Below are 60,948 nucleotides of genomic sequence, written 5' to 3'. Positions count from 1 at the left end.
AATTACACGCACGATACTCTAAAAAAAAGTACCTTCGACTTTTCCTAAAATAATTTTGTGTTTAACCTTTTTTGTACGTTAAAATGAACTGTGATTTTTATATAGATTGTTTATTAAAAATAACATTAAATAACATCTATAATTTAAACAAATTAACTTAATAAACTTCATAAGACCGCCTTGGTGATTTTTCTAAATGTACCGTACCAATATGGCGATGTGCTTTTAGATAGCTCCATAGACTAAATTGAAATGTCGATATCCTAACTATACTTTTTTTCTTTGAAAAAAAAAAAGTCTTAAACATTTGTTATAGACTAATTTAGTTCAATTTTTAGCTATCAATATGTGTGAAAAGAATATCATTTAATGGACAAATAAAAAAGTTCAAAAAGAAAAAGAAGTATAAAACATAAAAAAATTTCTTTTTCTCTCCTAACTTTTTCTCTCTTTGTCCAAATTTTTTTATAAAATTATCAAAATCGTCCCAATCACTATTTCTACCAAAAAAATAAAAAAAATAAAATAAAAAAATTTATAATTGGACATGCCAATTGTGTACTTACGTCTACATAGCATGCCAAGTCAACAAATTCCATTAATATTTCTAACAACGTTAGTGGTTAGGACAAATTTGGGTGGTTTTGGAAAAATATAAATGTGGAACAAAAATGAAATTTAAGTAAAGTTAAGGAGCAAAAAATATATTTTGCCTTTATTTATTTTGTGTGTGAAGGTTTTACATAGCCCATTGTTATGCGTAAGCTGTTATGCAGTTGTAGAGAAACTTTACTTGAATAGTTGAGCTTCGGTTACTCTGTTAGTAATCGTAGGTAAATTTAGCTGTCCAATTTAGTTTGTTAATCAGTTTAGGACGTTGGAATAGTTGTTGTAACTAGACTTTCAGCAGATTGCAGGTTTATCTGTCTCACTGTCTGTATACAAGAAGATGCTACATAATGCAATAATCATTAAAAATAATACATCAAAATTTGTTTCTGTACCTTCGTTTTCTGACTTTTGCCAGCGCTCTAACACCCACCCTAGCATAAGGGGGTGAAAAAAGCGTTTACATGATGATGTTATGCATGTGATTATGTGCTATGACATTCAAGATATGTTTTCTACCTGGTGCAGAAGGAAATTATCATGCAATTTATATCAAAAGTAGAGCAAACTTCATTAGTATTTTTTATGTTTAGCTTTTACCATTTGTGTAACAACAAACAGAGTGATACAACTATAGCAGGGAAGCTATACTTCACAACAAAACAACCGGAAAAAATAATAATAATAAGAATCATTATACATTCTAAGACAAAGAATACCTCCTCCATCTTTGATCTTAAGAAAGCAGCAACATGAAACCCAACGGCAAGAAGTGTACGCTGTGACAACAGAAATTGCAACTCCAGCAACTAACAACAGCGGCCAACAAGCTCATAAACTTTTTGTTTATAATAATAATATGGGGAAACGGGGAACAAAAACCATGGAGTCCCAAACCCACTAATATACTGGTGTTGTCTTCACCTGTCAAAAGAAACATTCAATCCTGGCTTAAAATTTCCCCCATTTGGAAACACTAAAAAAGGCATTGCAAAGTAACTAGCAATAAACATCAATCTTCCATAGATTTTAATTACATGCATTTCAAATCTTCTTCTACCATCATAAATATCATAGACAAAGAAACATAATGCAGACGGACAATTTTATAAGCAAAAGAAGAATACAAAGTAGCCATATCTAAATGATGTTACAATACATTTCATAACAGTAATTGACAGAATGGTCCATATATTGCAGGGCCTGCTAGAATATATATGAACATCCTTCCCTCATAGCCAGATATATAATATTATTGGAGAATAGCCAAATCTGATTCCAAACATTCTTGTATGTGTACCACATATAAACATTTTCCATCTCTAATAGTTTTCAGTATTCTGTTGATTTCTGGTTCTACTAAACGTAAATTTCCCATGTTTGTGAAGGTTATTGTAAACATAGATACTAAGAAATAATAGGCGTGATATCCATTAATCTATCTAACCCAATAAATATCTTTATAACTGTGGTAGTTATAGCAAACAATGAAGCAAGAAGAAGGACATACCAAGATTGAGGGGAAATTTTGAACTACAAAAGATGTTGACATGTCAGAGTTATGACAAACCTTGATGAAGACTGAAGACTAAAGAATGGAAGTGCCAGGAAATCCTGTAAACACATTTGAGTAGGACTTTGTCAAATATGAAAAGTTATTGATAGGAGGCAGTGAAGGTACCCTTTCTCCTTTCTTCAAAAGTTCTTGCAAGTTAAGTCTTTGCAAGGTCAAAACAGCCCTTGACTCCTTCCAAATGAAGGCAAGGACACCATTTTGAAATACAAAGAGGGAACCAGGCTTTGATCCAGGGTATCTGAACCCATAACCATTTGCAATACCCTCTGCTCTAAAAGCATGCTTGATATTCAAAGAAAAGGAGTCCATATCAGTGTCCAAGGGAAAGGGTTCAGATGAAGGCTCATTGATATTCACTATAAACATCGCTGAACCATTAGGATGCAAGACATATTGAGTGCCTTCCAATATTTTTGTTGCAATAAGAAGCTGTTGTCCCTCAGACTCCTCATAAGAGAGTAGAAGAAAGAATAGAGCCTTTCCAGGTTTGTCTTCAGAAGGTTTTCCAGGAGGCCAACCAAAAGTTCCTCCCCATAAACCAGCATAAACTTGGTCCTCTCTCGGAACTCGCAAGGGCATCTTGTAAAGTGCAAACCAACTGTCATGCATATTTGGCCATGCTCGATACGAAGATAATTTTGCAGTTGAAGCCTTTAATGTTAGCCTTGTTTTGTCACTTGATCCAAGAAAATCTTCAAGCCGCGCATGCTTTGTCTCAGGGCTTGAAGTAAGCTTCTTGAAAATAGCATGATTGTCATTAATTGATCTAGATCTTCCAATAATCTGTTTAAAGCTACCCCAGAAATATCCACCAAAGCTTTTTCTCTTGATGTGTTGTGTGCGCCCATCCTCTTTGTGTGAAGAATCAGAGAAAGCCATTGAACAGTCAAAACTCTTTCTCATGTCATCCAGTTTTAATTGCATAGGACCAATTGCCTCTTGAGAATTTTCCTTCTTGTCAATCTGACTACTACCAAGCTTATACATTTGACTAAGAAGGGCCCTTCTTTCCCTTAAGAGCACCAAATCTTTCTGATAGCCGTCATAACCATCCCTTAATCTAGGAAACAATGGTCCAATTCCCATAGTAGGATCCTCTTGTCGAACTTGGCTAGTAGTGACCTCAAGTAACTTCCTTCTATCACTAAAAGCCAACTTGCTGAAGGGAACCATTCCCTCATTATTTCCAACAACCCCTTGTAACCTAGAATGTTCACTGTTTGACCTACAAACCTTTCTTGACAACTCCACATCAGAGTGAGGGGGTACAAAGCTCCTATTCTGCAACAAAGTACTACCACAATCTTGTTCGCTGGGTTCAACCTCAAGCAATAGAACATTGCAAGATTTATCTACGGACTTGACTGAGCCATGATAAACATAGTCTACTCCATCTTCCCTTCCATGGAGAAAAAAAGTAGTTGAACCATCAAAATCACCAATAACTTCAAATACAGGTGCCCATAGGATAGAACCATCTTGAATCCCTAGTGGACCAAGCTCCTGAGGAATTATCCTGCACCCAATAACCGAAACAAAACCGGGGATAACATAGACAAGGTTACCAAGCTCAGGATTCTGATAAACCCATATTCCAAGCAATGGTCGAACACTGAGAAGGAAACGACAAAGTGCCTTGTAAGATGACACACCCTCACGCCACTCAACAAGGTCTTTGAGGGGCACCATGCCCACCATGTCACATTGAGTGAGCCACACTTTTTCAGAGGCTGCAAGAGCATATAGACTCCTGCAGCAGAGACTGAGATTGCACACATCTCTGGGCAAGAGGAACCGTGACAACATGGCAAGTACATCTTCAGGTAGACAAAGAAGCAAGCTTGACTCACATGAATCATGTAACAACATAATGAACCTAACCCCACTAAAATTTGATGATAAAAAATTGAGCTTTCGAGGTCTAACAAACGTAAAATGTCAAACAAGTGAATTGGGTTGTCTCAGATATTGAAATTACCTTTCGATTCTGAAACGGTTGAAAGGCGTTTGTAGCGGAAAAGAAAACTCTTTAGAGTTCCAATATGGTGTAAGAAAGCATAAGTGAAGTGAAGATTGGAGATTAAGGGGAAAGTAGCTAAGATTTAGAGATTGGTCAAGTCAACCCACTCGACCTCAAACAATTCCATAATTGAAGCCAGCACTGCCATTCATCTGTCACTTTGACTGTGACAAATTCACAATTGATGAATTGCCAACTCACTTTGAACAGGATCATAGGTTGCGTCAAAAAGTTTTTCATCTTAGTTTTTCATTAATTAATAATTAAATTTAATAATTTTCTTATAATTAATTAAAAATTAATACCCTAAAATATAAGTATACTATTAATTAAATTAAATTACTGATTAATTAATATAGGAATTCAAATACAAAATAAAATTTTAACCTACATTTATAAATTATTTTAAATTGGGTTAATCCAAACCCAATCGTAAAAGATATTATTATTGATTATTTAACACACAGACGCACAAATCCGTTTTTAAATAAGTGAATAATGTGTATCATTTTAAATAATATAAAGTTGTGTCATTTTAAGTGAGAGAAAGAGATAGATAAAAGAAGAGAGAAAGTTGACAAAAAAAAATATAAAAGTGTGAATTTCACCTCTCTTATGAGAGTAAAATGACACAAACACTATTTCCAAACAAATTTATTAAAATTACAAATTCTATTCTTCTTCTTCTTCGTGATTTTTGGGTCCACGGTTCAGATGTTCAAAGCCGGCCCATAATCTATGTCTGTCCATAGAAGTGAAATCAGACCCAACAGAGAGTAGAGACCTTCATATCAAGGCCAACCCATTGTTCCTATAACTACACAAATGACATACCCAACATCCACCTAGAAGAAAACCACCTCGCTATTGGAAGAAAATTACCTCGAAGCACAGCAACTTCTGTTCATATAAGACTTATGTTTTTTCTTTTCTTTTCTCTTTCCATTTTAGTCTGTTTGTTTCCCTTTTGTTACTTTCTATTCCACTTACTTGGAAACCAATATGTCAAGTCTAACGTAACCTGTTTTATAGGTTATAAATTGATGAAGTTTATGTCATGATTTATGTGCAAATATGTATATTTTATAGGTAAAGGTTTTTTCAGATAAATTATCTCTGGTAAGCTTAAAATAATTTTGTTTTGTGGCAAAAAAATAAAGTATTTTTGTAATTTTAATTTATTACAAGGTTATATTAATCTTTATGATTATAATTTTTTAATCTTATAACTCAAAACAATGTCATTTTATATTCATTATAGATGATTTTATTTCCAAGAAAAATACTTTTCCCATATTTTATTGGGTGTTACAAGTGAGAACTGACTCGGTCTAAGTGAAAAAGATTGCTTATTAACTCTTATCATAATCTTTGAAATTCTTGTTCTTTATTTGCATGGTCATGATTTTACGTTTTACTTACCAGCTGTCAGAATTGAACTTTGTTGCCACGCGTCTTACGAACCCCTCCCCTCCCCCCCTTTTTTTTTTGCAGGGAAGCTCCAATTTCACGTTAGTATCTCACTATCTCATTTAATATTTCTAAAGATATTAGCAATTAAGAAAATATTTATGTTTTTAAAAGATTTAAGACAAAATAAACATAATATAACTGTGGGATAAAAATAAAACCTATAGCTAAAAAGTATTTTTTAAAATAATAATCTCGTGCGTTCATATCTAATTTATGATATGTCATTTATTTTAACGAAAATCCGAATGTTTTCACACAAGCTTTGGATTTATTTTTTTATTTTATTTTTTGGAATTATATTTGGGCTATTAATTTCAAACATCCTGATTTTAGGAAGAGTTCCCATGCAAGAGCAACATAGATTTTTTTTTTCAAGAAAAAAACTATATCTTAAATGAATTAAATTGCATTTTTTTCTCATAAATTTTTTCATTAAGATTGTCATTTCTATTCATCAACGAAAGTACATATTCGACACATTATACAATAGAACAACTGTATCAAAAAAAATAAATTGTTGATACTATAAATATAATGAGATATAAGAATCTAATTTATTTTTAACATTGAAGATATAAAAAAAACCAACAAAGATGTTTTGCACGTTGTCTTCAATGCCCCAAAAATTTGGGGCGAGCATGATGCTATTTGTGATGAGTAGGGGTGAAATTGGGCCGGGCTGGCCTACAGGGGCCTATGGCTCGGCCTACGTTAGGTCAGACCTGATTTAGTATATTTCGTAAATCAGTCCGGACTTGGGTTTTAAAAGAGCTCGTTTAATAAAAAGGTCGTAAGCCCACTTTCACAAGGCCTGGCCTATAAGCCTACAGGCCGATCTATATTGTACTATTTATTTCAAATCAAATAAAACAGAATAAGTATGCCTTGAAGAAAAAACAAAAGATATAAATTTAATCAATTGCAATTATTTATAACTTAATTATATTCGATTATATTTTAATGGAAATTTGATTTTATTTCTTATGTAGGAAGAATCAACATCTCAGCATATTAGATTGTGTATATGAATATATTAAATGGTTTTTGGGAGATATTATACTTACTACAAGCATTATGATGTGTTTGTTGGATTCACGTAGTTATTTAGTTTACCTAGTATGGATTTTTTTGTTGGATCTGATGAAATATATGTTATTTAGTTTGAGCATTTTGCTTTTGAAAGTGACTTAAATGTAGATTGTATGAGTTTTGTTGTGATTCATGATTCTGTTTGGACGTTGAAATTATGATTTTTGATTTAACAACATAATTTGAATATTGTGTAAAGTTGATTCATGGTTCTACTAAAAATTAACAGACTAACGGACTAGGTCATGCCATTTGTTTTTTTATAAACGGGTCAAGTTAGGCTAACAGTTAAACTCGTACTAGGCTTGGGCCAGACCAAATTAAAAGTTTTTGACATAGGCTTAGACTTTTCGGGACAAAGCTTGGCCCAGCCCAGCCCACTTTCACCCTAGTGATGAGGACCATGGATCGCGCATAAAATTTTATCTGTTGCTTAAATTGGTTACAGGTAAGCTGAATAACAGGTTATGTTTATCAATTATCATAATAGATGGGGTTTTTTTCTTCGATACTCCTTGAAAACTTGGGTGCCATTCATGCTAGCTAAGCCATTGAATTTGTTGACATGACTGAGATCAATAACTTGTAAACTATTCAATAAGTTACTACTTACTATGTAGAGTTTTGAATTACAAAATTGGTCCGTAGAAAAAATAAAAATTCGTTTTAGGGATTTGTAGACAAATATTTCACTTCCCTCGTCTCTCATTCATTTGATTAGTTTGTCTTGTGATTTTGAATATTCATTGGAAACTTAACTTTTTTATTCAAGTGACTAAAGTCCTTCCTTGTGATTTTTCAGTTGCAAGGATGGCATAAATTCCTCATGATTAAACAGTTTCTGAAGATTAAAGTTGAACAAGGGATCAATGTGTATAGAAAGGTACGGGGTTCACATCATATTGGAGAAAAATGCGAAAAAAGGGGTTAAAAAAAAGATGGATCCCACATTAAAGTGACGTTTATTCTTTTATTTTTTTTCGAGTCAAAGTGACATTTAGTTCCTTCGACTTGAATGACATGACCTTTTTTTTTTTTTTGGTACATGAATGACATGACCTTTAACATCCATTATTCCTCACAAAATTTTATTTTAGATGACACGCCATACAATATCTCACGTAACTTTCGAATGTAACGGGTTATTATATGCTAATGGGGTAGTCTATTTCGTACTTTATTAATATTTAATCCATTTTCGATCAAGGTTCCTATTTTGAAATGTTCAAGACAGGCCTATGGACTATGGTCCCAAATATTAATTTCACAATTCATGGAGGCAGATTCATCATCGTATTCAATTTTGATATTTGTTTTAATATTATTTTTTAAAGTTATAAAAAATATCTTAATAATATAATAATAAAAAAATCCTAGTTACTTTAGGAAATCATTTTAAGTCATTAGAATTAAATTAATATTATTCTTAAAAATATAAATTATTATAGAGAATAATTTTTTTTAATTTTATTTGCCACTTAAAAAAAGAAGTCATTATTTTTTTTCTTTTAAACTTTAACATTATATCTTAATATCTCTATATATAGTTACAAAAATGTATTACTTAAATCCTTTGTGGTCTTATATATACAAATTTTTTATTTTCCCTAATTTTATCATAAATTATTACGGTATTATCAATTAAAATCATAATATAATTAGTATTAAAGATTAAACTAAAAATTGTCTAAAAAAATTATTTAAAATTTGTACTAAAAATTTAAAAATATTATTCGAGACAAATTTAAAATATATTTTCTTAAAAAAATTAAGTTAAATTTGAATAATCATTTTTTTTTTTACATTTATTTTAATTGAAAATAGTATAATAATAGGGGATAAAATTAAAGGAGAAAAGGTTTGGTGTGAATTTTTTAAGATAAAAGTAACATAAATTTTTTAAATCTATTTTAATTTATTTTATTTAAATATATATTTAAAATAATATGCTTTTAATTTTTTAAATAATATTTTCAAATTTGAAGATATATTTTAAATAATAACTAATTTTTAAGATGATTTTAATATTAATTTTCGATAATTTTAAATTTAATCTTCAATGTTTAATTGTTCTTAATAATAAGTATGGAGTGGAGAACACACATAAGCTACCCCTTTAACTACATATGGGGGGGGAAATATGTATAAAATCACAAGAATTTAAGTAATATATTTTTATAACTGAAATGGGTTCAAGTAAACTATATAGGGATTGGGTGCTACAGCAAGTAACACGTGAGATAAAAATGAAGCTTTCCCAAAAAATTTATCTAATCACCATTCTTAACTCAAAATAATATGAGCAACTAGAAATTGATTAAATTCAATTACATTTATGAAAAAGATACTACTTAATATAAATAAATATAGGCAATCCCAACGAGTTTCCTTACATACTTGTTAAGGATTTAAAATAAATAGTATTAAATACAAAATAAAACTTATTACAGCACCTCATTATAAGAATTTTCTGGTAATAAATAAACAACATCATATGCAATTGATGTGGAACAAGTCTTTAAAACTTGATTCTAGAAGAAGTTATATTAACGCGAAAGCAAAACCCAATCAATCAGGTAACGAACGATCTAACCAACGGTTAAGATTAAAGGTGTAATCTCCATGTGTAGCCGAGAAGCAGCGTAACACTTCAGCAGAGTCAGTTCGCCACTGTTGATCCTCCAACAAAGATTCCTTTTCACAATGCCCAACAACAACACACAGTGCTCACAGAAAGAGAGAATAGAGACTCCGGCGATGAAGTTAACCGGCGACGGCGGTGGAGGTCGAAAGTTCCTGGTTGGTGTCAAGTTGGATTCTCGGAGCCGGGAACTGCTGACGTGGGCTCTCGTCAAAGTTGCCGAGCCCGGCGACCTCGTCATTGCGCTCCACGTCATCGACACCATTACCGGTAACTCTCTCTCTCTCTCTCGATTTTCGGTTGTTTATGGAACGTTCTAGAATGTAGACTATTTTTTTTTTTTTTTTTTTTGGGTGCAGACGCAGAGGATACAGGTTCAGCTTCGGTGCTCTCTGTTGTTAAGACTTTTGATTCTGTTTTGGCTGTGTACGAAGGCTTCTGCAACTTGAAGCAGGTTCAACCTATATATCTTATCTTATCTTGCATTTCTTATGAGTATTCTTAGGTCGTTGAGAACGCAACTGTTAAAAACAACTCAAGCTCTTCATGTCTTTTTTTTTGTCTTTTTTTTGAATTAGGTTGATCTGAAGCTTAAAGTGTGTAGAGGTGCGTCAGCAAGGAAACTTGTAGTGAAGGAAGCGAAATCGCTTGGTGTTGCGACGGTGATTCTAGAAACTTCTAAGAGCTATCACCCTATCCGTTCATCTTTATATGTTGCCAAGTACTGTGCAAGGAAATTGCCCAAGTGTATCTCTGTTTTAGCAGTTCACAATGGCAAAGTTGCATTCCACAGAGAAGCTACTGGAATGTGTACTCTTCAAGGTTTTTATTAATTTGCATTGTGTGTTTTTCTTCACTTTGGTTGAGGTCTAATAGTTGAAATCATTATGTTTGCTACCTTTATGTTAAATTTGTGGATTTTTAATTTTTTTAACTTTGGAATGATACAAAAGGTTACTACTACCTTGGCAGGAAAGTTAAATGAAAGCCCAGCATTGTTAAACAAATATTTGGCTGTTAAAATGAAGAAAAATCTGAAGAATTGTGAATGTTGTACACGGGTATTAGCATTGCCGGAGGATTCTGCAACTAAATTGAAGCCAGGGTTGACTGATGATGGTTTTGAAGAGGAAAATTCACTGGCTTTGGTTCCAATTCAAAAGCTTGATGATGATGATGATCCTAGTTATTCAATCGCGGTGGACAAATCAAACCAGTCAACAGCTGGTTGGTCACTCCTTCGCCAGGTGTTTCTTCCCAACAAGCATATGCGGAAATCTTTAGGGAAAAATTCACCTGCTTTGCAAACGGCATTAAGACAAACCAGCTACCATTCTTCAGCTGTTGTCCATCCAGATCACAAACAGAATATTCACCGGAATTATGATTCCACCCTAGATGGGGAGAGTGGTATCATTTTGCCATTTGGATCTGATGATATTTTTCCTCCTCCCTCCCTTGGCCGTGATTTGAGTGAACTTCCTAAAGAATTGTTGGGTTTACAACAGAAGTACTCATCTTTAAGCAGATTATATAGTTTCCAGGAACTTGTATCTGCAACTGCTAACTTCTCACACGGTTTGTTTTCTTCACTCCACCTTTCTTTTCCCTGTTTTTATTCTGGCCACTTGCTTGTAATAAATATGTTTTTTTGTTACGGTTTCAGAAAATTTGGTTGGAACAGGTGGTTGTAGTGAGGTTTATAGAGGATGTCTTCCAGATGGCAAGGAATTGGCTGTAAAAATTTTGAAGTCATCTGAAGTTGTGATAAAAGAGTTTGTTCAGGAAATTGAGATCATTACAACTTTGCATCACAAGAACATAATATCTCTATTGGGCTTTTGTGTTGAGGGCCATAATTTACTACTGGTTTATGATCTTTTATCAAGGGGAAGCCTAGAAGAAAACCTTTATGGTAGATATTTATTTGCCCTTTTCTGCTAGGAATTACTTAAATCTTTATTTTCTCCAATCTGTCTTTCTTACTTGTGTTTTCTGGCAAAGGCATCAGAAACGACTCTGGTGCATTTGGTTGGCAAGAGAGGTACAAGGTGGCTGTGGGTGTAGCTGAGGCATTGAACTATCTGCATAACTGCTGTACACCTGCTGTGATCCATAGGGATGTGAAATCTTCAAATATCCTTCTTTCAGATGATTTTGAGCCTCAGGTGCTGTGAATTTTTTTCCCCATGCTTAGTTACATTCTGTTACTTTGTGAAATTTCTTCAAATTGATTTCATTTCTCCCTTTCTTGTGAGCCACGTGTCTATGTCTTCAGCTGTCGGATTTCGGACTGGCTAGTTGGAGTTCTTCTTCATCCCATAGTAGTTGTACTGATGTGGCCGGAACTTTTGGGTATGTAACATGTCCTCTTGTTCCTCCTTTGCCTTCTTTAGCATTCGATTCGTTTGAATTGCTCTGAACAATTTTTTTGTCTGGCAGATACCTAGCTCCTGAATACTTTATGCATGGTAGAGTGACTGAGAAAATTGATGTATATGCTTTTGGTGTTGTACTTCTTGAGCTTCTCTCTAGTAAGAAACCAATTAACAATGACTGTCCTAAGGGCCAAAAGAGCCTTGTTATGTGGGTAAGTTTTGTGTGTTAATAATTTCAGCATCTACAATTGTCACAAAAAGACTGTTTATAAAATAAATGAATCGTGTGCTGATATATAAACTAAACATCCTACGGCAAATGGATTGTAAGAATTGGAAGTAAATGTGGTTGATGGCAATATCCAGGCAATACCAATTTTGAAGGGTGGGAAGCTTTCCCAGTTGCTTGATCCAAGCCTAGGCAGCGATTACAACCATTGCCATATCGAAAGAATGATTTTGGCTGCTAGTCTTTGCATTAGACGAGCATCTAGATTGCGACCTCAAATCTGCATTGTAAGTCTTGCCTGTGCAAATTTAATCCATTTTTTTTTTGTCCTGCCTTAATGTTCCTTTAAATGTTGGTCGTGTTTCATAATTGCAGATATTGAAACTCCTACGTGGTGATGAAGAAGTGAGAAGTTGGGCAGAACAAGAAGTTGGTGCATCACAGGAACTTGATGGATTTGATGAGGAACCAGTGCCATCTAATATTCAGTCCCATCTGAACCTTGCTTTGCTGGACTTGGAGGATGATACAGATTCTATCAGTAGCACTGAGCAGAATGTCTCATTGGTGGACTACTTGAGTGGAAGATGGAGTCGCTCGTCAAGTTTTGACTAAGCATTTCATCATGATACTATGTACTTGGAAGCAAATGCTCCTTTCATACCGTCCGTAAATATTATTTTGTTTTCTTAGGTTAGTTTTTCAAAATTATGAGGCAGTGCAGATTGGGTCTTGGAAGACTGTTCCCAAAAGTTTAGGGGCTATGTATCAGTTCATATTTCCATTGGATGGTTTTAATCTGAATCTTCGCATTATTGAGCAAATTCTAGTGGGCCAAATGTACATGAACTAGTAGATATGAGAAAAGTACGAAGAGTAAATATTCCTTAGTGATGTTAGCCTCTGTCTTCTTGCTCAAAATGTTTTAGCGTCCATTGTCATCTAGTGCTCTATTATTAATCTTTCTAACTATAATTAAAAAAAAAAATTCAACGCATAATGGATATGTCAAGGAATATAAAAATATTTATTATTCATTGTTTTTTGGTAAACTTTATTAACTATTTAATGAAAAATATAAATATTTTTTAAAAAATTATAATATTCAATGTTTGTATTTTTTATTTAATATTAAATATATTTTTATTTCTTAACTTGTGTCTTAACAACACCTTAACAAAACCTATTATAAAACTAAGGATAAATTACCCTTTAATTTTCTTCATAGATGTTCAAATTATAGTTTTTTTTTTATTTTGAAATATTATATTCTCCTTTTGAAAAATAAAAATTAATATATATTACATTTTAATATATATGTTGGTGACATGAGGTGAGTGGATAAAAATGGGCATGTGTGGTACTCTGTTTTAAAATGCAGTTGGGGTGGCGAAGGAGAAAGGTTCTACATAATAATAATGGGAAATTATACTCTTATGTTACATAAGAGTCCTATCTCATTTTACACTCACATAAAAAGACGTGCCTCTTTTTTCTTTCTTTTTTCTTTTTTTAAAAATTGATGGGTCCCACTTAATTTATCTCACAACATGAGATAGCTTCTCTCATACAACATGAGAGAAGTAAAACCCAATAATAATACTATATGGAGAAAGATATACTTATCACCAAAAAAGTTTATCACATTTACAATTAATTTAATCACTGTTGATTTCCGTCAATCTAACGGTTATACTTTATTGGAAATTATTGGGTTGTACTTATAAATTAATTATTAATTCTTAATAAATTATAACCGTTAGATTGACGGAAATCAACGATGATTAGATTGGTTGTAAAAGTGGTAAACATTTTTTGTGATAAGTATACCCTGCCTCATATTATATATATATATGGAAAAATATTTGTCCATTTAAAAAATATAACTTTATATCATTTTAGATACCAACCATTAATTTTCGTCAATCATTAGGATTAAAAAAACATAAAGTTAAATCCTTTAGAAGGATAAATATTTTTCCCATATATATATATATATATATATATATAGGAGAAGGGTCAGGATCATTTTACACCAGTATAAGTTACACTTTTAATCTTGTCTGTTAATCTCATTTATATCTAAGGACTCAATTTTTTTAGTAATATGAGTCATTGGATACAAGTGGATTAATGGTCAAGATTGAGGGTAAGATTTTTAAGTCTTACACCGGTGTAACATAGGGGAATGTTATACTTACAATCTATTTTCGTTTACAACTTCTTACAAGCATATCTTAACCGTTGATTTTCGTCAATCAACGGTTATTATTTATTGCGAATTAATAATTAATTAATAAATTTGTTTTGCGAAAATCTTAACCGTTGATTGACGAAAATCAACGGTTAAGATATGGTTGTAAGAGATTGTAAAGGAAAATAAATTATAAGTATAACTTTTCTTTTATATATATATATATATATATATATATATATATATATATATATAACATTATTCATTTAAAATTATGGACAATTTTTACAAATTAAGTTTTGATGGGAAACAATAGTTTTGTCACCCTTCTAATTCGAAGTAGCTTTATCAGTAAACCGGTGAAAAAAATAAAATAAAAACTCATTTCTATTTTTCTTTCCTCTTCCATCCAAATTCCCAATGCAGTCTTGGTGAGAGTAATTGATATATTAACAATTTCAAATTCACAATACATTGATCTTAACCGACAATCTTCAACTAGTAGATTTCGACAAAACCATTTTCTACTAAGCAAAAAACCTGAGGAAATAGCTCTATTACTTATATGTTCCCTACAAATAAACTATACGTTCAACACTCTTTGAAATTCATCAGTAAAATCATCTAAATCAGCAACGTCTCTTTCTTCCATCTTCAGTTTAGCGAGCTCTAAATTCAGCTCCGCAATCTGTTTTCGTAGTTTCTCCCCATTGTCTGGTAATTTAGAAATCATCACCTGCGTAGGTTTAAACGGGGATACTAAAGTCAGTCCACTATAAGTTAACGACAAATGCTAGTCATAGTTTTTTTTTAACTCTATTATGAGTTGAAATCTTATACTAATCTTACTAGTAGAGAGTAAGCTAATTAGTGAGCCCAGTTAAATGGATCAGCCGGTCCTATTAGGTCCTAACCTGTGTATATTACAGCTAAAAAGCCTACAAAACTAAATGAATCTCAATAATAAAAGCCTGTATGGACCAAAACCCTATGTGTTAGATTCAGTTTACGGGTCATCCAAAATTATAATTTCATAAAAAATTATCATATTCAATATATTAAAAAATATTTTAACAAATTATATAAGTGAAAATGTAAACGAAATTTTAATATAAGTAAAAATTTAATTACTACCATTACTAAATTCATTATTAAAGGATATCATCAAATAAATTTTTCCACCATGACTATGAGTCATAACAAAATACAACTCTAGTGGAAAACTAAAAATAACGATGAAAAATGATCTTAATACCAGTATTAAATAACTGCTTAGTATGCTATATATTTGAAAGTAAAACTATTGATTTTCTTCAACTACTACCATTACAAAAATAGAGTCACATATTATGAATCATATGAAAGGTCATCCATAATATGTTACAATAAAAATGAATTTTTCAGCAGTGATATGTTTCAACAGAGAATTTCACCTGCACATCAATAAAAATAAAATTTTCTTTTGACATATAAGCATATTATATATCCAAATTTATATTGAAACATATTGTATACAATTCACCTAAGCAATTTTGTGGATAACAATATTTAAATTTAAATTTATAAACTAAAAACTAAAGTCACATGTTATATATTTATAAATATTTAAATTTATATAATTTTTAGTATTTTAAATAATGAAATTTGTTATGAAGGAAAAAATTTAACATGCAGGTTCGCTCTAACCCAACCAGCTAAATTATAGGACTTTAAGGATTAGGACTAAAAAAGACCCTGCCACAAAAAAGGTTTTAATAAGTTATGGTCAAATATAGGACTTTGCAGGCTGATCCACGGACTTCCGGCTATTTTTACACCTCTAGCCAGCATGAGATTTACTTAATTATAGTGTTAAAAGAAGTTTCATTAGGGTATTAGGATTTAAGAATACTAACAGATAGAACTATTCTATTAGGGTAATACCCAATTCCCGCTTATTTAATCCTAGACTAAAATAAAGATATAGAAGTTGCATTCGAGTATAGAAGTTATCTGCCTCTTAGCTATGAACATGAGGTATTCATTGGAAAGCTAGATACTGGATGAGAATGCAACGTAGCTGTACAATTTAGCCACCCCAGTTGTAAAGCCTCTCAGCTATAGTCATAGTCTATGAAGCACCGATACCGACACAACATTTTTGATACGTTCCCGATACGTGACTTCGATACGTTACTTCAAAAATACTAATATTTCGATACGTTCCGATACGTCTTAGTATTAAATAATATTTTTAATATATAGAATATATTTCACATTATTTATGTATTTGTTTATTTACTAAATATGAGTACAAAATATGAAAATTAAACAGCACCCATTATTTACATTCACGTCATGTATTTGTTTATTTTAATTTTCTGCATTATTTATTTAGTTTTATTATAATTACTTGTCTTTTTAATTTTATGATATTTACCACAACAAATAATTACTTAAAAGAAGCTAAAAGTCCAAGATTAATGGGCTGTGTACCAAGCCCACCAAAACAAAGTACATGGACAAAACTTGCTTGGGCTCTCTTTTAAGAAAAATATCCATATCACTAAACCTAATCTTTACTTTCTTGAAAACCTACAACCATCTCAAGCGGCGGCTAGTTTGGGAAAGGAAGATAAAAAAAAAAAAAAAACACAATGGTGATGTGTTGTAGCAGGAAGATGAAGAAGACCGACTGACTAGCAAGATGGCTCGCACGGAGCTCTGGTTCGCGAATGACGCGGAGGAGCTCGAGGTGGGTTTGTGGTGGTGTGACGCGGCAGTTGGCTACTGGTGCGCGACGAAAATAAGAGATTTGACTGTGTCGAAATTTTGTTGACCGATCGATACGGCAAAATGGGTATCAGAAGCGTATCCGTCTGGGACGCTTGTCCGATAGGTTGGAAATTTTTTTTGGACGTATCGATGCTTCATAGGTCATAGTTATCAAATCCGGATTGTCCCGTGTCGCGACGAATCCCGAAAAAACATTTTTTAAAGACAGAGATAACAAAATTGACAGAGAGAGACCCATAGACTAAAAAACCCTTAAAAATTTTCTATTACACATTTAAATTTAAGACAAAATTGACATTTTGTCTTATGACAGCAATATGCCCGCAAATGCAATCGTAATGGTAGCTATTGCGTTCCAGTGCGACGCAGCGCGGTTTCTAGCGCGGTTTCTTGCGGAGAGACACCGCAACACCGATCCGGCGCGGCTTGCGGCGCAATTAACTACTATGACTATAGTCTAAAAGGGGAATTATTATAGCATGACAAAGAATATGATAATATATACCGGATAATATTCAGATTCAGATATAACATTATAATGAGCACGCCAATCTATTTAAGAGAAAAGCATACCGTATTTGAGAGTGTTTGTGAGAGCCGATGAATTCTATCCTTGATTTCTGACTCGGTCGATTTACCAGCACTGCTAGGAGGAGAACCTTTTTTTCTTAAATTGACATCCTTCGGATTAAATGCAAACTCAGCTCTGGTTTTTAAAAAAAGAATGAAAAATCAAATCAAAACCAAAATCATCATTTAACTTCCCAAAAATGTTGTGAAATGATAGCATCATTACCCATCAGTAATATGCTCATGTGCAGATGATATTGAAGTTCCAATATATTTAGTCCTATGACTCCTGCAACCATTTTATTAATATAGTTTTAGGTTTGATAAAGCAATTAATAACAAATTAACAGTAATTACGAACTTCCAAACAATAAGCATATTTCAAATCAGCATATTTGCCATTAACCAGCAAGCATATTCTTAACAATAGGATGTATGGATCTTCCTCATATTTCAAATTCAACGGTCAGCTTTCTGTTAGTGACATCAAATGCTTTAAGAAAATCTCAGCAATACATTGGTACAAAACAATAATAAACAAGGGAAATGAAAAATAACATTAATTGCAGCAAATTTTATTAGTTAACATTTATGAACATGCACGTAAAGTATAACCAGGTCTATGAAGCATTACTTTGTTATTTCATCATCCTCAGGAGCAGCTTGAACCGGTGCTGTCTTGGAAAAGAGTAAACTGTGGTGACTAACTCCAGCTATGCCTTGACTTTTCAGGAACTCTATATGCGCTTTGAAGGAATCATCCCTACACAAAATACAAATACTCTGTAAAATAAAAATCAGCTGATCGAGCACAATTTATGAGTTACTTTATCATATTCATAAAATTTCCAGCAGACAAGTGAAAAAACAGAATTTCAACTGTGAAATATTTATGCAGAACAACAGGTGAAAGTTTATATTAATTGAGCAAATTCAGTAAGATAATGTAAAGCACCAATTGATGTATATCACCATTTGTAAGAAAAGTTAAAGCATGTTGATAGGGTATCAAAGTTATAGACTCATTACACTGTATGTTGACGATCATGTTCCTCATCCAATTGTCGTTGGGTAACAGATACATCAAATCCTTCTTTTGGGAGGCTGAAAATATCCCTAAGATCCTGCAGGGAATGAGTGGAAGATTTACTACCCCAAATCACAACATTTTTGAAGATCTAAGAAATGTCTCTCAACACCAGATAATACTTCCCACTAAACTGGTACCTGTTGGCTAAAGTACCGAATTTGTTCTTTATGTTCAGTAGCTGTTTTGAATAATCCTCCTTTATATACCTAAAAATCGTGCAATTTGAGTGTCAAAAAAATCAATCGATGTATAATATAAACCACTTATTTTTTGCCCATTTAGTTCAATCAAAACTGTCGGATTCCTGTTTTTTTTTTTTTTTTTAAATCTCCGTTAAATTGACACTCCACAAAAACAATGGAAAGGGAAAAAATTACCTGCTTCCTGTAGATCTTTTCTTCAACAGTTCCACATGTCATCAGTCTATAAACAATAACATCTTTCTTTTGACCAATACGATATGCACGGTCAACACTTTGATTATCCGTACTGTTAAAAACAGAAAATAGTAGTTCTTTACGTGCAACATAATTGAATACCTCCCTCAAGGTCTCAAATTGGATATTTAAAAAAAAAAAAAAAACATGATAGTTCCGTGCAATCAACTCTAGCTAATTTAATCTAGGGCCAGATGCACAATATTTCCATTTCAATCAGATTGGATCTGGCCAAATTCCACATTTTGATCTGACAATAGGCTTAATCGATTGATTGAACAAGACGAGAATAATTAAATATTTTCAAGAGGCACTTTTATCAAGCTGCATGTATGGCCAAATTTTAGGACATAAAAGCCACTAGTAACAAGATGCCATTGACTTAATTTCTTAAATACTATACACCATGCAAGAACAATCTTCACAAATCTCACTTCATAAAATATTAAATAAGAGATTTATTTTCATCACTTGTATGCTAAACAGTTTAAAACAATCTTCTCAAATACAATTGGGAATTAAAAAAAAAAGGGTACGAAATATTTTCAATTTAGCAACAACTAAACACTCTTGCGGTTAACGATGTTCAAAAAATGGTCAGTGAGTCATTGACTTAATAAACCATGTATGTGGTTAAGTGTTCCTAAATTACAGATATTCTTATCAAGAATTCCTTTTCCTAATTTTTTCAACTGAATTAGATCAAATTAATGTGAAGGGCTAGCAAAACTTCAAGATGTACCTTGGGTTCCAAGCAGGATCAACTACTATCACACGATCTGCTCTTGTAAGTGTCAGACCCAAACCACCAACCTGAGATGTCAAAAGAAATATAGGAGCTCCAATACCTTCTTGGAATTCCTGAAATCAAAATAACAGATGGCCTAAGACAGAAGAATGTTTGAGGAATTGAAAAAGGTTATTTATTTAACCATGAAAACACTTACATTAACAATCCTTAGTCTGTCACTGGCTTTTGTTGTGCCATCAATTCGTAAAAATTCATAACCTTTGGATACTAGGCATTCCTATAAACAAGTAGTAGAAGCCCTTAAACCAACTCTTATACGCATACAACAATAAATTGATGATAAAAGGAATTAAGAGGGAAACTTTCAACATCCCCCTACAAGCGACCTAACAATTGTTAATGCTTAGAAGTTTATGGAACCACTGCCTATACATTTCCAGCTACGACAATGCACTGACACACCAGAAAGAGTTGAGCAAATGTTTAAACGGTCCACTGTTCTGACAAAATAATTGTAAATTTTAAATAAAGGAAATAATTTCTGAACCAACCTGTATAAGATTAAGCATCTTGCGAGTCTGAGAAAAGATAAGCACATTATGACCTTCTGGGATCAAATTATCCTACAGCAGAGAACATGAACTATAATATTATGCAAACAAGTAAATACCAGAACATGAATTGCACGAAATCAGCACTTACCAATAATGACATGATGAAGGAAATTTTGCATGATACATCGTGCTCATCTTTAAACTTATCTGTTTCTGCAACATCTGCTATGTGCTTTGCCAATTTTTCTGCAACATTAACCTCTTCTGGCTTTAGCATTGAGTCCATCCCTTCCAAGACATCCTCAGCTGCCCGCTTTGTCAACAGAAGTGGATGATCACATATTTTTTTCAAAATCTGATCCATTTAAAGAAAGAGTTAATATAAATATAAAGTATATGAACAAAGCCAAAAAAGAAAGACAATAGTCAAATAACATAATGAAAATCACCGTAAGGGCAGCCAGTGGGGACCCATCAAAAGCTGAGAGAACAATCTCACTCCTCAAAAATGCTTCATAAAGATGCCGCTACAATAAATAGAAATAAAACAAAATTTTAAAAACAAGTCATGAGTAATCTCAAGATAAAATGAAAAATGACAGAGAATTGCATATCTAACCTGAGTACTGGTCAATCGAAGCCACACAATCATCTCTCGTTTCTTAGAAAGTTTTGCGGTTGTTTTCTCATCATCTTGATTGAAAACCTCACTCTTTAAACGTCTCAAAAAGTAAGGCTGAATCCGATCTCTTAGCTCCTATTGAGAAAGGAGCATGATAATGCTTAAGTCAAAGTAAAATTTGTTATTAATTGATGATCAGAATATGAGAGAACACTACACATTACAATGAGATCCATTGCATTATAACTGTTTAACCAAGGGATTGCTTGCATTTTGTGGCATTAGAAAGATAGCTTAAAAAACATATTCAAAGTCAAAGGAAGAGAATACTCATATAGCAACTATAACAACTGTGCACGACCTGTAGAAAGTGGGACCAGCAACACAAAATATATGGTATTAGCTTTATATCTGCTAATCATATGACAGTGGTACTACCTTCTAGCAATTTAAAGCTTAATATTAATTATTCGCAAGTCCACCAGACCATTTATTTTACAATATCATGCGACAGGACTGCATGCAGGTGCAGGCTAAAATCAGCAGTCTAGAACTATCACAAATGTCAAACATTTGCAATAACTTGTCCATCTCCAAAGGAATTTAAGGATAACTAATAAAGGAATACAAAACAAATTGATCATTGACAACAAAACAACTAGAGAGAGAGAATATTCAAGAGGAAAAGTGGAAAGCATATTTAATCATATTCTTCTAATTGTGTGCAATGTGTGAACTCAAGACCAAAACCAACCTAAAGCATACTCTTTTCCATCCAAAGCCCATAGCCCAAGTCACATAAATTATATTTTGGAACACAAATAATCATTACCTTTGCTACAGATGAACCAATACGCTTCTCTCTATCAGAAGCATTTTTGTCATTTCCACGAAGTATGGGTGATTCAAATTTTTCTTTGAACCTGAGAGATTATGATTTTTTAAGTTATTAGAACCTTGGCTAAATTAAGAATGTTGCATGAAAATTATTATTACCATTTATTGTCACCAAGCAACTCAGGGCAACAGAAACTGAACAATGCCCACAACTCCTGTTAGGATGTTTTAAGAATGAAAACCATCAAACAAGGCAGCATAATCTAAATTTCAATCAATATTACAAAAACCAAAGTAGATAAGCCATGTTAAAAAGGCACTATTATACAATAAGACAGTTTTCATCAAAATACCTTCAGATTATTTTGCAATGGTGTGCCACTAATGATAATGCGATGAGCACTTGGTATCTCAAGCAAACTTTTAGCTCGTTGTGTGCTCGGGTTCTTTATAAGGTGCCCCTAAAGTTAAGAACATTTTGCAACAACAAAAAAAACCACCTTTTATAATATATTTAGCATATATTCAATGTCATATAATTCAAATTTCAACACATTAAATGAGCAAGATGATCATATAAAATTGAGCAGTCCCATAACTGTCCTCACTGGTCAAATATGCAGCAAGAAACTTGTAAGGTCAGCTTATTACATAAAGGAAGCCAGGGAAGCCTGTACAGGTCAAAGTTCACGCTTTGTACCTTTGGACCCGTTAACAATGACATATAGTTATCCTTATATCTAGTTATATAAGCAACAAAGTGCGTATTATAACCCACATATACTTTGCAGTTTCTGTCAAAATAATTTAACAAGCACTTCTTTGCTGAAACCTCAAATTCACTTTACCCCCTTTCCTGCTATTTGGAAGCCTTATCTGCCACTCCCGAATGTAAACCAACAACATTAATTATTCACGAATTAACATAAAAAGTTGCAAAGAATGAAATAAAGACAGTAAGGTAAATGTGCAAGACAAAAGTCCAGACCTCCGTGTTTCATTCAATCGGGGAGATGCACTCTGTTACACTATTCTGAAAAACTATAGAGTTCTTAAAGGGAAAGAAGAAATAAATTAAAACTTTTCCCCACATATATCTTCTTTCAGAATGGTACTCTACTTCTAACTTTTCTAATGTAATCTGTTTCCTAGATCATCTGAAAAATAAAAGATACAAAAACTATTGAGGAAAATGTAAATGTAATGTAAGTAGACAAACCAGCATTATATAGGTTTTACATAAAACAAACCCATGCTTACCTCATCAAGTATCATGTAGTCCCATGTAATGCCATCTTCACCATCCTCATCATCAAAATAATTATCCCCTTGTAAGGACTTAGAATTGTTGCGGACAATATCATATGTTGTGAGAAGAACACCTTTATCCTAGAAGGAGACATGAGAAAATATAGTTGAAGATTGATAGAAAAAAAGAAATTAGAAACATCCAAATACCAGCAATCGATTCAATGTCCACCAACCAATTTAAATGAATATTTTCCAAAATAAATTGACGTTCCCAGTCCCACCAGCCACATAAAAATAGGTTCCCTTCCAAATCTTATGCTGAATTTTAAGTTGATATATAAAACACAAATGTTTCTTTATCCTGTCTGTTATGAGGCACGAGCATGAATTTAACTTCTTGATATTTCTCAGTTTAATTAAATAAGAAAAACAAGAAAGATCTCGTGCCTGAAGTATGTACTGAAGTTCATATTCTCGGGCTTTTGTAGAAGTTCCGAAATATCTGCAGAAAAGCACAAATTGGTGATTTTTGTTCTTCTAGCAAAAAAACTTCAACTTTGCATATTAGATAAACTATTCAAATGAAAAGCCAGGCAGACGCACTCTCTTATCTTCTCAGAGAGACCAACAGCTGATAATTCTTTGATCCAATGGGGCAGTAAGGTTTTTGGGGCCACAATCAATGCCCTTCTAATTAAACGGGAATGAAATAGTCCAGCTAGAAAGCCACAAATCTGCACGAAGAATTGGACATTGGTAAATCATGTAATATCCATCGCTTATTATAAGTTCTAAAAATTGTGCTTTTCATTTCCTTACCTGCATTGTTTTACCCAAACCCATGTCATCCCCCAAGATTCCACCTTTACCCAGACAATGCAAAGACCAGAGCCACTTCAATCCATCCCGCTGATGTGGATACAACATTTTTGCAATTTTACCCGACAACTTATACGTAGATTTTGGGCCACTCAGAGTTATAGAACCATCGTTCTCAGGCTCAAAATGATCCAACACTTGAACGGAATCATCTGAATCATATTCAACACCACCACCATCATTCTTATTCCCCTCCGACGAGATGTCAGAGGGATCCTGTTGTGGAGAAAATGAAGACCCCGCACTCCCAAACTCTAAAGCCTCATCATCACGAGTTTCTTTCCCTCCAACGAAACCCTCAACCGGCTTCTGCACACGCTTCCTCTCAACTGATAGCAACTCAAACTTGGAGTTCAGTTCATTCAAAATATCCCTAATTTCATTTCTACCCCCACTCTCCGCAATCTGGATCACATTTTTCGGTGCAGGAATGGGAGAATCAAGGTCGACGAGGTCATGAAACTTGGACTCATCAACCGCCACTTTTTTACCGTCATCTGCATACGCAACCTTGCAGAGGCGGCGTCGCCCTTGCACTTTAACCTTCGTCTTCTTTTCCTCCTCTGAAATTCCACGTTACAATGATTACGGTGATGATTATGGTGCTGATTGGATATTCAAATAAGGCATGGAGGCAGAGAACACTTACCGGGGGAAGAATTAGCCGAAAACTGAGGTGCTTCTTCTACCCTGATTGGTTCGTCTTTCTCAGCCGAGTTTTGCCCTAATAATCAATTAACGCAACGCAGATGAAGTATGAGGAACAAAGAAAGAGAGGGAGAGATTAAATAGAAGGGAATTACCGATTGGAGAATCAAAGTCAGTGATTGCAGAAAATCGGGGAATAGTTTTGTCTTCATCTTCGATCGGTTTATTGTCTTCATCTGCGGAAGAATATGAGAATGAGAATATGAGAAAGAATAAAAGAGAAGTGAGATGGAAAAGGAAGGAGTATCGTATAGTACCGAAGGGTTTGGGAGCAGAGAGGTTTTGGAGGAAGCGATTGTGGCTATCGTTGAGGCTCAGTGGTTTCTTTCCGCTCTTGTTGGCCATTGCGATTCTTCAATCTTCAATGAAAAAATGGAACTCCAACCAAAAGGTACAAAACAAAAGAGGAGCCTCCTCTTACTTATTTTCCGTGGAACGGGACAACTGGGATTCCGCTCCTTAGCTTCCCGCTTTGCTTCTTACGTTTGAATTTTGGATTCACTCTTCGGATTTGAACACTTTACTGTTACTATGATTTCGCCTTTCTTATTTCTTATAAATAAATATATCACTCAGTCAAACATTAACATCCCTATTTTAAAATTGTAATTATGGAACTAGCATCTCGTTCAAAAGGTATAAATAAAAATTAAAGTCTACAAATATATCATTTATTCTCTCTCTCATATATGTTATTATTATTCACACACACCACTTCTTTGATTATGTTTGTGTACAATAATCTGTTACCTCAAAAATATTTCCTTCATATCTAATTTCAAAACACTTTTCCTCGGGATAGAACGTAAAGTAATTGCCGTAAGAAAATAAAACTTTGTTCTAATGACATGATATACACGTATAATAGTGACTATCCATTAGGATTAAATTAAAAAATAACAGCATATATTTTATAACGCAGCCTGTCTTACTGCACATTTAATTTAAACAGTTTTTATTTGTTTCTTCTTTGTTGTTCATTAATTCAGGGGCACAACATGCACCTCTATACTTATGAGATTAAAACTCATTAAGAACAAGTCGTGACTCGTGACATAACTTGTTCGCACATACGGCCTTGTAATATGTTGTCAACAAACTCGTTCATCCATCCTTGTCCCTCGCAATCGATGTTAAATCTTGTTTTGAGTGAAAAACAAGAGAACAAATACAAACTCTGTCACAAACAAGCAAACAATTCATCGAGGAAAGAGAAAGGAAACAAACCATAAACTTGTGCTAAAAGAAATATGAGACAGGATCCATTTACAAACTTTTTTGAATTTGTTTACAATTTATGTTCTCCCGAGAAAACACAGTGTAGTTTGTAAAAATTTGTATTCTCTCAAGAGAATATAGTGTAGTTTGTAAACAAAAAAGTTTGTAAACATAGTCTGCCTCAAGAAATATTGATAAATAACTACATATTTCAAAGAAGAAGAAAAAAAAAAAAAAAAACTACAAAATGCTAAGCCAATGAGAGTCGAATGATCAAGTTTCCATTTCTTCATACAAACCCATAACAAAAATCTCCTCTAAAAGCTGTAAAGGAAAAGATGAGTTCCAGAGGAAAAACATCGCCTATTCTGTCATTGAATGAGTAGGAATTAGGACATATATCCCTCGTATACTCAAACAAGGCCTATCTATATATTCTTGAGGTGCAGTACATGTACATGGTGAGGATCAGATATTGGTTCAAGGATTTGAGGCAGGGCTATCATCAAGATGATATATTTGCATCACACAGGTGCAACCCAAAAGAAACCAACAACAAAATGTGATTAAAAAAAAAATGGGGCGATTGTCTTCCATGGTAACAGAGTTTGAGTTTCTTGTGTCAAAAAGACAGAGCCAAAATCCAATATAATCAATCAATCAATCAAACAATCATATCACGAGACCATAGAATTTGTCAATGCCATTTCACTCTCATGTGAAGCAACAGATGATGCCCTGTTTAACCCGCCACCTTTTGTTTGAGCTGCAACCTCAACATCTGCATTTTCATGTGCATTTGCAGCACCCCAATTTCCTCCTCCACCTCCTCCACCCCCACCTCCACCTCCACCATTAACAATGTCAATTCCAACTCTACATCCACAACACCTTGAGAAGATTCTGTATAAGAAAGTTAAAAACCAAAACGCCCATGGTAGGCAAACCAATGTAACCCCAACTACGGGTAACCAAGATGCAGCTTCTGATTCAGGAAGGACCATATATGCCGCAAGGCACCCGCCTCCTGCGACTATAGAGATGAATAAGAAACAAGTGATGAGCCATATGAACGCGCGCCCAGAATTGGGGTCATAAATAGGCATTTGTGCCACACAGCAGAAGGTGTAGAATAATGATCAAATATGTGAAGGCCGGATCAAGATTTCGTCTTTATCATCATCCATTTTAAGCAATGAGGAGGTTAATGTTTTGGGGAGGAAGATTGGCCTGACATGGGGGTGATGAGAAGGGTTCCTTTTGGAGGTGGGTTTTTTTTTTTTTAATTTTTTTTTTCCAGGTTTAATTCTTCTGGTGTAGTTGCAATGAAGCCTGAAAATGGGAAATTCTCAAAGGGTAGACATATTCAAAAGTTTGTTAACCTAAAACATGGCTAATGTTAGAACAAATACGCCCACAAAGACAGAGAAAGAGAGAGGGAAGCGGGTTCCAATTATGGTTATCCAAGTTGGGGTTTGAGTTGGTTTGGTTGCTACTAATTCACAATGAGAGCCCATCGTTTATAGAAGTCGTCATGCTCATGCATGCAAAATAACCCAAACTCCGACCAATGAGGTATAGGATACCCAAATACTATTAGTTAATGCACATCATAATATAATAAAAACGGACCCACTAAGTCGGGTCGATCCATGAATCGATAAACCGTTCATATAACTAGTCCGGTGAAAACAACGGATCAGTCATGCATCAGAATCAATGCAACCTGGCCGATTTTCATGAAAATCGGTGACCTGGTCGGTTAAACACTGATTTGGTGACCCGGCCCGGTCGCCAAAAAAAAAAATTTCAAAATTTTCATAATGGACATATTTGAATACTTTTTTGCTTATTGACTTACATAAGATACGTACCTATAACACTAATATTATCTCAATTATGCACTATGTAGAAAATTTTGATTTAATTTATAGTTAGAGATGTCGTTTTCTGAACCTAAAGTCTCGTATCACGATTATTATATTTTTATTTGATCTTTTATTGGATAATAATATGTGATTTATTATTTTTTATATTAAAATATTTGAAATTTTTATCATTTTTTTAGATATTTGAGTATGTTTATAATTTTTTAATATAAATTATAAAATTACATATACAGGGTCATGCCATTAAACTAGTGACCTAATAACTTGACCGGATTAATGATCGGACTGATTTTAATAACATTGGTTTCTCCATATTACCAGCACCATATTGGGTTAACTCTGTTAATTGATTGACAAATTAACCTTTTTTCGCCAACCTAATGTTATTTTTTATATTTAGTAAAAGGTGCATAAAAGTTTGATATTTTAAATTCACCCAACAACTTTACCTGTATTAACTTTTATTTACCTTGATATTTAATTAACAGAAAATAATCCCCTTAGCACATAACAAATTAGAATGTATCATTTACTCATTAATATGTTGTTCTTCCCTGTATTTCATCTTCGAGGTTTTGGGAATAAGAAAGAACACCAAACTAATGAGTAATGGTGCTTTCTTTAAATTTAATTATAATGAAATCAATAAAAGATTTCAATTTGACTCTTCTGTCAGTAATAAACTCAAACTAATTATCAAAACACAATATAAACTATCAATCCTTTAAAAAGTAGAACTGTTTGGTTTAAGAAAATATTTTATGTTTTCATTATTAGTAACAAAAATATTTTTTTTTTATTTCCCTTCCTATTTTTAAAATTTTATACAAAAAATAAAGTAAAGACTAAGTAATATTTTTATAATTTTTAGTAAAAACAAAAAAAATAAAAACAGAAACGCTTTCTTAAATCAATCTGGCCTTTAAGATTCTCTTTATTCAAATGTTTGGAATGCAACATTGGTTTCAGGCTCCCTGCCATTTTTTCGTAGTTTCTTATTATTGTACATACTACTGATCGACTTGGACTAGGTTAAAATTTAGATAGACAATTTGAAAAGGGCTTCTGAGCAAGATTCGTCGCTTTGCCATGAGCATTACCAGTTTTGGACTTTTCTATAGTTTGGGAATTTTCAATAATTGTTATTTATTTACCTTTTTTTTGTTATTTCTTATATTATGTTTGAGTGTGTGTTGATTGTGCATTATCTACTTTAATTGTGCATGAGTCCTTTTGATTTTATTTTTGTTTTGTTTTGTTTGTCTATTTAAGGTTTTGAGAACCCTATTGTTATTTGGTTGTTTTTGGTTAATAAAATTCAAAAAAGAGAAATAGTTTTTCTCAAAATCTTTGTTTTCAATCTTTTTTTTCTGTTTAACCAATGGGTTACTGCTTCGGCGTTATTTGATAATCAAAACATAAATGATTGAACAAAACAATGGTGGTCGTGGACGACAGAGTCGAGGCGGCGACGATAGAGGACATGGTAACACCCTTAATGGCAATGGTAAACATTCACACATCGACGTGCGAGATGCCACAATTGTAGTTGCAATGGGAGAACAAGATAGACGAATTCGGGGGCTCAAACAACTGGTTGCCATAACACAGTTGTACGAATCAGATGAAGGAAGGAAATTTAAAAGATCATCTCATGTGGAAGAAAGGAACGAAAACCCATTTTGGAACCAGGAGCGACAAAGACAAAATCAACCTGGCGCTAAATCATTTTTTGCTAATATTGGGGTGAAGATTACGGAATTCGAGGGCGCCACTCATCCAGATGAGTTTATCGACTGTTTTCACACTGCCGAAAAGGTCTTTGTCATCAAAGACTTGACAGAAGACCAAAAGGTCAAATTGGTTGCTATCAAACTGAGGAAGCATGCCTCAATTTGGTGGGAACACATTAAGAAGCAGAAAACCAGGGAAGGAAAGTCGAAGATCAAGAGTTGGAATAAGATGAAGAAACTATTACAACAAAAATTCTTACCTGTAGCAAGAGGCATTTATTGAGTACCATAATCTCAAGCAGCGAGTGTAACACCCCGTTCTAGAACCGGTTTGTTAACATCGCATTATGATATTAAGCGCAGTTACAATCACATGGGTTCAATTAAAATCCGGATAAATTTTTCATTTTAAAACGTACCGAACTTATAATACCCATTTTCGTGATCATAACCTTATTACCTTGCGGAAACAGATAAATTAAGCTTAACATCATGTTCATTTTCCATTTTTAAACCATTAATTTACTTCTTATTTATTTCACAACTTCTACTATATTGTAGGTTTCTTCATTAGCTACCCGTGGCTTCAAACCGTGCACAAATCGGAGCACTGTAGCCCAAGTTAGGACAATTTGAAGCAACCCAAGAGAGTGTTGGTCACAAGCCCCGCGCGCTTCAGCGCGCTACCGGGCGCTCAAGCGCGCGCGCTATCGGGCGCTAAAGCCTCCATCTGGGCGCTTAAGCGCACGGAGGCAGTAAGCATCAGGCATTCCAGTGTGGATGGGCGCTTAAGCGCGCAACAGGGCGCTCAGGCGCGCTATCCTGGGCGGTCAAGCTCCCACGGGGACGTTTTAGCGCGCAGAGACAGAAGTATCTCCTCCTACAGTGGCTAAAGGCGCTTAAGCGCGGACCAGGGCGCTCAAGCGCGCAACCCTGGGCGCTTCAGCCCCACCCTGGGCGCTAAAACACGAGGGGGCAGTAAGCCACCCAACTTTCTGCAGCAAGGGGCGCTTAAGCGCACGCCAGGGCGCTCCAGCGCGCAATCCTGGGCGCTTAAGCCCCCACTTAGGCGCTCCAGCGCGAGGAGGCAGAATGCATTGGCACACGCAGGGGCAGCAGGGCGCTTGGGCGCGCTCCTGGGCGCCAAGGCGCGCTGCCAGGGAATTCCAATTCCCACATTTTTCAAGTCCAAGCCTAGGGGAAGATACATCCCCATTACAAACCCCAATTATCCATGCCCCAAAACGAAATCCTAGCACTCACCCAACCTCTCCTCATGAGATTTAGCTAGAATTTGGGCAGCATGACCTTTGTTTTCTCATCGTTTACCAGTTTAAACAAAAGGTACCTAATTGATTTTCAGCCCAACCAATTCAACAACTCAATACATAACAAGCATGCATATGTTGAATTTCAAATAGGCATCATTTACATTACATATCCTTTACAAATCATAGAACTTAGCTTACAAAACCCTATGATCATCCCCTTGGCTCCCATCAACAAAAGGTGTAACCAAAGGCATGAGCATAGGCTAAGTTCATCCAATGAATCAAGATATACAAATGATCATGGGCTTTCAAAATAAAATCCTATACATGTCAACTACAAAAGGCATGCATAAACTCAAAGAAGTGCCATATTTCATGCATAATCCAGATATGGCCACTTGCCACCAGAGGCTCCTGCAGCATCCTTACCTGAAAGGGGGTCCCCACAACACGGGGTGAGATATACGAATATATCCAGTAAACCAGGGGTCCTTGGAGCATCTCTCCACCCCACAGTTCCATATCAGTGTAAGAGCAATAACAATAATAATGCAGTAAATACATATCTATGCAAAGTGCACTACATCTCCAGGAGAAATCCCTCGAGCTCTCAAGCTGTCCTAAGGAAACTCAGATGCAAATAGTCCTACTGGCCAGCTAACTACCAAGTATGATTTACGCATCGTCATGCCACATACCAACATAAGGAAACACCATCCTATGCCACACCAAATGCATACACATACGTATAACAAAGCATTACACTATTTTATTGCATTTATATACACAATCACAACCTCCACCCTTTCAGGGCTTGGTAGAACAGTCAAGGGAATTACACCCAAGGTCCGAAGGCTTACCTCAATGCTTCAGTCGACCTTTGTTCTTCACCAATGTCAACAATACTCTACGCCAAAACCAACACCTACACATGGTGTAATGCAATCAACACATTGCATCCAAGAGTATTTCACAATCAACCATCAAATGTTCAATTCAAAACACCACACAAGTATGTGCTTACCAATTCCAATGAGCTATTCAAGCTCCATAGCTTGCTCCAATGGTTGATCACTCACGGTTGGTCCAAATGTCTCAATCCTAGACATCACAAGGATCCAATCAATCATTCAACTCACTAATTGTTCAACATGCTAGAATACTAACCAATCCAAGCATGAATTTTCCAATATTATGAGCAATTATCAAATGACTATCTAGGCTCATTTCCACCGATTAAATGTCGTTCCTAGCATTTTTCCCAACATGCTCTAAACTCCATTCTTCCTAGAACATAGCTAATTCAACTACATTTCACAAAAATCCCAATTTACTATTCACAAACCCTAACTCATGCAAATTTCAAGGAATCATGAGGTTCAAGGGTTAGAATCTTACCACCAATGGTCACACAACCAAGCAAGGAGTGTTCCTCAAGCTCCCATGGAGGTTGAACTTCCCAAAACCCCAATTTTCACCAAAGGGCCGAATTTTTGAGAGGTAATATCTCTCTCCACAATGCTCCCCACTTAAAACAAAGCTAGGATTATGAAATAGGAGGAGATTTGGAGTGGTTTAGGCTTTTGAACGGATGGATTTGGTTGAGATTTGCTTTCTCTCTCTCTCTTTCCCTTTTCTTCTTCCCTCTCTTCTCCCTCTCTTCTCTTCTCCTCTGTTTTCTGGCGACGGGTTTCTGGGGGAAATGGGGGTCATTTGGTAGCTTAAGTCACTTAACATAGGTTAAGTGGCTTTAAGCGGGTATTGGTTCGTCTATCTATTCAACTCCAATAATTACCAAACTTTACCCAAAAGTCTGGAATATTATTCTAGGAATGTTACTATTTTTATTTTTATATTTTGGGTACTTTTGCCAGTACCCATTTATACCCCTTAATTTTCACTGAGTACATTTTTAACTCCAAAGTGACTCAGATTCATTTAATTTAGCATTATACTTAATTTTACTCACTAAAACATGTTTAATTAATTAATTACACTTGATTTCCTAATTAATTAATATGGGCTATTATAGCGAGACCTGTCAGTTGAACAGTATACCGCAGAGTTTTACCATCTGCGGATGCGCTGTGATATCGTAAAGGAGGACGAACAATTGATTGCTCGTTACCTGGGAGGACTGCGAACTGAGATATCAGATGTAGTATACCTGCAGCAAAATTGGTCATATGAGGATGTATGTCGATTGGCTTTGAAGGTAGAAGAACAATGTAAGAGAAAAAGAAGTGGTTCAAAATTTCAACCTATATTTCCAGATAGGGAGGAGTTATTGAGCTCAGCAACTAACACTAGTGCGGTGTAGAGGTGTTTCAAGTGTTAGGGGATTGGACATTTGCTACGGATTGTCCAAATCAACAGATTATGATGCTTATTGGTGCTCCAATCTATGATGAGGTCTTTATCTATGATGCATTCAACGAAGAACAAGATGACGAGAATCCAATTATGGATGCTCCAGTTTATGACGAGATCCCTATCTATGATAAGTATGATTGGGAGCAAGACGATGAGAATCCAGAGATGGAAGAAATCCTTTATAGTGATTCTGGTGAGAAGTCAATTTCTAGAAATTTTAATATCTCTGACAAAGCTGAAGTTCTATCCAAAGATGTCATGGGGAATGAGCCTTCATTTAAGCAATCTTTAGTTTGCAAACAAAATTATGAACTTAGGTACAACGGGCATAACAACCTCATGTTTCATGGAAATAAAGATTTAGCTTTTGGTAGAAGTTTAATTGGAGATAATCAGGGGCAATGAGAGTTGATGTCACCTTAAGCAGAATTTTCTTATGACAAATCACAAATGCAATCAATGAACCAAACTACAGGCAATAGTCTTTTTGGTATAGTCTATGGGTTTTGTCCCCTTACTCCCTTAGAACTCGCATCATTTCTAGTTCCCAAGTGGTTTAATTCAAATGTAGATAAACATACCAAGCATATCAAAGAATTGCATTCACAAGTTCTACCCTTAATTAGGGAGTTTGGTGATATTATACCAGAAGAGTTGACGCCTGGGTTACCACATGAAGAAGTTGATATCGATGAAGACGAATCAAATTCGAGGGTGAATCTTTTCCTAGCGGGGGAGGAGGATGCACTCGAGCTGACTAACTTGGATTGACGTTGCTTTGCCATGAACATTAACAATTTTGGGCTTTTATATAGTTTAGGATTTTTCAATAATTGTTAGTTATTTACCTTTTTTTGTTATTTCTTATATTATGTGTAAGTGTGTGTTGATTTTGTATTATTTCCTTTGATTGTACATAGTTCCTTTTGATTCTGTTTGATTTTTTTTTTTTTTTTCTATTTAAGACTTTGAAAACGCTATTGTTATTTGGTTATTTTTTATTAATAAAATTCAAAAAAGAAAAATAGTGTTTTCTCCCTGTCCTTGATTTCAATCTTTCTTTCTGTTTAGGCACTAATACTCCTCTATACGTAAAAGATGGCCTCAGTTCTCCCTTTGATTTTTCTTTCGTTATTTTTCTCCAACAAATATTCGATAGTAAGTTAAAATAAACAATAATTTCTTATAGTTTTGTCCAATGTATATTTTAGTCCTTATAAATTTTAGTAAACACTTTAATAATTAAAAACTATACAAATTAATTGCTAAATAAGCACGAAAATCTAAATAGAACACAAATATAAAAACTGTTATAAATAAAAAAAAAATATAAGGACCGATTATTTATTTTAAGCTTGATAAAATTATCTATCTAATTTTGTGAAGATGACATTTATATCCTCCATAAGTCATTTTATTTCAAATCTCAAAATTTGTTTAAATTTTATCAATTGAATAAAATTGTTAAATAAAAAAACACAAAATTAGTTTCTTGTCCTTTCTCTCCGATCTCTCTGTAAACCTATTCATCTATGATTTTGTAGCTTTTTTCTTTTTTTTTTAGTACAATGATTTTGTAGCCTTTACATCATACAGATACACAATATGGCACAGCTAAATGTCAAAATCAATAGAATGGTCAGGTGACAAAGTGACATAAAAACTTATCCAGAGTTGACCGTTTCAGTCAAAGAAACTTCAGGCACCTCATCTTCGGTATTTGCTCGAATGGCAGTCATCATCTGGTACCTCCTTTGATCTTGAGCTTTCCTCCGATTGGCTTCGAGCACAATGAGTAGAGCAGTGATATCAGCAGGGCTCACCCCACCTACTCTGCTTGCCTGACCAATGGTTTGAGGCTTAACCTAAAATCATTGAAAGAACTTATCAAGTCCTGGAAAATCAGTTGAAGTATAGAGTTTGCTTATACCCACCCATTTTATTACACACAACATAATATAAAATATAAAATCATTCATCTCCCTTCACATAAGAGCTTAAAATTTTCAAAAAATCGATTGCTTGACATTTCCTTCCCTACCCAAAATCCTTCAACAGGCATATATGCTTTTCAGTTTTTTTTTTATATTTCATGAGTTCAATATAGCGGTATATCGACTAGCACTTGAAGGATTGCTTGTCATAAATATTTTATTCACATGATCTCATTACTTTTTTTTGTTATTACAAAATTTGTACGGTGAACTTGTGCATCCAGGGATGCATTTCGGTTTGTAATGACCCAAATATCTATTTTGATAAACATACAAGTTACAAACCTTGGAGAGTTTTTCACGAGCTTCATGAGACAAAGTTGTCAATGCATAGTAATCCAAGTCTTCAGGAAGTGCTCTGTGTTGTTGAGTAACCATCTATATGCAATCCAACACAACAATTAGACTTCACATCAAATAAACCTCTGAAATTCTAAATGTTCAGAAACTAAAATGATTTCGGGATAGTGATATGGACACGGAGCAAAGTGCATCAATTTTTCTCATTGACATGTCTTAACAAATACCTGTTGAAGTTGACTTTGCTGACGCAAGATGAAACCTTCATACTTAATATCGATCTCAACACATTCTTTTTCGATTCTTGATAAGTTTTTGTTACCAAAACCATGCTTATCAAGAATTCCATAGTGTATGTGTGGTTTCTTAAGAAGATTTTCCAATGTTGAAGAGTCCTTTACAGGCTGATCAGACAGAAGAGTAACCTCCGCAGCCAAATCCCCTCCTGATGAGAAAATTGAGGAGAGTAACAATAATTGATAAGAAAATAAATAATTTTTTTATCTACAACAGAATATTTATTAGAAGGAAAGAGTACAAGGCTGGAGTAGCGCCAAAACAATGGGGTCTTACTAGATAAAAAAAAGTCAGACATTTTGCCTAGATTTTGGATAATAATAATCACAAATAATTTAGATTTCTACTTTACACCAGCGTGGATTATCTCTTCGACTATATAAAGCAGTAGTTTCCACTCTAATCCTTAAGTAACGTAATAAAAATATTTATAAAACAATGGGATTTGACAAGAGCAAGGCCAACAACTGTATTTGACTCGAGTCATCAACATTTCAATGAATTTGTTATTATATGCAAATATCACCAGCTTGTTTTCCCCAGAGGATAAACTTCTTTTAGTTCCTTTTAAGAAACAGCTCCCAAGTGAGTGATTTGCCACACAAGCATAGTAAACAAACAAACCTGAAATCCTGACAATTTTCAATCGCTTCTTTTCCTCAGAAATCCGAGCCTGCTTCTCCTGGTACAGTTTCCAGCGTCTATTATCTATCAACCCAATTTCACGACCCAAAGGAGTAAGACGGCTATCAGCATTATCAGATCTCAAGAGTAACCGATGCTCTGAGCGGCTAATATGAGGTAGACAAACTTTTTAAGGTGTATTTGTCAATAAATCAGAAACAGAATAAAGCAGCATACATTCATCTATGAGCAGAAATGTTGTAATCTTAGTTAGCTTACCTTGTTAACACGCGGTACGGCTCTCGCAGGTCCTTGGTAACTAGATCATCAATTAAAGTTCCGGTATAACTGCTCTCCCTCTCAAGAACAATGAGTGGCTTACCATCTGCATGTCTCGCAGCATTGATACCAGAGATAATGCCCTAAAGGATGAAAAATAGTATATTGTGATAGGAAACTTGCTATATGAGTAGCTATGATGCATGGGTACTCCTAAAAGGTTGTTGTACCCGTAACTAGCAAGTATCCCGTACCATAAATAATTGGATAGACATGGGTTCGTACACAATTTTCCCTTATCAATCAACTACAGGTCAGTCAATGTAAAACACCAAGTTTAGTTACTAAGTGTTTAGTTTACTCTATTTAAAACTCTGCTTTCTTTAAATATTTCTTATAATTTAATTACTTCATCATTTATGTTTATGGGGAACATAACTCTCATATGACAGGAGTTATTTCTTCTCCTGCACTAACATTGAAAACTGCACCCCAGTTTTTTTTTTTAAATGACGGTGAGCCCCACTTTTTATGTCTTAGTTGGAGACAAGACTTTTCTCCTACAACAAAAGAAAAGTAAGCCTCAATGTTTTTATATATAAATATAGGGTTTAATGTTTCTCATATGTTGTAGGAGATAAAATTATCTCCTTCACACACGTAAAAATATGTGAGGCCCATGTAGAGCCATATAAAGAGAAGAGAGAGAATGAGAAAGTATGGACTTTACATACTTTTACGTGTATGTAGGAAATAATTTTATCTCCTACAACATGAGAAACATTAAACCCATAAATATATACCTAATGTAATAACCTGCTCTGCCTGTTCACTGGTTTGTTTAGAAATTTTGCCATATCCCATAAATACCCATACAGGTAAAGGTACTCATACCCGTTTCCATGAAACTTAGATTAACAGGAAGCCCAATTAGCCAGGTGAGTTTAATAAATTCCTCATGATACAACTCACAACACGAAAAAAACAAAAGTATTACATTAATAAGCACAAATGAACTTTAAAAGAATACCTGTGCTGCAGCTTCTTCATAGCCAGTAGTTCCATTTATCTGACCAGAGAAGAACAATCCTTGTATTTTCTTTGTCATAAGAGACCTAGCACATTGGTGGGCGGGTAAATAATCATACTCCACAGCATATGCAGGCCTCAACATTGAACAGTTCTCAAGTCCAGGCAAAGTTCTCAGCAAAGGTAATTGCAATCTCTCCGGCAAACCCGTCGAGAACCCCTATAAAATAGAAATACATTTCAATCTTTTGTATGAACCCATAAAAAATTAGAAAAGATTTAGAACTCATAAATAATTTAGCATAAAGAATAGAAGTATGAACTCATAAAAAAGCTAAATACTTGAAAACCACAGTCATGTGTACATTGTGCTCAAAAAGAGTAAAATTAAAAATAAGAAACTAAACAACAACAACTACTTTATACCAAACTAGTTGAGTTCAGCGGTCGATAAACCCAAAAAAAGCAAGAAAAGATTGAGAGAGAAGAAAAATAAATAAACACAAAAATCAATAAATATAGAGAAAATAAATTTATTTACTTGTGTTTATTCATTTATTTATTTATTCTCTATTAAATGGAAATTAAATGAGGACTTATACAATGATGAGTGCATTGAGTATTCTTTGCCACCGTGGATGTAGAGATACTTACGGATATATATATATATATATATAAAGACACACAGAGAGAGAGAGAGAGAGAGAATTTCATTAAGGAAGAGAAGTACAAAGCTAGAGGATAAGACATCCTCAAAAGATAAAAAAGAGGTCATATAAGCCATGATCATCCCTCCCCCCTTTTTCCCCAACTGGAAACAGTAAAGTAAAGAGAAGGAGGACTTTATTCATAAGTCTTGTGACCCTAAATTCACCTTCAATTGAGCTTCAGATAGAGAGAGAGAGAGAGAATTTAGCTTGTTCAACTCTATCTTTCTTCCATATTCCATCCCATTACATCCTTATTCCATCAGGCAAGACAACAAAACTCGATTTTTCATCTCTTTCTATGTTGTTTCATAAAGTTGGTAATACTTCAAATATCTGACAATTTATTAATGTTAAACAAGGACATGATGGCACAATTTAGATCTTCGTCATACTCCATGCATCACTATTTAAACAGGTATATATATTTGTTCCAACCACTTTTGTGACTGATTATTAATTTCCCCAGAATTATATCAGTTTGTTAATTTACTGTATGAATCTTCACCATATTATTGTAAACCCCCTCCCCCCCTTTCCCCCACAAAAGATTAAATTGGCAAGTTTCTTTCAGATTACATAGAACAAAAAAAGAATATATAACTTACCTGCACATAAAGCTCAGGCACATCCCGACCCTCTGGTTCAAGAAATACTTGATGAGACTCTCTATCTTGGAATTTTACAATCTAAAATGAACAATATATCACATCAGAAAATAATACAAATAATTCCAATATAATTGACCAGATGCTTCAGATCACACCTTTTTCTATAACTAGTAAATATTAAACTGATACGAACGGAAACAGGTTAACTTATTTTTAATAAAAAAATTAACAAGTAAATATTGTTGAAACAAACCTTATCTTCTATGGAAGGGCAGTATCTAGGTCCTTTGGCTTCAACCCATCCTCCATAAGTGGGAGTTTCATGTAAATTCTCTCTTATTATCTGGTGAGTACTATTTGTGGTACGGGTTAGGTAGCAGCACATCTGTTCTCTTTCAACATGGACATCAGGGTCAAAACTAAACCAGCCAACCTGCCAATTATGAAGATACACTGAGGAAACACCATCTTTCTGTTACAGAGTAAATGCTTTTATCTACAGACTAGACTACTAGCAGTTAGCGATTAGCATTATCATTCAGCACTGAAGGAAAAGCAATAATATATTTTGTTTATCGTGTCGTAATTTCTTGGGACTATTGAAACTAAAATTATTGCAAACTTATTTATGCTAAATAGTATCATCAACCAAGGCAATCAGAGAATCAACTTAAAAAACATCTTGGAACTTGCCCAACTGATGACTGGTGGACATATTTCTCCAAGTGGCAAAATTACTAAAGCATTTTAGTTGTGTCAAGATTCCTAACAGACTGACATAAGTAGAAAATTGACAACGAAACTTCCAAGTCCAGACAAAACCATTTGAAAACCACAAACCAAAAACATGATCCAAACCAAAATTGAATCTAATGAACATACATATAGGTTTAAATGGAAGAACCTCTTCATCTCCATGCTGAGGTTCTAATCCTGAGAAATTTACGGTGCGAATGTCCACTCGTGCTGGGGTTCCAGTTTTCAACCGATCAGTTTCAAAACCAAGTCGCTGTAAGTTCTCAGTTAATCCATGTGAAGCAGACTCGCCAGCTCTTCCTGCAGGCATAGAAGTTCTACCAACCCAAATTTTACCACTCAGAAAAGTTCCTGTGGTCAGAATTACAGATGGAGCATAGAATTTCATTCCAAAAAATGTACAAACACCTTCCACATTATCATTCTTCCCCAGTAAAATATCTGTGACCATAGCCTCCCGAATATAAAGGTTTGGAGCTCTGCAAAAAATAAATTCAAAATTAAAATGTGATGGGAAGTACCAAACAAGAGCAGATGCATAAAGCATGTGAAAAAGATCACACGGGGCCAAAGAATATTTGGAGATATCAGGGACCTAGAGTGCAAATTGCTACCCTGCACCCTCCACTTGTCATGTTGCTTGTTACAATTTTTTGAGTTATAAGGTGATGTTTCTTATCACATATGTTAAGATATTAAGACTATTAGGTTATTAGTCTTATTTGTAGTGGGCTTTGGCTTGCACTAGTAGTACAACTACTTGACCTACTTATTAGTATAAATATGTGTGTTAGTTAGAGTATTGTAAACCATTACATCTATAAATCATATTTTTAGTTCACTACCGTTAGCTGTCTTTTTCTCTTTTCCTTATTTCCTAACCCTAAACTGATACAATCCCACCTAAGTTTGTGGCTTACCGTAGGAAGCATTTCAGAGAATTACAATCTTTATGCAAGGAAAAGGTGACGGTTAATGCTGAGGCTATTAATGCTGACTTGTCCAATGCCATGTCACTACCACGTGAGGAGAAGGCAGCAAATGGTGAATCACAGCCAGGTGATAAGAGCAGTGCCTTGAAACGATTGGAAGAAAGAGAATAAGATGGGAAGGACCGAAGGAAGAAGGATCCTTTTGGACAATGGGAATTCTGGACTTTTGGGAGAGATCAGGGGCTCTCCAATTCCTCTGAACCTATCCTTTATTTTCTGTCATTTCAGTAATTGTTGAATATTAATTTGTCTTACGAATTATGTCTTGTTATTAGTTTGATTTCCAGAAGTACATTCTCTGTAATAGAAGCTGAATACTGTACTGATCCTTTCTCAATATATAAAAAGTGAAAATACAGATTTACATTTCCATTTGCAAATCCTTGTTGAATTCAAATATTCGAGTCTTACAATTGGTATCAAAGCTCTTTTCTGGGAGCGCTAAATGGTTCTTACGAGAACTATGGATAATCGAGTAGAAACAATGGAGGCAAGAATAGGGAGGACAAAAGAGGGAGTTCAAAGAGTAGAAGCTGGGCTCGCTGAGGTGCTCATGGATGAACGTCGCTCATCCAGTAGAGCAAGCAGGGGTAGGGACGGAAGGAGAAGGCGAGAGTCTCCAGAGTTCACTGATGAAGATGACTATGGCGGACGAAGAAGAGAAGATTTTGGGAGGAAATTGGAGATACCTACCTTCTCTGGGAACAATGTATATGACTGGTTGAACAGAGTTAATCGGTATTTTGAGGTGAATCGATTGAATGATAGGGAAAGGTTGAGAGCTGTAATGGTGGTACTGGAAGGAGAGGCACTCCACTGGTACCAATGGTGGGAAAGAAACACCATGCAAGCTACTTGGGCATCTTTTCATACAGAGGTGCTTAGCAGGTTCCAACCGGATTTAGAAGGGAATCCGTTGCACGAGTTGTTGAGCTTGCGCCAAGCTGGAACGGTTCAAGAATACCTGAGGGATTTCGAGAGAATCAGTGGAACCTTGGAGCATGTAGACGACGAAGTATTGCGTGGGACCTGGTTGAGTGGCTTGACGAATTGCATACGCGAAGAGCTCCTGATGCAGCCGCTGGATTCGTTGCCGGTGCTGATGAGGAAGGCACAAAGGATAGAGAGAAGGAACTGGGCTTGGGCCACCGAAGGAGTGGGGGGAAATGGATCGGCCCATTTGGGCGGATTTGTAAAAGGGAGCCACAATAACGTGACCCGCTCAAATAATACCCGAGGAAACAATGGGTTCACGGGCCAGCACAATTCAGGCCCAATATATGCCAGAAGTGGATTTGCCAATAATAACACTACCCAACCCAATAATAACACTGTGCCAGAAGGTTCGAGAATGGAGACAATCAATAACCCTAATACTACAGCACCGATCACAAATCAGCCACCTGAGAGCCAAGGGAGCACTAACACTCGAAGCGATAATCGTAGACTACCCCAAGCGAATTTGCAGGATAGATCACGCAAGGGGCTATGCTTCCATTGCGAAGAGAGATGGAATCCTGGTCACCGGTGTGCAGCACGGCAACTGCGTCTGCTGGTGATAGATGATTATGGCGAAGAAGAAGATCAGCCTAGCCAAGAAATTCATGGCGAAGCCATGGTCCAAGATGAGGAGGCGCTGCAGCTTTCGTCTTATAGTTTGATGGGGTTAACGACTAACAAGACGATGCGTTTGTGGGGGGAAATAAAGGGGAAGCGTGTCATAGTCTTGATCGTCAGCGGTGCATCCCATAATTTCACCAAGGCTGATTTGATCTCAGACATCCAGCTTGAGATAGAGGATACACCAACATACAACGTGGAAATAGGAAACGGGGAGAAATTAAATTGCAGTGGGGTTTGTCGAGGGGTAAGGCTGGAGATACAAGGGTGTCAGATCATACAAGACCTATTCGTGTTCAATTTGGGTGGACCGGATGTGGTGTTGGGAATTGATTGGCTGAAAGGTCTAGGTAATGTGAAGGCCAACTTTCGGGAACTCATCTGTTTTAAATACGAAGGGAGAGAGGTTATATTTAAGGGTAAGCCTGAATTATCCAGAAGCCTAGCATCTCTCAAAGCCACGGTGAAGGCAATTATGGGTGAAGGAGAAGGGTATTTCTTACAACCAGTGTTCCAGAGCGGACAAAAGGATGAAGGGGAGGTGGCATGGGCTGAGTTACACCTGCTCTTGGAGGAGTACGTTGATGTCTTCACTGTTCCAACAGGATTGCCTCCAAAACGAGGTCGGGATCATGCTATTTTGCTTAAGGCAGGGAGTGAAGTCCCCAATATCAGGCCATTCAGGTACCCTTTTTATCAGAAAGAGGAAATAGAGAAGGGCATCCTCGAATTGCTGAGCTCTGGCTTCATTCAACCCAGTGTAAGTCCCTACTCAAGCCCAGTTATTTTGGTCAAGAAGAAGGACAACTCTTGGAGGGTCTGTGTTGACTATCGGAAGATCAATAAAATGATCGTGCTAGATAAGTTTCCAATGCCAATTATAGACGAGCTGATTGACGAAATTGGTGAATCCTGCATCTTCTCAAAGCTGGATTTAAAATCAGAATTCCACCAAATACGTATGAAGGAAGAGGATATCGAGAAGACCGCCTTTAGGACACACGAAGGGCATTACGAATATTTGGTGATGCCCTTTGGATTGACGAACGCTCCCTCAACTTTTCAGGTGTTAATGAACGAAGTCCTGCGGCCATTTCTTCGTAAATTCGCCTTGGTTTTCTTTGATGACATACTGTTATATAGTAAGACCAAGGTGGACCATCTACAGCACCTAAGGATGATCTTGGAAACTTTGAGGGATCAATAACTATTTGCCAACAGGAAGAAATGTTCATTTGGGAAAACGCAGATTGATTACTTGGGTCACATCATCAATAGAGGGGAAGTTGCTGCAGACCCAGCAAAGACAGCAGCAATGAGTGCATGGCCAATGCCACAGAACGTGAAGGGGCTGAGGGGATTCCTTGGTTTGACGGGATACTATAGAAAATTTGTCAAGGGATATGGGATGATAGCCAAACCTCTCACAAATTTGCTGAAGAAAGACTCCTTCTGCTGGAATGAGGAAGCACAGATGGCCTTTGAACACCTGAAGAAAGTTATGTGCGACCTTCCTATTCTATCCCTACCTGATTTCAATAAATTGTTCACTGTTGTGACTGATGCATCTGGCAAAGAAGTAGGGGCTGTGCTGATGCAAGAGGGAAGGCCTCTGTCTTTCATAAGTCAGGGGTTTTCACTTCGCTCCCAGGGTAAGTCAGTCTATGAAAAAAAATTAATGGCATTGGTTTTTGCTGTGCAGAAATGGAGGCATTACCTTATGGGTAGGCACTTTGTGGTCAAAACCGATCAAAAGAGTCTAAAGTACTTGATGGATCAAAGGGTCCTGGGGGAAGACCAGCAGAAATGGACATCCAAACTGTTGGGCTTTGATTTTGAGGTGCAGTATCAACCAGGCCGTGAGAATGTAGTGGCGGATGCACTCTCTCGTGTGCAATATTTTTCCACATCTGTAGTCTCCTTACCCTTGATGGATCAGATTGAGGAGCAGCAACAATCAGATCCCCATTTGAGGCAGCTCATCCTGGAATTAATTCAAGACCCAGGCAGCCACCACGGTTTTCATGTTCAGGACGGTAAATTGTGGTTCAGGGACAAACTGGTGATACCTAAAGGCTCTCCTCTTATTGCTGTTCTATTTAGGGAATTTCACGACACCCGCATGGGAGGACACTTAGGTTTCTTCAGAACTTTCAAGTGAATATCGAATCTAATATACTGGGAAGGGATGAAGAAGACCATCCAAGTTTATGTGTCTCAATGTGCGATTTGCCAACAAAGTAAATCTTCTACTTTGACACCAGCTGGCCTGCTGCACCCACTCCCAATACCAGAATAGGTATGGTCTGATATTTCTTTGGATTTTGTTGGGGGCCTTCCTAAAGCATGTGGGGTAGACACCATACTAGTGGTAGTCGATAAGCTCTCAAAGTATGCCCATTTTCTGCCCTTATGTCATCCTTACAGTGCGCAAGAAGTGGCCTTGTTGTTCATTAAAAATATCGTTAAGCTACACGGATTCCCACAATCCATTGTTTCTGATAGAGACAAAAAATTTCTTAGCCATTTCTGGTCAGAATTGTTCAAACAGGCTGGCACACATTTGCGGTTTAGTACCGCATACCACCCCCAGTCCAACGGGAAAACGGAGATTGTGAATAAGTGCTTGGAAACGTATTTGCGTTGTTTTTGCCAGCCTCAACCCAAGCATTGGCCTAAATGGTTACATTGGGCGGAATATTGGTACAATACCACATATAAAGCCCCTACTGGCACCACTCCATTTAAAGCTCTATATGGTACTGACCCACCATCATTGTTTCGAGCTGGACACGGGGCCAGGGTGGCCGAGGTGGATAAAATGTTACAAGACAGGGATGCTATATTACAAGAGCTGAAACAGCATCTGATTTTGGCCCAGAACCGCATGAAGGTCCAGGCGGACAAACATAGAAGGGATGTGGAGTTAATGATAGATGATATGGTCTATTTGCGAATTCAACCTTATAGGCTGAAAACATTGGCGAGACGTATTAATGAGAAACTAAGTCCCCGCTTTTACGGGCCTTATCGGGTAATTGGGAGCGTGGGGGCAGCAGCTTACAAACTGGATCTACCACCTACCTGCCTTATTCATCCTGTCTTTCACATCTCATTGCTGAAGAAAGCCATCTCTGGGTCTGATCATGTCCAACCACTCCCACCAATGCTCACGGCAGAATTGGAGCTGCAGGTCACCCCTTCTCGTGTGCTGAAATAGAGGAAGACTGCTGCAAACTCGATTGAGGTTTTGATTCACTGGCATGACTTACCCTCCTATGAAGATTCATGGGAGGACTCTTTCTTTCTCAACAATCAATTTCCTTCATTCAACCTTGAGGACAAGGTGCGTCAATTGGGGGGGAGTATTGATACAACCCCACCTAAGTTTGTGGCTTACCGTAGGAAGCATTTCAGAGAATTACAATCTTTATGCAAGGAAAAGGTGACGGTTAATGCTGAGGCTATTAATGCTGACTTGTCCAATGCCATGTCACTACCACGTGAGGAGAAGGCAGCAAATGGTGAATCACAGCCAGGTGATAAGAGCAGTGCCTTGAAACGGTTGGAAGAAAGAGAATAAGATGGGAAGAACCGAAGGAAGAAGGATCCTTTTGGACAATGGGAATTCTGGACTTTTGGGAGAGATCAGGGGCTCTCCAATTCCTCTGAACCTATCCTTTATTTTCTGTCATTTCAGTAATTGTTGAATGTTAATTTGTCTTACGAATTATGTCTTGTTATTAGTTTGATTTCCAGAAGTACATTCTCTGTAATAGAAGCTGAATACTGTACTGATCCTTTCTCAATATATAAAAAGTGAAAATACAGATTTACATTTCCATTTGCAAATCCTTGTTGAATTCAAATATTCGAGTCTTACATAAACCTATAATCCTAACAAGATAGAAAGCATTTTATCAATTTACTGCTTATATTCATGGCTGACAATGAGGGTAATTATGAATATTTATGCAACCACGCAATAGAGAAGAATCAATTGTCCCTTCAGTAATGTCCCGCCATGATTGTGAGTGAAACTCAATATTTGGTGTTGACTGCGAGAGATAGTACATTACAAAACAACTTGATAGATATGTATGTCCTCACGAAAAGGTAATACTTCTGAACAACAATTTTTCCTAATTCAATCAATTGTCCCCCTTGAGGTATGTCTATTTTCCTTGCTTGACGTGAGTTACATATCACAAACATTGTAAAGGGCACAAACTTTGACAGTTATTCATATAGAACTACTACTGACCTTTTGTATAAGTGAAAATATTAACTTTTAATTTTGCCATAAAATATTGCATTAAGGTTTAAGTTTCGGTCAAAATTTGTGATCACAAAGTGCCTATCAAACACAAAAATTCTACTAGACAGCTACAAGGCCAGCGATACTATAGAGTAGTGCATGTTGGGCAGCGAAGTGCCAAGAGCAAAATATATGTCTAGCAGAGATGAGAACGCTAAGGCGGATGAGTGAACATGTGAGAAAAGATAAGATTAGGAACAAATGGATCTAGGAGAGAGTTGGAGTAACACCTATCCAGGAGAAGATAACAGAAACTCACCTAAGGTAGCTTTAGAAGAAACCATTAAGAAAAGAATGTACTAGATGTGTGGATAGACAAAGTTGCCTGGTACAAAATAAAAAGTTCTATATCCCAAAATGCTGAAATGCGTGTTTTATAACAAATATTCGACCCTGTGAAACTCATCTTCGAATGCACGCTCAAAGGTGTGTTAAGTGTTAACATGGAAGTAAAACTGGCCATCTACAGGGCAAGAAGAATATCGTATAAGGAAAAATGACTCCATTAGCAGAACTTTTCAAGGGTTGAGAGGGGCATCTCCCCCATCCCGCCATTTTTTTGTAATATTAGGGTTCAAAAAAATAATTTCATCCCAAGTATTTATTTTAACCCACCAGCCATAAGAAAGTCATAAAGAGTTCTAACTTTCCATCTCACTGGCTTCACCATGTAGAACCAATCTAATATCTCTCTTGTCCCTATTATTGTGGTGGTTTTAGAGTTGCATCTATAATTATGAGAATTGGCAAGACTACAAGAAAAAAAAATTACTACTAAATAATTATTATTTTCAAATTATACTGTGAGAAATTAGGGATATATATTTTTTAATACATGTATAGGTAAGTATAAATTCATTAGAGGATTTTTGGAAAGGAAAATCACGTGAAGGTTAGAACTTGACCTAAAATTTTGGACCCCTAGAGATTTTGGTTCAATTTGCAACACTGAATGACTTTATTATAGAGCACATGCAAAAACTGAGTACAGCTAAAAAAAGATACTGGAAATAACAAAGGAAAAGGAAAAAGGTTATGGATATGAACTTGCCTTTCTACTACATTTTTCATTTGCAAGGCATATTCCCTTTTATCTGTTTGAGCACGTAATGCACGAACTGCAGGACCCCTTGAGACATTGAGTACACGCTTTTGTAAGTAACATCTGAACACAACATAAATATGTGTATGAGCATCAAAAACCCAAAAAACACCTTTTCAAACTAGATTATACCACAAATGTAGTTTATTATAAACACAACAACTCATGAATATCTGGAAGATAGCAGTTACATTAAACCAGAAGCAAAAGTAAATATCTAATAATATAAAAGATGCATTATTCAACTTGAATATAAAATAATAGAAGAATAATATGTTGTGTATTGATCTGTGTCAGAGAGTTACAATATATAGAGACCCTAATGGGCTTAAGTGAAAGGCCCAAACCTAATCCTAATACAGTCAGAATACAGTCAGAATATTTACGGATAAGACGGAATCCAATCATATCTAATCATATCATATCTAATATTCTAACACTCTCACTCAAGCTGGTGCGTATATATTATGAGCACCAAGCTTGTTACAAATGTATTCAACCCGAGGACCTCTAAGAGCTTTAGTGAAAACATCCGCTAGTTGATCAGAGGAGTTGACGAAAGCAGTCTTGATTTCTCCTGACTGAATCTTTTCTCGAATGAAGTGACAATCAATCTCTATATGTTTGGTCCTCTCATGAAAGACAGGATTAGAGGATATATGTAGCGCAGCTTGATTATCACAGATGAGTGTCATGGGTTGTTTCTGTTGACAAAGATGAAGCTCCTGAATCAACTGCTTTAACCAGACTAACTCACAAGTAGCATTTGCCATTGCACGATACTCAGCTTCTGCACTAGATCGAGCAACAACAGGTTGTTTCTTGCTCTTCCACGAAATTAAGTTTCCTCCAAAGAAGACACAATAGCCAGAAGTAGAGCGCCTGTCCGAAGGTGATCCTGCCCAATCAGCATCTGAATAACCACAAATTTCTGTATTTCCCTGATCTGAATACAACAAACCTTTTCCTGGTGCTCCTTTGATGTATCGGAGGATCCTCACAGCAGCATCCCAATGTGAATCACAAGGGGAATCAAGAAACTGACTAGCCGTACTAACAGCGAAAGAAATATCTGGCCTAGTCACAGTAAGATAGTTGAGCTTCCCAATTAGCCTCCGATAACGTCCAAGATCAGATAACGGCTCCCCCTGTCCGGGCAATAACTTGACATTAAGATCCATAGGTGTATCAACTGGTTTACTCCCCAACATACCAGTTTCTTCTAGGATATCCAGGGCATATTTCCTTTGACAGATAGAAATGCGTTGTCTGGATTGCGCCACCTCAATTCCCAAGAAGTAACGCAGCTTCCCAAGGTCCTTTGTTTGAAATGTACTAAACAAATGCTGTTTTAACTGACGAATTCCGTCTTGATCACTTCCGGTGAGAATGATGTCGTCAACATAGACTAACAAATAGATACACTTATCAGGAGATGTAATCCTATAAAACACAGAATGGTCAACTTTACTGCGGATTAAGCCAAACGCCTGAACAGCAGAACTGAAGCGACTGAACCATGCTCGAGGAGACTGCTTGAGACCATATAAGGATTTCCGAAGACGACACACCTTTCCAGACTCCCCCTGAGCAACAAAACCAGGTGGTTGCTCCATGTAAACTTCTTCTTGTAAATCACCATGAAGAAAGGCATTTTTGATGTCAAGTTGAAGGAGTGGCCAGTGACGAACAGCAGCAAGGGCAAGAAAGAGGCGGACTGACGCCATCTTAGCGACCGGAGAAAATGTATCGCTATAATCAAGGCCAAAGATTTGAGTAAAACCCTTGGCAACTAAACGTGCCTTGAGACGATCAATATGGCCATCAGGTCCAACTTTCACAGTAAAAACCCAGCGACAACCAACTATAGACTTCTCTGGAGGAGCAGAAACAAGGTCCCAAGTGCCATTGGAATGAAGTGCAGTCATCTCATCAAGCATTGCTTGGCGCCACCCTGGATGGGAAAGTGCTTCACCTATGGTCTTAGGAATAGAAATAGAAGAAAGACCTTGTTTTTTGCTCTAAAACCTAAGCCCACTGCTTAGGAGTCCTCTTTCTTGCCGTGCGTCCTTCCGGCAAGCCTTCTAGGGCTGTAAACAGCCTCTGAGTGATTTTTCCAAACGCGTCAGCACCTCCGACGGCCACCGGAACCACCGCCCGCCGTCAGAATCACTGTTCAGGCAACCGGAGACTTTTTCCGGCGACTTTTCCGACCAAACTTCACGCGATCAGGACCCTCTCTTCCTGGCGACCAGGTCTGTGGTGGTCCGGTCAGCAACGCATCTCCCACGCGCCACCTGTCTTCTCTACGCGTGGGCTTCACGCGTCACCTTCTGCCGGCGCGTGAGCACTATTCCGGCGGCTTTTTCCGGTCGGTCTTGGATAGAGAAGCTCGCCTTCTCCTCCCCTTTCTGGATCTGTGATTGTTTCTCTGTGGGTCTGACCTTAGACGCGTGCAGCATAGTCCGAACCTGAACCAAATGATGCATTGTCTGACTGAGCTATATTTGCAACAATAGAAGGAGAGTTAACCTCCGAGAGATCATGAGATACTGCTGCCATTTAAAGATAAAATATAAAAGCCGTAAACGAAGGCAAACGATATCCAATCAAGAAGAACCACGCGTCTAAGGTCAGACCCACAGAGAAACAATCACAGATCCAGAAAGGGGAGGAGAAAACCACGCATCTAAGGTCAGACCCACAGAGAAACAATCACAGATCCAGAAAGGGGAGGAGAAGGCGAGCTTCTCTGTCCAAGACCGGCCGGAAAAAGCCGCCGGAATAGTGCTCACGCGTCGGCAGAAGGTGGCGCGTGAAGCCCACGCGCAGAGAAGACAGGTGGCGCGTGACGGCGCGTGGGAGATGCTTTGCTGACCGGACCACCACAGACCTGGTCGCCGGGAAGAGAGGGTCCTGATCGCGTGAAGTCTGCTCTGATACCAACTTGAATATAAAATAATAGAAGAATAATATGTTGTGTATTGATCTGTGTCAGAGAGTTACAATATATAGAGACCCTAATGGGCTTAAGTGAAAGGCCCAAACCTAATCCTAATACAGTCAGAATACAGTCAGAATATTTACGGATAAGACGGAATCCAATCATATCTAATCATATCTAATCATATCATATCTAATATTCTAACAATTCAGAAGTGGAAAATCTTATATAGTGCCAATGAAACAAGAAGGAAAATTGGTATATAAAACTGAAAGGAAGAGAGGCAAGTAATGTCAACTATGCCAGTTACGGTCTAATGATCATACCTAACTGCATCCACAAAATTACCTATGAAGATGCAAAAGAACTAGAAGTGAAGCTGTATGCATCTTTCAAATTACCTATCAGCAATCTTCCCTATTTCACCACCTAGCGCATCCACTTCATGAACAAGTTGGGACTTTGCAGGCCCACCAACTGCTGGATTGCAAGGCTGCACAGAACTGGCCTTAGTTAGAAACTCTTCATGTTTTATAGATAGAAGCATGCATCACACGCTTAACCAAATCAAAATAAGGGATTGGCATACACGGCACAAGCAAAGGCAGAACAGATAGCAAACACATATAGCTTGATTTTGAACATCGAAAAACACAAAACAAAAAGCCCATTCCACCACTTATATATTATACAAGGATGATAGCTACATTAATGGTTTTTATATTTCAAAGGACACACTGAATTTCAAATTACAAAGTCTATGTAACAAAAGACAATACATGCTGCAATATTGCTACAGCCAGTAAATAGGTGAAGTCTTACAAGCTGAATGAACTACGAAGCACTTCGATGAAACCACAAAAGGAAGCAGCATTAAAACAAGATGGATTTCTTAACAACTATAATATTGATACATGATTCAAGAATTAAAAATAAAAATCCTGCAAGGGGCGTATAATTCTACCAAACCTGCCACGCAATACGGTCAATATTCAGAGTAAGAAGAAGAGTTCTTGCTCCCAAACGTGCAGAGGCGAGGGCGGCTTCGCAGCCTGCGTGCCCTCCTCCAACTACAATCACATCATATTTTTCATCTGCTGTTCCGATTTCATAATCTAATTCAAAAAAAAAATAAATCTCAAATAAGTAAACAATTTCAGTTTTTCAAGAAGGATTAACATACTCTGACACAAAAGAAGCCTGAAAAATGAAAATCTCGTACCTCGGGAGAAGGAACCGGCTGCGACGGCGGAGAAGCGGCGGGAGAAAGTGGAGCCAGAGAAGGAGATTCGGCGACGGAACTTGCGACGGAATGTGAAGTCACGAGGGTTCAGAAGAGTACAAGAGGAAGTGGAGAAGAGTGTTTTTCGTAAATTTCGGCCGAAGTGACAGAGATGGAGAGTGAACAGCGCCGTTGCCATTATCGCATTTGGTTCTCAAAATAATGGGAACGCGAAATTATGATAAAACGAATTATCACAGTTTTCTTAAACAGCTCTCAGCCGTTAGAGGCAGCGCGCAGTGGCAGAAAACAGTGTTCAACGCCGTTTCCTTGTTATCTGAATGTAGTTTAGTGAAATAACGAGACTAATATTTTGGGCCCAATGAGCTGGCCCAATGTAAATCGAACAGCTAGCTGGCGGTGCTATTGATGAAAAATAAAACGCTATGGTCAGGATTTCTGAAATGATTGAATTTTTAAATAAACTTTATCTGTAAAATATTGATTACAAATTAAATATAAATTATCTAATCTATGCATACATTTTAATTTTGGATGAACTTAATTTTAGCAAGTGAATTGATTTATGTTTGAAAGTGCTTATTTAAAAAGTGTTTTTGACATTACGAATGTTTGAATTGTGTTGATTAAAAAAATTAATGAATCAACGAAAAAAAATGTGACTTTATTTAATGAGTTATATTGAAAATAAATTAATGTTAATAATTTAATTGTAAATAACAAATTTCAACCTCCTATATTCTTGAGTTATGCAACTCTTGGTAAAAAGTTAACAGCTTGTGGAGGTGTTTTCCTTGATTCTTCAGGTGCTTGGGTTGTTGGGTTCACTCGAAAACGTAGGCATTTGTAAAATATTGGTCACTGAGTTTAATTGTGGACTAAATGTAAATTTAAGTGTGCGGTTAACTTAGTGTAGATTGAACGTGGTAATGCTCATCCATGCAATGTGTTTTGCCAATGTATAAAGGGTTGTTATTTGCAGTGAGATATAACATAACAAATATACCAAAAATTATAATCATCTATATAAAATGTTAAAAAGAAAAAACATGTAACATATCAGAAATATAGTATAAGGGTTTTATGACTCTCCTGTCATAAGAGAGTCAGTATCTTATGCTAAGATACATGAAAAAGTGCAAACATTTTGTTTTTTGTTTTAACTAAGCGGACTCTACATATATTTTATCTCAGCAACATAAGACATCATCTCACCAACAACATGATATTAAATATTGTCCACTGAGTAATATGTCTTATTTTTAACATTGATCAATCCATCACGAATGTAATAAATGTGTCACAAATATATAAAATCATTAAAGAAGTCTTCCCTTAACAATTTAAGTTTTTTGGTTGATTTGATTACTTACAGGTATCAGAGTTCAGTGACTATGAAGTCACAAGTTCGATCATCATTGTCCCCATGTTTTAGTGGAATTAAATACGCACAAAGTAAATCAAAAATTAGATATATGTAATATCCACGCTTCAAACCTAAAGGGCTTATATGAGGGGATATGTTAGAGAATAATATAAATCATTAAATTACCATCATCCAACAGCTTAAACTTTTTGGTTGAATTGGCTTTTTACATTATATCAGAGCATCAGTGTCACGGATTCGATCTTCACCGCTTCCATTTTCTTTTCTGAAATTTTTAGCACAGATAGGCTAAATTTGATGCATCATCAACCCTTCAAGCTCAATGGACTCTCGTTTGAGAGGGCATGTAAGAAATATATAAAATTATTAAATTAACAAAATAAAATAAAAAATAAAAATTATAGTATGCAAGCTAATAAACTGGATATGTTTATTTTATGGGATTTAGAAATATAATGTTGGAGTAATTTGGCAGTATCATGCTATAGAAGCACCAAGTGTGAGCCCCATTGTTTAAATTTTTTTAAGAAAAAAAAAACATCACACATATCGATGGCGTAGCCACATTCGAACTAGCAAGTTCCAAGCTGGTTTTCAAAATTAGAAGTTTTTATTTTTATTTTCAGTGACTATAAATGGTTTGCTTCCTCTAAACCTGCTGATTTTGGTACTAACTTTCTCCATAATTAGCTGATTTTTGAGACTAACTTTTCAAATTTTCTAACTCCGCCACTCATCGATGGGTCTGTTTTGAAACACTTCCAATTCGCATGTTTGATGCATAGTACAGGATAAGGCCTGATAGTATAAGGCTTGATTGTATAAGGCATGATTGAATTTTAATACTATCAAGCGTTTGACATGGTATTGTAGAAAATAATATACTAAGATAATATCATATAGTATTTGATAAATGCACTGTATAATACTATATAGGATAAAAATAAATATTTTTAATAAAAATATCCTTTAATAAAGAATTTATATAATTCTTCAAAAATGTCGTATGATATTAATTTTTAAGAATTACACTAGTCGACGATGTTAATACAGCAACCTCTTATCAGGTCTTATCCCTCCCCTTTGACCGGATTAAGTTATATATCATTTTGATGTATTAAGAGATACTGCTGTATAAGCTTATACTATACGATGGTCACACCAAACAACTGAAAATGTCATAACGTATAGTATAAGTTTATACTATCAGGCCTTGTACGTCACACCAAACAGACCCTTATTTTATTGATCATGTAATATAATCGTTCAAAGAATACTTTTTTTCTATAAAAAATAAAAAGGTTGTCGGTCACGCATGTATTAATTCTTTAATTTTAATAAACTTGATAGAATATTCCAAAAATTATTCGATCATACGTCATAGTTGAGCTCACCCTTCATCGTCAGCATGCAGTACGTAGACCAATACTTACAATGTGACGTTAGATGATAAATATAATAAAAAGATCAAATCTACTAAAAAATAACTAAATAAAAAAATCAAATAATCAATGTGTGACTCAAAATGCATAGGTATAGATGGCAAAGTAGCGGAGCCGCCATTAAAAATCGTCTATAAATGAACCAGTCCATCTCGCTTTGTTTTTAATAGTGGGATGGGAAAATCAGTTTATCCCATCCTATCAGCCCGACTTTTTTTTTAAAGTTTTTTTTCTTTCTTTTTTTATTATTTAATTATGGTGCATTTTTTCATTTACTATTAATTTAATATTGTAGCACCTTCATTTCTCAACATTAATAATCAATTTTTTATCAATAAAAAATTATTGATAAAATTATTAGGATAATAAATATATTGGTAAGCAAAAAAATTTAATAGTCAAACAGTTTCTAAGGCTGTGTCCCTCTTTAGGATCTATTTCATTAATGCCCAACCTTTTTTTCAAGATGTAATGTAACAGCATCCAAGGTTCGACATTTGATAGAAGGAACTGTTATTGAAGACAGTGGGTGATATTGGACACTTGTCTCCCAGGATAGAAAAGAATGGTGGCACTACCAATCAACAGCCCAAACGAACACAACAATATGCCAGAGGAAGTCACACCGGAGGATGAAGAACAGTATGCAAAACCGGAAGAAGGAAAATTCCGGCAGAGTTTAAGTGCAGAAAAAACTGGATATATTTCTGAAGGTGTCAGTGTCAGGAAGTCACACCGGAGGATGAAGAACAGTATGCAAAACCGGAAGAAGAAAAATTCCGGCAGAGTTTAAGTACAGAAAAAACTGAATATATTTCTGAAGGTGTTATAGACACTGACCGGTCACGATGTCCGGGACGGCGGCGCGCGTGTGTGGTGAACCAATGCTCACCTAGCTCTTCCCCCTACATAAAACATGTAGTGACCAAAGGGCCAATCTAAGAGAGGGAAGTGAGAGCTTATATACTCTCTCATTTCCTACTAATTGTCCAATGTGGGACTTGTTAAAACCCACACACCTCTTCATCTTCCCTTTTTCTCTTTTCTTTATTAAGCCACTTCTTATTCATAACTAATGGATCATTGTACATTAATTCATTCATTAATTCCAACAGGAACTTTTATTTAACATCCATTGGTATGAAAGAAAACAAATACTTTACGGTGTTCATTTGAAAAAGAGCATTTGTTTCGCCCATTGCACATAGATATTCTATAAGCTCCGTAGCTACACTAAACACCAAAACAAAAATGAATCAGAAGAGTAACAAGGTTATTAAAGTCGTACATTATTAATGGAGAACAAGTAAAAACTTTAAAGAATTTTGATATAAATGATTATAGAGAAAGTAAACAACAAAAATGAATAAAAAAAGGGCTAGCCGGCCTCTGGTGGGGCAGATTAGGCGAGGTGGATTGAAAAATTTATCCTACTCCATCCTGTATGACGGGTGGGACAGACCAAACTTATTTTGTCACCTTTATTCGTGGGACATGCATAAATCATTAAAATGAAAAATATTCTAAGTGCTATAGATATACTGAGCACTCCATACATCTTTTACTAAATATGAAAAAAAAATAACTTTTTTTCACTATCCTTACATTTATAATTGTTACGAGCCTTTATTACTTACTAGAGTTAGAGGGCCCACGAAAGGACAACAAAAAGACAAAACTAAGATAAATAAAGGAAATATCTATTGCATTTTTTGATAAGGAATAGTTATTTTTATTTATTTTTTGACAAGGAAGTATCTATTTTTATTGCATTGAAAATGTGCTCATTTAGATGAGGCCACTGTATCCAAAGGAATAGAGTAACCGTGAGTTTAACTGAATAGAACCTTTATATTTTTTTCTTTTTCAAATAAATTTTTATTAGTCAATAATAGTTAATTTATAAAATATATTAAATTTTAATTTTGGACAGATATACTTATCACCAAAAATATTTATTATATTTACAACTAATCTAATCATGTTGATTTTCGTCAATTTAACGGTTATAATTTATTAAGAATTAATAATTAATTAATCAGTACAATATGTAAAAAAATTGTCATTATTATACTGTTTTTTATAATTCAAAGAAAAGTCAACTAATTTTAATAATTATTAATAGATGAAGGCTTGTTTTAAAACTGTTAAGAATTTAAATATAACAATCAACTTAAATTTTAATAAAATCTTAGATACTGATAAAATGATTGAACTTCAAAAATATATTATATACGTGCTCAAATATGATTCTTTTTGTGTCTTTATTTTTTGTCCTTTTGTTTTTTCTCCTTACCCCTTTCTGGATTTATCGACTTCACTCTCAGTTACCGCACATGCTGCATTGATATGCGCTGTTCGGTGACTGCACTTTAAAGGCGTGCGCATTTTATCAAAGCAAGAAAAAGGAATCCTTTGGATTTGGTATACTCAATGTTAAGAATTTAAGACGATACCATTCAATAAAAATATAGGAAATATATTTGTTATGAGATAAATACATATGATTGTTACGTCACAATTTTTTTTAATATGTTTTATAAAATAAAATTATATCATGCAATATAATTCTCTAAAAATATAGAATCTATTGTTTTTGTATGTTATAAAAAATAATTTAATTTTTTTATATATATAAAAATATATATAATTTGACATATTTTTATGTGTGTATAAAAAATAAGTCTTTATTTTATCATGTTACATGATGGCATGCAACACTAAAAGACAAAAAAAATAAAAAATAAAAAAATATGATAAGACAATTTGTTCATTGATTTTATTTTGTCTTATCTTAAGATAACCAAATTATTTTTTCTTCAACATAACTCTTATTTATTCCATAAAAAATAATTTTATTTTTTATAAACATTAAATCCAAAAATCCTATAAAATTATAGGATTTTATTTTTATGTTGGGCGCTGCAGCCGAGATTAGTGCCTGCCGCAATACTTTACAGGAGTTGGGCCCCCACCTCACTGTCCACTTTCGATCTTATCCGAATCCGAGAGTTAAAGTTAAGGTTCCATTCCCACGGTGAAAAAAAAAAAACAGAAGAAAAGAAGGTAAATTTAAGCTCTATATAATGTGAGGCTGTAAAGCAAGCAAGATAGAGTTGTGGTGGTGCTAAGTATGGGTAGTGGCACTGGCAATGGCAAGGGTAAGGGTGAGGGCGTGGTGGGTGTGGGGCAAGTCTCGGTTCAAGGCCAAGGGAACGTGTACCCTTCCGGTGGTTACGCCAAACTTCCAGGTCCACGAAACCAAATCAAGAAAAAAATTGTTGAGGACTTTGTTGAGGACATAAAGGTCATGTTCAAGATTGATGCATCCTGCACCAAGAATTGAATCAATGATTTTCATTTATCTGTTCGTATTGTTCTAGATTTGTGCTCTTGAGCTTCCACTGTTCATGTAATGTGTTCCCCTGTATTTATAATAAACAAGAGCGGTTCTCTGTCTCTTTCTCTCTGTTCTTATCTGCTTTTTTATTTTTTATTTTTTTTATGGAATCTCTGCGCGTCCTTCTCCTTCATTCTCATTTTTCCTATTTGCTACCATTCTTCAATTTCTTCATTGATTTCGGGGCTTTTCTGAAACTGGACTGCGTGTAACTAACAAAATTAGAAGGAGAGAAAAATTGGGTACAGTGAGGATTTTGGTTAACCAAAGTAATTATGTATGATATGAGTACTGTATCCATTCCGGTTCGTTAATCTATTCCATCACTGAACAAATTTATATTGGAGGGATAGTGCGTCAGGGACTCCGGGTGTAGTAGCTGTTGAAGGCGGCCCAAAAAAACAAAAAAAAAAGCCAAAAAGGTGGTTGGTTGTACGAGAATGAGATATTTGTTATGATTTGTCTTTGGGACTATCTATTCAAACATTTGAGCAAATTACTTAGGGCTTTATACTTCTCATGTGCCAGTAAAACAATTTTTTTTCCTGCAAGTGTAATATGAAAAGTTGAAGGAAGCCGAAAAGCATATACAAAAAAAGAAAGAGAAAGACTAAAAGGGATTTAAGGCAAAACGTTGTCGTTTCTGATTGCAGGAAAAAACTTTATTTTGCCGCCGCAGGGGAAGTATAAAGCCCAATTACTTATTACATTTCAATTTTTAATACTGGAAAAAAATAATTTACTTTATTACATTTCAATTTTTAATTATAATTAGTCTTGATAGAATCCCATATGGCCATATCTATTCAAATCTTTTGAGCAAATTAGTTATCTGACATTGGTTTTAAAGACTATTTATTTTTAAAATAATTAGTTACTCAAAATTTTCCTAACAGTCTTTATGTTAACGGAAGTAGTGAAAAAAATAGATTGGAGAGTTCTACGATACATTAGTTTAGGTATTGTAATGCCTGATCCGTATTAGAGATCACAAGGACATAAGTGCCAAGTCAAAAAGCTGGAAACAGCTGTTTCTATTATTGATGAAAATGACAAGAAATAGCTTCGGGGTTAAGTTAAAGTTATCATGCAATGGGCATAGAAAGTTAGAAACAAATAAACAGGTAGCTAGATTTCATCGGAAATATATATAAATTCGGTGCATTACATATGATATGTTATTAAAAATTATGTAGATATAAGATATGTTATAACTAATGGTCTAACGGTCTATTACATATGATAATGAATATGTTATCATAATTAATAATGTATTAATAATTCATTAGCATAATGCACTCAATTTTATTTTGTTACATTAGGCTTATGCAATAATGTTTCAGATTTTGCAATTTAAAATCATTCAGAATTTTTTGGACTTAAAGTCATGCCTTTAGATATCAAAAATGGTTTATGCTATTCTTGAATCTTAAAGTCATGCCTTAACATCATCAAAGATATAACTTATTAAAGAGATAAAATTACATATGCGGGAAGATGAATTGAATTGAATTCATATATATTATCAGTTTAAAATTATTTTATAAGAATGAGATGGAAATAAACAATAATGTACAATATTTGTCCAAGTCCAAGTCAGTGTAAATCTGGTTTGCAATGGTTTTTCCACTGACAGTATATATCAATTAAACATAAATGAATAAATAATATGTATATTTAAAGAAAAATAACAAAATGATCCTTTATAAATTTAAAAGTAAATTTTGCTTTTGCGTATGAAAATTGTTATGTACATAATTCTTTTAAATTTTTTAAAACAATTACTATTTAAATTTTTTGACGAGTTAAAAATTTATATTTTTAAAATGAACTAATCCATGAAGCATCACTGGCCGAAACAATTATAAAAACGGCATGTCCCGCTGCATGAGTCTGGCTAGTGGCTACACTTGGTTTTTCTCTTGCTATGTATAGTATCAGATAAGATGTTCATACTATCACTTTTTTTTTTATTAACAATTCATTAACATTATAATTATTATTGGATCAAATTTTGCAGCAAAAAGTTTGTTAAAAAGAGAGAAAAAAATTGCTGAAAAGTTTGATCAATGGTAATTAAAAATGGTAATGGATTGGTAGTAGAAAAAAATAATAATATAAATACCCTACCTCATATAGTATAACAAAATTGAAAATATAAAAGTAGCAAAACTTAATTTTTCTTTCGAGAGTTGTCATATACATAAAAGTGTTAACTAGGGCTTTTCATTAACTTTAGTATCACAGGAAAAAAAAAAAAAAAAAAACTCCTTGATATTTAAAACAAGTAAGCAGGCGAGCTATTTATAATTTATAATTTGGCAATGCCATTTGGTAGAAATTATTTATTCTCTAAAATCCATTTTGATTCGCCTATGTTACAATCAACTCATATACAGCACATGTCTCCAAGGATTTTATCCTATTTATATTAAGGATTTTGCATGCACTATCTAAAAAAATTGAGAATTAAAATTATTTAATACATAAAAATATTTAATACATTGAAAATTTAATTTGTTTTCATTTAGTATTTGTATTGTGATGTCTCGAAATCTTAAGATTATACACTTATTGACATTGTAACTCATTTACAAACTTTTATAATTTTAAGACCACATATTTATCCATCCTAAAATTAGAGTAATGTAATTCTTTCAGTTTTCATTCAATCAATGTAAGCAAAATACAAGACGAAATGCTTGCAGTGGTTCTTGAAAAATGGAGGCGACAGGA

General features: G+C 35.2%; 5 protein-coding genes across 6 annotated transcripts; 1 reads left to right on the top strand and 4 right to left on the bottom strand.

Annotated features, from left to right (window-relative positions):
* Positions 1-1,173: 1,173 nt before the first annotated feature.
* LOC133292451 (F-box protein At5g39450-like) lies at positions 1,174-4,275 on the bottom strand. Its single transcript, XM_061490859.1, has 2 exons — positions 2,180-4,275; positions 1,174-1,533 (listed from the first exon to the last, which is right to left on the bottom strand). Exon 1 carries the CDS (start codon positions 4,052-4,054, stop codon positions 2,198-2,200), a length of 1,857 nt encoding a protein of 618 aa, XP_061346843.1. The 5' UTR covers positions 4,055-4,275; the 3' UTR covers positions 1,174-1,533; positions 2,180-2,197.
* Positions 4,276-9,361: 5,086 nt separating this feature from the next.
* Positions 9,362-12,901, top strand: LOC133292448 (protein kinase STUNTED-like). Of its 2 annotated transcripts, none has more exons than XM_061490856.1 (10): positions 9,362-9,678; positions 9,768-9,862; positions 9,987-10,230; positions 10,381-10,986; positions 11,093-11,323; positions 11,413-11,576; positions 11,687-11,763; positions 11,851-11,998; positions 12,153-12,302; positions 12,391-12,901. In XM_061490856.1, the coding sequence occupies exons 1-10, from the start codon at positions 9,471-9,473 to the stop codon at positions 12,628-12,630; spliced, it is 2,163 nt and encodes a 720-aa protein (XP_061346840.1). In that variant the 5' UTR covers positions 9,362-9,470; the 3' UTR covers positions 12,631-12,901. The 2 variants fall into 2 exon arrangements, with proteins under 2 accessions (XP_061346840.1, XP_061346839.1); XM_061490855.1 differs by having other exon boundaries at positions 11,075-11,323.
* A 1,853-nt stretch (positions 12,902-14,754) lies between these two features.
* LOC133292468 (protein CHROMATIN REMODELING 24) lies at positions 14,755-25,028 on the bottom strand. The gene is made up of 22 exons (XM_061490876.1): positions 24,941-25,028; positions 24,779-24,859; positions 23,916-24,538; positions 23,700-23,830; positions 23,544-23,598; positions 23,106-23,234; positions 22,199-22,306; positions 22,005-22,060; positions 21,841-21,931; positions 21,006-21,143; positions 20,836-20,913; positions 20,535-20,741; positions 20,384-20,455; positions 20,029-20,109; positions 19,824-19,942; positions 19,022-19,133; positions 18,782-18,850; positions 18,584-18,678; positions 18,189-18,317; positions 17,781-17,843; positions 17,558-17,690; positions 14,755-14,945 (listed from the first exon to the last, which is right to left on the bottom strand). Exons 1-22 carry the CDS (start codon positions 25,026-25,028, stop codon positions 14,793-14,795), a joined length of 2,811 nt encoding a protein of 936 aa, XP_061346860.1. The 3' UTR covers positions 14,755-14,792.
* A 1,550-nt stretch (positions 25,029-26,578) lies between these two features.
* LOC133292428 (uncharacterized) lies at positions 26,579-27,007 on the bottom strand. The gene has a single exon (XM_061490830.1). It carries the CDS (start codon positions 27,005-27,007, stop codon positions 26,579-26,581), a length of 429 nt encoding a protein of 142 aa, XP_061346814.1.
* Positions 27,008-34,649: 7,642 nt separating this feature from the next.
* On the bottom strand, positions 34,650-52,239 carry LOC133292455 (uncharacterized). Its single transcript, XM_061490862.1, has 13 exons — positions 51,963-52,239; positions 51,710-51,855; positions 51,142-51,233; positions 47,746-47,859; positions 39,913-40,243; positions 39,262-39,441; positions 39,006-39,086; positions 37,692-37,910; positions 36,662-36,804; positions 36,383-36,549; positions 35,689-35,906; positions 35,447-35,539; positions 34,650-35,032 (listed from the first exon to the last, which is right to left on the bottom strand). The coding sequence occupies exons 1-13, from the start codon at positions 52,159-52,161 to the stop codon at positions 34,832-34,834; spliced, it is 2,184 nt and encodes a 727-aa protein (XP_061346846.1). The 5' UTR covers positions 52,162-52,239; the 3' UTR covers positions 34,650-34,831.
* Positions 52,240-60,948: the final 8,709 nt, after the last annotated feature.

The sequence above is a fragment of the Gastrolobium bilobum genome, unplaced genomic scaffold (assembly GCF_033153095.1).
Source record: "Gastrolobium bilobum isolate Gb01-03AN ecotype WA unplaced genomic scaffold, APGP_CSIRO_Gbil_v1 utg8085, whole genome shotgun sequence".
NCBI classification, from domain to species: Eukaryota; Viridiplantae; Streptophyta; class Magnoliopsida; order Fabales; family Fabaceae; genus Gastrolobium; species Gastrolobium bilobum.
This window is presented reverse-complemented; position numbering and strand designations above follow the sequence as displayed.

What these genes read in the sequence shown, in the direction of transcription:
- LOC133292451 (XM_061490859.1), bottom strand. Translation starts at nt 4,054, where the DNA reads ATGTTGTTACATGATTCATGTGAGTCAAGCTTGCTTCTTTGTCTACCT.
- LOC133292448 (XM_061490855.1), top strand. Translation starts at nt 9,471, where the DNA reads ATGCCCAACAACAACACACAGTGCTCACAGAAAGAGAGAATAGAGACT. An exon ending in CGTCATCGACACCATTACCG is followed by an intron (nt 9,679 to 9,767) that starts GTAACTCTCTCT and finishes TTTTGGGTGCAG; the next exon opens with ACGCAGAGGATACAGGTTCA. An exon ending in TGGAATGTGTACTCTTCAAG is followed by an intron (nt 10,231 to 10,380) that starts GTTTTTATTAAT and finishes CTACCTTGGCAG; the next exon opens with GAAAGTTAAATGAAAGCCCA.
- LOC133292468 (XM_061490876.1), bottom strand. Translation starts at nt 25,028, where the DNA reads ATGGCCAACAAGAGCGGAAAGAAACCACTGAGCCTCAACGATAGCCAC. An exon ending in CATGAGCATATTACTGATGG is followed by an intron (nt 17,691 to 17,780) that starts GTAATGATGCTA and finishes TTTAAAAACCAG; the next exon opens with AGCTGAGTTTGCATTTAATC. An exon ending in CACAAACACTCTCAAATACG is followed by an intron (nt 14,946 to 17,557) that starts GTATGCTTTTCT and finishes AAACCTACGCAG; the next exon opens with GTGATGATTTCTAAATTACC.
- LOC133292428 (XM_061490830.1), bottom strand. Translation starts at nt 27,007, where the DNA reads ATGCCTATTTATGACCCCAATTCTGGGCGCGCGTTCATATGGCTCATC.
- LOC133292455 (XM_061490862.1), bottom strand. Translation starts at nt 52,161, where the DNA reads ATGGCAACGGCGCTGTTCACTCTCCATCTCTGTCACTTCGGCCGAAAT. An exon ending in TGCCTGAGCTTTATGTGCAG is followed by an intron (nt 37,911 to 39,005) that starts GTAAGTTATATA and finishes TCTATTTTATAG; the next exon opens with GGGTTCTCGACGGGTTTGCC. An exon ending in CTCGTGAAAAACTCTCCAAG is followed by an intron (nt 35,033 to 35,446) that starts GTTTGTAACTTG and finishes CAATGATTTTAG; the next exon opens with GTTAAGCCTCAAACCATTGG.